This window comes from Chamaea fasciata, unplaced genomic scaffold (assembly GCF_029207755.1).
Source record: "Chamaea fasciata isolate MVZ Bird 193981 ecotype frontalis unplaced genomic scaffold, bChaFas1.0.hap1 SCAF_3, whole genome shotgun sequence".
Taxonomy (NCBI): Eukaryota; Metazoa; Chordata; class Aves; order Passeriformes; family Sylviidae; genus Chamaea; species Chamaea fasciata.
Genome location: NW_027094088.1, coordinates 32871230 through 32943318, shown reverse-complemented (window position 1 = coordinate 32943318; position 72089 = coordinate 32871230). Strand labels below are relative to the sequence as shown.

The 72089-nt window shown below is 39.2% G+C and overlaps 2 protein-coding genes across 3 annotated transcripts in view; one reads left to right on the top strand and one right to left on the bottom strand.

Annotated features, from left to right (window-relative positions):
* DESI2 (desumoylating isopeptidase 2) overlaps nucleotides 1–8935 on the bottom strand; it is a 15072-nt gene extending 6137 nt beyond the window's left edge. The window contains exons 1-3 of the mRNA XM_066178529.1: nucleotides 8518–8935; nucleotides 1941–2013; nucleotides 1–74 (exon numbers count right to left, since the gene is read on the bottom strand). The exon at nucleotides 1–74 is cut by the window's left edge and continues 20 nt beyond it. Coding sequence (XP_066034626.1) covers nucleotides 1–74; nucleotides 1941–2013; nucleotides 8518–8556 — 186 coding nt within the window. The 5' untranslated portion in view covers nucleotides 8557–8935. The remainder of the gene's footprint in view (nucleotides 75–1940; nucleotides 2014–8517) is intronic.
* Nucleotides 8936–31070: 22135 nt separating this feature from the next.
* Nucleotides 31071–67627, top strand: ADSS2 (adenylosuccinate synthase 2). Of its 2 annotated transcripts, none has more exons than XM_066178527.1 (13): nucleotides 31071–31500; nucleotides 45925–46027; nucleotides 48434–48502; nucleotides 49247–49297; nucleotides 51576–51642; nucleotides 54624–54731; nucleotides 55016–55097; nucleotides 56809–56935; nucleotides 59673–59827; nucleotides 60258–60382; nucleotides 61387–61484; nucleotides 65965–66114; nucleotides 66845–67627. In XM_066178527.1, exons 1-13 carry the CDS (start codon nucleotides 31339–31341, stop codon nucleotides 66895–66897), a joined length of 1350 nt encoding a protein of 449 aa, XP_066034624.1. In that variant the 5' UTR covers nucleotides 31071–31338; the 3' UTR covers nucleotides 66898–67627. The 2 variants fall into 2 exon arrangements, with proteins under 2 accessions (XP_066034624.1, XP_066034625.1); XM_066178528.1 differs by lacking the exon at nucleotides 31071–31500 and adding an exon at nucleotides 43804–43841.
* Nucleotides 67628–72089: the final 4462 nt, after the last annotated feature.

Genomic DNA, 72089 nt, shown 5'->3' with positions numbered 1-72089 from the left:
TAGCTCAGAAGCATTTCCTGGTGAAATCTCAAATATTCCAGAAAAAGGGTATGGATGACCACCATAGGCAAATTCTGAAAGAGAAAGCTCAGATTTAACAAAATCAGCATCTGATGACAGTAAAAAACAGCAGAGCTCACTGACTGGAAGATGACTTCACAAGGATCTCAAGCTAGCAGTCAGACATGTTATTTACTTGGGGAGCAAAGGAAATGAGCTGGAAATCAATAGTTTTGTCAGTTACTACTCAGCCTAAGTAAAAATTGACAGGAAATTCCCTACATCAGTGTACAGCTTTAACTTGAATAACTTTGCAGTATGTCCATATTGTTTCATTGTGTAAGTGAGCATTTACAAGTTAAATTGTACATCTTTATACATACTTGTCTTTAGAATTCCACTTACATACATCTAAATTCGGGATTCAAAGTACTGCATCCTCAGAGGCCTGATGGCACTTCTGTTCAATGTACACTACAGTCCTCAGTGTGGCAGTGAGCAGTGGCCTAACAGGTTCTTTAAATTTCTTGATTTGCAAGAGTTCAATTGTCACCAGTTCTTTACTGTAACAAGAAAATAAACCAGTGCATGCATCTGCACACAGCATCTGCTGGCTTAAGCACTCACACTACACGGAAGTATCCTGGTGTGCTGTAGCTTCCCTCTGTGTCTGTCAGATAACAGAGCATGCCGCACCCAGAGTGTAATGAAAAGCTTTAAGCATGACTTCACACTTCCTCTCCTCAAAATTCCTAACACACCACCCAAGTCTAGCACTCAGTTTTGTGGATAATCTTTTTTACAACAGAAAAAAATAAATAGAAAGTTTGATGTGCCTTGAAAAATGCAAGTCATTGTTCTAGCAGGAGCATGACCTGCTATATGAGAAAGCTGCTATAATCCCAACAGGAAGGGAGGCACATGTATTTGGCACAGCTCAAAAACTGGGTTTCAGGCACAGCACTATTAAGAGTCAGGTCTTTCTGGGTCAGATTAAAACAAATCAAAAAGAAAAAGTTTTAACAATAAGCATTTTATTTTGTTAATTTGTTGCTCTGGTAACACTTGCAAAACCAGATCCAATGTGACCATTACCGTAGCTGAAATGTAGTTTAAGATACCTTTGGTCTTTGGAGTGCATGCCCTGCCTTTAGCTCCTTCCCCTCACCTCCCAACACATTCCAAAAAAACCCAACCCATTGCAGTAGATTTTCCTTCTTTAACTGGACTACTTTCAGCAACACCATCACCCTGGAGTGTCATTATACTTTGGGCAGAAACACCTCAGACCTGAGCCCGTGCTGTGGTGTGCACAGAAACACCTTCTGCCTGCAATGCACGCTCAAAGTGGCCTGAACAGACCAGGAGGCTGCAGCAGCCAAGCACAACCTATTTAGCAAAACTGAAAAGCATTGCTGTTATTTATCACATTTATCACAAGGGCATCTTTTATGAACAGTATGCATGGGATGCCTTTGAAAGAAACTGTCTCTAAAGCAAACCAACCTACCAAAATGGAATAGACCTTTTCCTGAGCATCATATACTTTTAGGTGCCTCTCTGCAACAGATTAATGTTCCTGTAGTTAAAAATTAACTCCTTGCACTAAGTACTGGCAGAAAACTCAGGAAAGGATTCAACCATGCTTACACAAGCACACATTTGTTTTATGTATTTTTTTTTAAATATTTCCAAACCTAAAATAAAAATTTCTATGCCTGGCTGAATAAGTTGCACACTTTTTCATAGTTGCATAGCTTTGTACAAAATAATGCAAAACAGCTACCAGATTATTCATGTCCAAGGTTGTTTTCCAGAGGCAGAATAGATGAGAAAAGAGATGAACAGGTTTCAGGAGCTAGGCTACCCTCACTACCTGAAAAATGCTTTTTAAATAACAGTATTACTGAAACAAAAAGTTACGTTTTTCTTGTACATACCTCGGCCATACACCTCTATACCTGAATGAAACACTCCAATTCCAAGGGAAGAAGTATATTCATTCATCCAATACTAAAAGGAAAGAAGGAAAAAAAACACCAAACCAAAACTCTAGTTAGTTTGCAGTACAGATTTGTCTTCTCAGAGCAGACTGTCCCCATCAAAAGCATTAAACCCTATCACAAAGTATTAAACCCTATCACAAAGTGGAAACTGCACAACCCATTTTACAGGAACAAAATGTCACTAAAATTCCCCAACTGTAGGCAGTGAATTAATTCCATTAGGTTCTATTCCAGTGTTTTAGTGCTGTCAACGTTTGTCAGCCAAGGAGTCTGTACCTGGGAGAAATCCAGATCAACTTTCTACTTGTCAACAAGCTGTAGGTTGTAAAGTTTGCCATTAGGTGGAATACATTCTAGAATCAGTTGCTGTAATTTTAGGGAGCACATTTTTTTTCAAAGCACATTGGAATGTAAGACTGTGAGATATACACACTGACTGTCATTAATAGTAAGGACCACACCTGCTTAAGAACAGAGGAGCACAAGACATACTCAGAGATGGACTGACATTACCTTATTATTTTGTCTTTGAATACTCAATTAGAGGTCACCATACAAGAGAGAAAGCTCTCTCCAGGCTGCTGATGCATGGGGCTCCAAACACCAGGTTTAAGTCCTTTGCAGGTCTGACACTTGTTTCCAATATATCACTTGTATTGTAGTCAACAGAAAGCAGATGCATTTCAAAAGGAATCAGAAGTGAAAAATTTTTAGAAAAGGGAAAAAATAGTACAGAAAGGAAACTTCCCTCAATGCTTTCTCTTTTCTTTTATGAAAGTGCAGCAGCAGCCGCAGCAGCAGCAGCAGCAGCGTCTATCAGAAGCTAACTGTTACCCTCCAGACCTCAAAGATGCAGAACTATGGAAAAGGAAAACCTCAAAGTACTCTTTCCCTGCCTACATCACCACCCTCAAAGTATCAGTCTCCAAGCATTAAAATATTTCAAGTGACACACAATTTGAGAAGGAACCGGAAACAAAGTCTAAAAAAGAGAAAAGCCTCAGTTGTGTCCTTAAAACTGAAATGGGCTAGCGAGCAAAACCTCAGGAAAATACAAGGAAAACATTATTATGTCAATTACTCCAGTAACAGGATTTTTTCTCCCAGAGCTTCTCTGCAAGCTTTTACAATGCAGACTTCAAAAAATCAACTGGCAGGCAGGGCACAGGCTGAGATAGTACCCCAGTAAATTAATACTGGTTTAGCAACCAGGCAGAAAAAAAGAAATTATCTTCTTCACACAACCTGTTGACATAATCAGTGTTTTCTGATGCAAAGCCACTATGCAGCACAACCAACGATAAAAATGTAGAAGGGTGCAAGTGTCACACTTGAAGATGTGCTGGCTGGAGTCAGTGTGTAATTTACAGTGTCATTGCAAACACAGCCTGTAAGCTTTTTGTCTCCCAATAAAAATGATACACTAAACCTCAGGTTGACAAGCTATTAATAAAAATGGAAACAAGTTAAATGGCAAAAAGAGCATGTCGTGCCAATACTTACAAACAGACAAGCCAGCTGTAGGAAATTTTGTCAATACGAATTAAGAGAAGGCAGATTTTGTGCCTTATATTTATTTAAAGCTCAACTGTGATCCATGGATAAATTTTGCTTAAGACTAAACTTTACCATTTACTTTAATTTCTGGCTTTGTCAGTGTGGTGCTATGTTAGCTAGAGGAGTATGGGTGACCACACTAAATCATCACCTTAGTCTGTTTAGCAGTTCTTTCCTTCCACCCCCCAGAAAAGAGCAGAGAGCAAGTCTGTATGAACAAACTACATCCAGAAATACACTGTGTTAATTTACTCTGTCTAGAAAGACATAGAACAGGGAGAATATGAAGAGCCCAAGAAAGGGGAAGTATGCGAACTCTACTCATCTCAGTGTGTTTGTGAGAATTAAAAAATGGATTCTGCTCACAAGGTGAAATCAAAGTCCCCAGGAAAATGGAACTACTGCAACATAAATGTATTCCAGTTCTGATGCCCTTCCTATCCCAATTTACCAGCTCACCACTTCAAAATAGTTTCAGGTTTATATTTATAGCCAAAACTGTAGGCACAGTCAACGTACAGTTTGTCATCACTGGAACAAAGTACGTTTGTCTAATGGGAAGGTGTATCCAAATGAACCTAATCTAGAACTGAGCTAGACAGGTCTCTGGTGCTCTCGTCTGTCCCTCTCCTGGGCACTTGTGGCCAGAAAACTCAGAACCTCGCCACTGCATTCCAAACGACCTACATAGCATGTACCCACTGGATCTGTTAATGCCAAGCAAGGTTATGGCTGCTCTATGAAAACAAAACTTACACAGGATACCCCACATGCACCGGGATAGAATAAAGCCTAGTTGGTTGTTAGAAAATGTTGGCTGTTAGAATAAAGCCTAGTTGGTCAGAAGAAAATGAGAGAAAAAAAGTATTCACAGTACTCCCCACCCACAACCTCACAAAACCAAACAAAGCATAGGGAGGAGAGAGAAAAGTGAGTCCCCAAGCCTTCCCATTGATCCACACAGAAGCAGATGAACAGGATGGAAAGCTGATCCAACAAGGTATTCAGCACAGCTTGCTCCTATCCTTACTGGTGCCACCTAAACACTCAGGGCTCGCTACACTGCACAAAGTGAGCACTGGTGGCAAAGAAAACCAGAGTCAGCAGCTTTGGAAGAAGTGCCTGAAGCACGCTGGCACTTTGCTTCATATTTCCAGTAAGAACAGAATAGGTTAATTGAAGATAAAAGAATTTCAATGAGGCAGAATTACTTTCCCCCTAGGAGCAGTAATTATATCTAATTATTACTTAATCTGGATGAGCTATTGGAAAGTTGGTCCCATTTACTCATTGAACAGAATACCTTATCTCACTGAAGGAAGAAATGCAGGACAAATGCAACAAAGAGTGCTGAATTTGGCTGCAGCTGAAAAGATTATACATACCTTACAAAATAAGATTGCAAATTAAATTACATCTGTATAGTTCACTGGTTCAGTAACATGCCCAAACTGATCTCAGATGCTACATCCTTGTTCCCATTACACAAACTGGATTCCCTTTAGTCTTGATATGGATTTTGCCATAGTAGTATGCTGCAATCCCATACCCTCAATATTTTGCAATATGTCAGTCTTGTGAAACAGGATTTCAGGTTTAATCTATCATAAGGAAAATATTAGAGAAGTATTTTTCTACGTGCACAATAAAGTCATGTCACTACAATGAAAGAAAAAACACTAATCCCAGTGCTTCAAAAATATCTTCAGAGCTTTCATTTACATTAATACTTTAGCTTGTTATCGCCTTATTTTACAAGGGAAAAAGTAGGATACTACTTGGGCATGAAAAAACTAGACTCCTAAAAATAGCAGTTAGTTAAAATGAAGCTATAAAGTACTCCAGTCCTCAAAACACAATGTATCAAAGCCTTCACCCTACCCTTTTAATGATCATAAAAGATGTTCAAAGGCCTGAACTGTACCATATAAATACACCCTTAAGCTTCTCTCCCTCCATAAAGTTACCACTGCTTGAAAGTTGTCTTTCTTCTACAACGCATGCATCGCCCTCACACTCTGGGTGTAATCAAAGACTTTCGCTTTTTCAAGCACTAAGGACATTGGAAGGGTATGTCCTCCAAAAACAACAAACTCAGTCCTGTAAGGAGTTCCAACAGTAGCAAGGTCACTCAGTATTCCCCTGCATATCTAAGCAGCTGCCTGGGAAATGAAGCCACAGTTTGCTTTCAGGTTAAAATAAAGCTCTTCGTTATTACAGTAACATTGGTTCTGTCAACCAGGTGAACAACAATGGTCCCTTGCTCCAAAAGAGAAACGAAGAACCCCAAACCTAAACTACAAAATAATCCCAAACACATTTCCAAGTAACATGGAACGTCAGAAGCAAAAAGCAAACCTGCTAATGTCTCAAATACACAGTTGGAATGGTTTGGTGAATAAACAGAACTTCAAAACTCCCATTACAGAAGACTCCTCCCTTCTCCCACCCACTCGTGGTGCCCCCAAATAAAGCAGTACCATTGACTGCAGCAGGCTGTTGTACAAGCAGTAAAAACTGCTATGCAACATGAAAGTGAGGCTTTGGTTTGAAATGGACTGAGATGTGGTTTAGCAGAGGAGTTTGATGAAGGATGAACACTGGCGGTGTCTTTCAGACATCACACAAACCTGTGTTCTTCTCACCAGTTTGAAGGAAAACAGTTTCTCTAATGGTCAAATAAAGTACATGCCGCTACAAAACAATGAACAGGACTGAAGCAGAAATATTCTCCTTAGTGGCTTCATCTTATACTATGTATAAGATCTGTGGTGATGTGCAGCTTCAATCATTAAAGTCACCCCTATATGTAATCAAACATTTGCAAATAAATGGGTTTGGCTGCTTCTTTTGGACAGCAAGCTCCTTCCACAGATGGTGGCTTCAGAGGCTATGTGAATTCTCAACGGAGGCAGAGACTCGGTAATAATAACAGGAAAACCAACATGTCCTTAGGAAAAATATGACACTAGCTTTTAGAAGCACACCCTTCCTGTTGCTTTTTTTCCTCACTTCCCTCATGTCGACTGCCAACCTTCCCGGGATGGCTGGAGTAAAACTGATCACAGCAATTCAGCTCTGGAGGAAAAAGAAAGGATGACATGAATGAGAGAGTAGAGAAAGAGAAGGAACATGCTGAAGTCACACCCCGCCGGTGCTACCACCACAGTGAGAATGGAGTTTCTCAGAGGCCATGGCACTACTTTCCAGGCAGGCATTTACACAGGAGTCAGTCCACTCTGTTAAGGTTTCACAGCCCACTCTGCACAATTAAGCAGGTCTTTGTGAGAGCAGTGGGTCTTCCATTTCGATGAGTCAGAAGTGCGTCAAGCCTTGACTTCAAAGATATTCTTATGTAAGAGTCATGAAACTGAAGTCCTATTTCTTTCTCTGTACAAATATTTATAGTTAATATATATAAAGCCATCTTTTTTATGCTAAAAGAGATCCCCAATATATATATTCACACTGTAGTCCAGGGAAGTCATATTTTTGCATGTGACAGGGCATCCTTCCCTCAAGTCTAGTATAAATAAGACACACTGTGACTTTTTCTCATATTAGCATCACATATGAGCTCAGCCAGGTGAGTGAAGACCCCTTTTTTTTCCTCCCATCTCTCATAAAATCACAGTGAACAGACTGTTCCTGTCTCCAGTCTCCCCTCACTGTCTATAATGAAGGAAACTCAAGTCAAGGTAACAGGCTATATTCACTGGAGAGCGAGCTCAAACACAGGAGTGGGCTAAAGATTCCCCCAAAAAGGGACATTGATTTCTAAGGTAAGTATTAGAGTGAAAGAAAATAATGACAAAAATCAGGCTAGTTGCTGGGATATTGCAAAAATATTTGATTTCAAGCCAGATAGCCCCCTATTGATTGCTATTAAAACATTTTAGTATTTGAATGTGACTGTTCCCAAGCAAAACAAGCTATATTTTCTCACTTCCAGCAGTTACTGACACTTTACCATACACCTTCAGCCCTTCAGAACAGCGAAGGTTCACTTTAAAATGGTGGTGGTAGGAAAGCCTATCCAAAATAAGCCAAGTAACACAACCACTGTCACCTGAAGCTAGTTCTCCATCTTACTGTCCCTCTATCAGTAGACTCACAGCTTGGTCAGAGAACTACTGCCACTCGTTCTAATTTCCAGCGATTGAAAGGCATTAAGGGATAATATTTTCTGATTGCTTATCCAAACCTCCTGCTCCATGCAGGTACTTACACCTCATTTGTTACCATGGCATTTGAGCAGCTTCCAGCTGAACATAAGACAATACCACAGTTGCTGTAGGTGCCACAGAAAGATTATCCAGGAGGGAAGGAAGGTGAGCTCATAAGGCTGCCAATCAAGCTGGAGCAGTTCTTTTATTTTTACCAAGCCACAGCCTTAACAAAACTATTCAAAAAAATATGGTCTAGAAAAAAATCACCTTACTGACACTGTGCTAAAAAAAGCTCTTATCTTTGCAGAGACTGAGGATATCCCGAACTACCATCCTCCAGGAAAACTGGACCCTTTTCGCGAGCAGAAAGGCAGGGCCTCCCCGCTGCTGAGCTCTGGGGCAGTAGCAGAGGGAGCAGCGCAGCCCAGGGACGTTCACGGCAGGGAAAGTTTCCCCCGCGACAGGGAGCGGATCCACCTGTCACTGGGAGACCCGGCCCGGCAAACTTTTGTCGCAGGTCACAGAGGGGCTGTAGAAATCGTCAGACCTCCCAGATCACCGCCCTCGGCCCCCCCCTTCCCTTCCCTTCCCTCCCATCCCCGGGTTCGTTATCTCTCCCGCTCTGCCGCCCACGGTTCCAGCTCCCGCGGGGACAGCCATGGGAAGGGCAGGCAAAGTTTCCCGGCCGCCCCGGCCCCGCAGGGCAGGACACTCCCGCCGCCGCCCTGCCGGGAGGGGGCCGAGCCCCCCGCCCCGAGCCGCGCCGCGCCGTGCCGGAGGCTCACCATGTCGTAGACGTTCAGGATCACCAGCTGGTTCGCCATCGCCGGCGGCCCGCGGGCGCCCCCCGCCCGCTCGGTGGCTCCCGCTGCGGCGGCGGCGCCGCTCAGGCCGGCGGCGGGGCGGTGCGGACCCCCGGGGGCCGCTTCCTCCTCGTCCTGCCTGTTGCTGCGGGGCGGCGGGGGGCGGCGGGCACCATGGAGCCGCCGCCGCGGAGGGACGGGGCCGCGCCCCCGGGAGACGCGCTCAGCCCGCGGCCGGCACCGGGAGCCGGGGGGCAGCGGGCGCGGGCCCCACCCCGGTGGCGGCGGCGGTGCCGGTGGCGGGCGGGCAGGAGTGAAGGGAGGAGGACGGAAGGGAGAGGCGCCGGGGCGGGCCGCACCCTGCCTGGCGCCGGGCCGGGCCGCGGGACGGCCGGGCAGCCCCGCCGACGGGCGCAAAATGGAGCCGCTCCAGCCCGCCCCCAGCGCCCGAGCGGAGCGGCACGGCCGCGACTACAGCTCCCGGCGCGCCGCGCGGGAACGCGGGCGGGAACGCGGCTCCCGGCGTGCCCGGCGCTGCCGCCGCCCGCCCCGCGGCCTGCCCCGGGGGCTGCTCCCTGCCTCGTCGGCCGCTGTCCGGGGCGGTCGGTCAGCGCTGCGGCGGCTCCCTCGGGCCTCGGGGGACCCGGCTCGGCACGGCCCCGCTGCCCGGCTGGGCCCGCCTGCCCTGCCCCGTGCCATGCCGTGCCCGCCACTCGTGCGCCTGAGGTTGTTGGTTCCCAGAGGAGAATTAGTTCCCGGTCCGGGTGGTGGCCGCGTTCACAGCATTCCCTGGCACCGCCATTTCATGTTTGAGTTCGGTGAAGAACGGAAATTTTAAGTGGCTCGGCAGAAAGAGCGCCTGAGCCGTGCGGGCCTGGGGATAACCCACGTATGGATGCTGGTGAAGGCATCGCCGCCTCTAAGGCGGCAGGCACCTTCCGAGAGTTACCTTGCCATGTAAGCTTCCTCTATAACCTCGTCAAGCGAAAGCAAAACAAAAATCCATTTCTTAAAAGCTGGAGAGAAGCAGGAGAGAAAAAAAAAATTGCATTCTTCCAGCAGACTCAATCTTACAAGGACAAGCCGTGCCCCTTCATAGCTCTTTAAAAAAGGTGCTGTTGACAGCAGGCTGTGGATAGGCCCTTGGGACAAAGGTGCTCCTGGAGAGAGGATGTTCCCACTCCAGGGGTATCCTGCCTTCCCCTATCATTTCTGGCTGCAGACATTTAGATGCATAGCCCCTCTTTCTTAGCTAAAATTCCAGTTGGCTGCTGAGCTCCATTTTGTGTGCAGAACAGCTTTGTCCCTCGAATACCACAGCATAGCTGATGCGGGCAGGTAAAACAGCAATTCCTGCTTTGGGGAGTGATCTCTGGTTAGAGGAAATGGGTACTGTAGCAAAAACTTGCAACAGGTCTGGCTCCTGATTGTCAGAATATGTAATTCAGGCACCCGAGGGACCTGTGTGTGAACCTGAGGTTGGCAGTAAGGCCTTACTCTGCCAGTAAAATATGGGAACAGGTCCATAAGTCCATTGGGTAATGTTCTTAGCTCCTTTGGCTAAAAGCTAGGAAACTCGTGGTTATTAAACCGAAATGTTTCGTGGGAAAAAGTTGCTTCCATGTTGAGGAATGCTGAGGAAAATACGACTGTTTCTTAAATCTGCAGGGGTCAAAAACCTTATCTGAAAAGGCAGGGGCTCCATTTCCAACTAACAGTATGCATTAACTGGAAGACAGAAACAGACTGTTGGAATGACTTGTAACAAATCACCTAGTCTTCATTGTCTCTTGTTTGTTCTCTGTCTATAAGATGCAAAGTAAAGCAGAAGGAGAGGAAAACATAACTTGTAGCCTGGAGTGACAGGGGAGAGAAATTTTATGTTCCGTGAAGAATAAATCCCAGAAGTGTCATTTATTTGACTTTAAAAATTGAATTTTTCCATTTAAATACTAGACTTAATAGACAGAGTTAGTATCACCGCTCTGACTTGCTCAGTGATGCAGCTTATCTTTTCATGCAGTTATCTGCAAAAAGACAAGAAAATCCTTCTTTTGAGCCAAAAGACTGATTGGGTAGGTGTCAGAAGCAATGTTAAGCATGAGTGAATACTGCAGAAAGTTATGCCATATGTGGTGTGTGTTATAGCAGTTTGCATTTACCTGAGTAGTTGGGAGAGTGAAGAAGTATACTATAGGGACAACCAAAGATTCTCACAGAGATCAGTCTGGCTCTTTGGTCAAGGGACAGAGATCAGTCGTGGGCACTGTCACCACAAAAGCGGCACAATGTGTGAACCCAGGGGCTTCTGCACTGTAAAACTGAACAACAAGGTGCCTGAGCCCTTAATGGGAACACAGAAGATCTCAGAGATGAACACAAACCAAAGTCATTGTTTACCAATCTGTGCTACATTTACTCTATGCAGTGACATGTTTCTATTCTTGTACTGGAGCAATACACTCAAAGAGCAGTCTGGTTTCTTTGTCTTTATGGCAAATGCTATTATCCGTTTCATTTTCAAAGGTGCAGAAACAGTCAGGATTAGAAGAGCACCCATTTTCAGCCATAAATGAGAAGATTAGATTCACAGAGAGGTGCAGTTTCTGTAAATTTTCTTAGAAGATTATAAAAAATGTAGAAATCTGGCACATGGAATTCATAAGCATTTAAAATCATCTGTTACTGATTGCCTTTTTCTCTTGATCATCACAGCTGTTCAAAGACAATGAAGAGTGGCCTTACAATGGCATCTGCCAGGTCTCTCAGCAGTCACAAAGGTATCCTGTCTCATTTTGTAAATTGTGTATGTCCAGCTTATATAAGGAGTCCCTGTTTGGATCCATTGATATTGTAAGCAGTCACTCCACAAAATTTGAAGTTAATGGAGATCTGGTTAAACTGAATTTATCAATGAAGACTGAGGGAAGGAAGAAAGCACTAAATACTTTAGCCTTCTCTTTATCCTTTGTTAGTAGATCTCCAGCCTGATCTAGCAGTGGGTTCACCTTTTCCATTTTCTTCCTTATGCTATTGATGCACCTACAAACCCATCTTTTGTTACCCTTCATGTTCCTTGCTAGTTTCAATTCTAACCAAGCTTAGATTTTCCCAGTTCTGTCCCCACATGTCCTTGTTAGCTTGCCCTGGTTCCATCTCCTGTATAATTTGGTTTTGCATTTGAGCTCAATCATTATCTCATATAAGGTATGTTGCTGGACCTGATTTTGAGTCATGCAGATCTGTTTATAGCTACAGTATATTAAAGTGCACTTCTATTTTAAACATCCCACAGTCTAACAAGAAAAAAGGTCAAAGGCTCAGCTTGTCTTCCCATTTGGACAGAGTATTCTCTTGCCTATGCCAGGGGTAGTAACACAAGACTTTTGTGGGTCAGCCAGGGAAGATGCAGTGGCCTTGTGGCAGAAACCCGCCCACCAAAGAACACTGGAAGATTGATTAATGGGTTTCTTTCTCATGGTTCTTGCTGAATCAATATGGAAATGGTACTCAGGTGGAGTCTTCTGTGAGCCCTGACTTCTTTAAAAAGGATCACCAAGAAAATGGCTTCAATGCCTTGACATCCTCTCACGGCACTGTCAGTATGTCCTTTTATGGTACCTAGAGGTCACTAGCAGAAATATTTATCAAGTCCTTTTATGAAACTATTCTTGGCAATACCCTTGGTCTGGCTGCCTGCAGTGCACTGCTTGGGCTGGCAGTTCTGCCCCACTCTGCCTGACTGCTTCTTGTTCTTTGTCTGCAGAGCCTCAGCTGCTGCTCTGTGCTCAGCGATCACCAGGCTGCCTTGTTAGGATCCACCTTCTGTGTCACATGAAATCTATCAGTAGGTAAGACTGAGTGTCGTAAGCCTGATAGCTTCATCTTGCAAGCCCTGTTCCAAGAGATATCTATTATGGCCTTGGAACTGGCTGATTTTGTCTGAGAGATTTTTTTCCATGTGGTCCTGCGCTGTTCGAAAGGTTTTTGAAGAGAAAAGCACCTCAAAATCGTAGAGTAAGATTTGTCAAGTTTCATGAACAATTTTGTCGGACGTGGCTGTGGTGATGTCCTGCACTGGTCCACTGAACTCTACACTTCGTAGAGGTGGACTGACATTGCCCTTTTGTACAGTTACCAGGTGACTCAAGTAGCCAAAAAAACCATACCATTTTCTGTTGCATGAATGGCACCTGTTGATTTTCATATAATAGCCAAGTAAAGAGGAGAAACTACCATGAGAAAAGACTTTATGAGATTTCCTTAGGCTAGAATAATGAATAAAAGGACATTTCTTAGTTGTGTTCCACTTAGGAATTCCACATGTCTTCGATATGATGCTGTGATTGTAATCCAAAAGCCAGTACCTTACAATGACAGAAAACTGCACAGTAATCTTTTCTTGATGTACTGAAAAGTTATCATGCCATTTTAGTTATCTTTTCCTGGAAAAAATCAAAGATATCATGCCATTAAACTTCTAGTCAAACAGAATCAGACAAAAATAATCAAATTACCTTCCTGTAAGAAATGCTAAGGCTGAAAATCAGAGGTTTTTTACTAGAATCATAGTGGTACGGATGCAGGTTTACAATATCTGAGGAGTAAATACCTCTAGTTTGCTAACTCTCTTCATGGTATATCTATTAATCTAAAAATAATAATTTTCAGTCTTAACAGACCAATAAAATGAGTTTTTTTGCTGCTGTCATTTACAAAAGGGTAGCTTCAATGATCTCCCACATGAAATTTCTATTACTTCACCACTTAATTTAAAAAATAACTACTCTAAAATACTATATACTTAACTGAGAACAATCTGGTAAGAATAGTGATCCCATGAAGAATTCCTAATAGAGAAGATTTTGATCCAAATACTTGACAATATCCATTAACAGTGTTGTTTTTCTAAATGTAGTAAATGCATCACCCCAAGCAGCCCAAATGTTGCTGCATTTTTGCATGTCATCCTCATAACAGACCTGCAAGGAGCAGGTAAGTTAAAGGTTTTTAAGCCCCAAAATGATCTGTCTTCAGTATAAATTGGGGAAAAAAAGAAGAAAAGTTGAGGAGCTGCAGCCACTGTAGATCAGCAGGAACATAAATTTAGATGGGACTGAGTCATAGATAACAAGTTCTCTAGATAAAGAAGCAGCGTTTTGAAAATTCAAGAACTTCATTCCATTTGCTGTATCTTCTATTTTATTAAATGTTTCATTATACCCAAGAAGGTGTCCATGCTGCCAAGTACTTGTTCTCCACTGTTGGAGAAATGACACAGTGATGAGGTAAATAGTAATATCTCTTAAAGTTTGTATCAGTGATGTACATTAAGAAATCAGGATGGTTTGGGATACATTTGCAGCTAATGTAATTGAAAGTGCTTCACTGAAATGCATTTACAAATTTAAGCTGTGACCCTAAAAATGATTTCATGGCTGCATGAGCTCATGCAGTGAGAACCAGAGACAGTGTGCTGACCTTATGTCAAAATGTTCTTTAAATAAATTTGTTGCTGTCTGGTCATTTTTAATTCCAAAACCAGCATTTCATCAATGGAAACCAGATCTAAAATAGATTCATCCAGACATTTAATGAACACCATCCACATCTTAAATGTCAACTAACTGAGAACTAGAGATAACCTACCTGCACTGGATAGACGCATGAACACTAGGCTCTTGAATCTATTCCAGTTATTTCACTTTCAGGAAGCTTGTGTTTTACTCCTAAGCTTCTCTCTTATAAAAATACCATTTATTAAAAATATGATTCAATTATCTGTTAAGTCACATCAGTTACATTTTTATTTAGGCCTTAGGTCAAAGCACCTGGGGGTACTTTTATTTCTGTGTAAGTTCTGAATCCATGCTTTATATAGGAAGTTCCAACATTTTAAAACAGAACTGTTGTTGGGAAACATACACACCATTTAATGGAAAGGTCACTGTTTTGTGGGGAACAGAGGGAGATACAATTTTCATGGCTAGAAAATGATTATTTGGGCCTTGGAATGATAAAAGAAGTATCTAAAATAAAGCAATCCTGAAATACTGTTGGGTTTCCATGCATTTTTGCTATCATTTCATCAGACACTGCAGGTCCATTGAGTGTTCATAATCTGGAAATTGAAGAAATGGCAGATAAACAGAGAAACTGGAAAGACGGAAACCTCAGGTAATTGAACTGACTGAAAAACATTCAGCTACATGATTAATGTCCCACTGCACCTTCAGTGGTACGCAACTATTTCCAAATTCTGTTCTAATTCCGTAAGACAGGTGATAAAGTAAAATCAGGAAGAAAAATAACAAATTTTGCCTGCAGCTAGACTTTTAACTGCTAAGTTTACCAAACCATGCATATTCATATCTCAGTGCTGTCTGAGAACTACACCTGACTGAAAGACCTGGCTGAGTAACATTCTAATGCCATGGAATAATACAGCTTTCACTATTACTGGGAACACCTTCTCCCTGCCTTTCCCACAACCTCCTGTGAGCTACTAGGAGTGTGTAGAAGGCATTTTAAGGAGAACTGATAACAAACTATGTTGAGGCATACACAAGGCAGGAGATAGTTCTGCAACAGTTGTGTCGATAAGCAGTAAGAGAAAACGGGGACTTAAGAGAGACAACTTTTGTGGAAGAATAGGCTTATTATAAATGTAGACTAGCAAGCTTGAAAATAGGAGTTTTTAAATCTTTAGAAGAAGACTTCTTAGTTTCTTATACATTGTGTGTCTATGTGTGTATCACACTGACACTCACACAGGCATCCCTAATGCACTGAAAGCAGAAAATGTTAGTCTGCTTGCTAAACAACTAACTTAGAGAATCCTGTAAAAATAACAAATCACATTATGTAATTCTGTATCCTTATATGCTTCACTTGGCCATGCTCCGTGTATTCACTACATTATTAATGAATTCTACTAAAGCATTCATTGATGGGTTCCTCATAGAGATCAATGATCTTTGTCATCCTCCCAGTTATAGGTACAGAGCATACTGCCACTTTATTTGGATATATGTTGATATGAACATGGCTCTGGTAGCTCAAATACATCAAGTCTGGAGTGAGTTTGAAACCTATGAGGTTTCCTTGAAAACATTCCCAGGGAAAAGAGAATGTGGATAATGGAAGTTAATTAACAGCCTTCCAATATTGCTTCCTTAATTTCAGTTGGCAGAATACAAGTCATTAAATACATAGGATAATAATGGATCTGGCTACAAAAGACCATCATCTCTGAAGCAGATGATTTGTTCAAATATCAAGGCCCAAGCGATTCTGTTTCAATACATCAGGAAACAGCAGGACTAACAGAAATTCAAAAATCAAACAATTCAGCTCAGTATTAAGCTTTCTAATTATGGCTTCAGGAGTAAACGTGATGTAGGACAGAACCTATTCTCACTCTAACAAACTGGTTTGAGTTTCCTGAGAAGCTGAGTTTCAGAGTAGACTTAAGAAGCCTAAGACTCTCCCGCTAACTGTTTAACAAATACTGAGCAAAAGTGTTGAGTCTCTTTAAGGTTCCAAAAGCAAAAGCAGCTGGTAGCTCAGTTAAGATTGGTCTCATTTCTTTTTCTCTCATTTCACTAGAAAATGTATCTCCAGAGAAACTGAGCTTGAAATTTCAATTTTCATACCTTGTCTAGTGATAATCTTCCTGTCCAGTCTGACTAGAATTTGAATTAATCTATGGACTCAGTGCTCTCAAGGGGGATGGTAAGGCATCTCTTGCATATGATTAATGCATACAAGTTGCTTCACCCCAAACTTACTTCAGTTGTTTCTATCATATATTAACGTCCAGACTTATCTCAATAAATTAAATATTTGGAAAGTAAAAAATTATGTAAATTCTGCTTTTCTGGATGTGAAATTGAAGCCACTGGCTTCAGTTTAAGGCATTTCCACAAAATAACCAAACATATGTGAGATAATTCAGATGAATCAATGGATTCTCCTCCTTCCAATGGATTTGGTAGGAGAAAAAGACTGTAAATGAAGCAATTTTATTTTCTCTGTCTTGATTATTCTGCACTTCAGTTGCGTAAAAAAATAGCATTTGTTAGTAATGCTAGAACTCACACCATTAAGAAGCAATTTACTGAAATTGCCAGAATGCCTAAGTTCCCATTTCAGGGGGGGAAGTGAATTATTTTAAATTCTGTAAAAAACGGGATAGGAAAAGCCCATTTCTGGTTATAGCAACTTTTGATCTGGAGTTATGCTATGTTGCCATCTAGTGATAAAAGAGAAAGGTACAATAGATGGCGGCCGTGGGAGAGGAAACCAAACCTCCATAAATGGCACTTATTTATCCCAGTAAAGATCATACCCATTTCTTGCAGTATGATAAATAGCATTAATTATATGCTGAGAGTAAACTCTTTAATAAAAAGAAAGTAAAGCCACAAAAATAGAAGTGAACATTTTATAATTGGCATTAAGAGAGTGTTTAAAATGGGTAATGGTCAGATGGCAATTATGCTGCAGGAAACATCTGCAGTTGAGAACCCCTTGTAAAATATAAATTCAGAGTCATCCTCACTACTCCAGGAAAAAAAAATAGCTTTTATAGATTTGGATTAATTTTGGATTAGGAAGGCCTGTGATAGATAAAATTTTACAGATCGCAAAACTTGTGGCAAATACTTGCTACACCTAACTCCTGGTATGTTCCCATCACTGTTAATTACTGCTTTGTTCTATTTTCTTACAAACCCTCAGTCAAGTAAAAACTCTGAATTTTTCATCTTGCTTTCTACTTACTCCATAAGCTTCTATTCAAAGAAAGTAGAACAATTACATGCAGTGAGTTTTTTAGGACTGTCAGAAAGGCTTACTTAAATTTAGGTACTATGGTGAATGAAACAAAGGGCAGCTAAATGTGCAGATGACAGCTCATCATCTACCGTCTTTAACCTGTCTTCAAAGAAAAGGAAAAACGGCAAAATTATGATTGAAGCACAAAGTTTTCTCAAAGTAGAATAAAGAGACCCAGACTTGAGCATCTCATCAACAGCTTGCTTTCATCATGGTCATACTCATCATTGGCTGTTTGTAGAATTGCAAGTGTAACAATTTTAAGTAGCATTCAACAAATAAAAACAAATCAAAAATTATACTGTAGCCTAATTTTGGATGCTCCTGAAAATAATACTTCTGTTTTTCAAATAGGTATGAACAATAGGTACCTGTCTCAAATTCCAAAAAAGTTTGCACGGTCTCTGAGAATACTGTTTAAGTAGAATAAAGTTTATTATTAACTATATTTTAGTCCACCCAGGATAAGACTGTTTATTACCTTTTTTTTTTTTTTAATTCTTGAAAAATGCTTTGGTATTATAAAATAAATTTTCAAACAATGGCATGCCATTGAAATTATATTTACTCAATCTAATAATTTCGGAATATACAACATCCAATTTTCCCTGCATTCTTTCCATAGCAGCAGACAGAAAACAAAACCAATTTCTTAACATCTAGTTACCTAACAGCAAAAATTTCTTCACAATACAATTAATCTTGCTATCTTTTTCTTCTCTTTCATTTTAATCTTGAAAATACTACAAAATGTTAAAAAACCAAAAAATATATAATGATGGCAACCTAAGAATAAAGAAAAAAATCAAAATGAATTGTGATGGATGTGTATCTTGTGCCAGATACTGTGCTACAGACTAATTACTTTCCACCAATTGTTTAGGTCAGAAACCCATTCCTAGCAAAATTTATTGTATATATTAATCCCTACAACTAATCCATGTGGGATAATCTCTTAAATGAATCTTCATTCAGTTCAGAGATCAACCTGCAGAGATTAGCTTGTACAATAGGTAGTCACATTTTAGGTCTAAATTAAAAAAGTAAATTGACATTCTCGTTGTTGACATACTGTGACTTCCACAATGCTTTTGCCTAAATCTTCTTCTGCCAGTTTGCCAAACAGGTGTATGAAGAACTCTGAGAAGAGTCTTTGGTTTGATTGTCATGTTAATGCCAGTTAAAATTTCTAAATAAAATTTTCACAAAAACTAAAACTTCACTGAATCACTAAAACTTACTAATTATTCTATGAAATCACGAAAAGGCTTCACTTTACTTATTATCCATGTGTTACTGCTGCATTATGTCAGGAAAGAAACACTTGCCAATTTATTTCTCCTAGCACAGTTAAAGCAAATAAATAAAGATACAGATTTAGACATATATAGATAGATATATAGATAGATATAGATAGATATAGATATATAGACATAGATATACGTATTTATAAAGATAATATATACATACAGGAAGTATATTTCAATAACACATTTTTACTTTCAACTGATAAATTGTCACAAGACATGCATTTAACTTTTTCTCGTAAGTAGCATAATTTCAGCTTGTGATGGAATAATTGCTCTGAGATCTATTTGGAAGAATCTGCACTTTCAGGGTCATGTAGCCACAAAATTAACTTATAATGAGTAGAAGAGAGACATATTGCTAGTTTTTTTAACAGATACTAATTTATCACCACCATAGCATTGCTTCTTGTGACAGCACACAAGATAATGTAACAATATTAACTTCAGTAAGGCAAGTGCTGTAAAGTAGTCTTATACTCTGTTTCTTTTTGATTTGCACAGGCAACAACAACTGACTCAATCCCTGGAAAGGTCATGAGTGCCTCATTTTAGAGGCCCTCTTTATTCACATGGATAACAAGAAGGAGTTATCAGGAGTAGTGAGCACGGATTCACTAAAGGCAAATCATGCTTGACCAACCTGATTGCCTTTTATGATGAAACAACTACCCAGATGGATGAAGGGAGAGCAGTGAGTATTGTCTACCTTGAATTCAGTGAGGGTTTCAACAGGGTCCCTCACAATATCCTCATAGGCAAAGTCAGGGAGTGTGGACTGGATAGGTGGACAGTGAGGTGGATGGAGGCCTGGCTGAATGGCAGATCCCAGAGGGTTTTAATCAGTGGCAAAGGGCCTAGTTGGAGGCCTGTCACCAGTGGTGTCCCCAAGGGTCAATAGTGGGCCCAGGATTATTTCACAAGTTCACCAATGACTTGAATGAAGGAGCAGATGCCTCCTCAGTGAGTTCACTGATGACACAAAGCTGGGAGGAGTGGCTGATACCCAAGTGAGCTGTGCAGCCCTTCAGAAGGACCTCAACAGGCTGGAGAGTTGGGCAAGGAGGAACCTTCTGAAATTCAACCAAGGGAAGTGCAGGGCTCTGCACTGGGGGAAGAAGATTCCCCTGCACCAGGACAGGCTGGGGTCTGACCTGCTGGAAAGCAGCTCTGTGGAGAAGAACCTGGGGGTCCTGGCGGACAACAAACCATCCATAAGCCAGCAGTGCGTCCTTGTGGCCAACAAGGCCAATGGAATCCAGGGGTGCATCAAGAAGAGCATTGCCAGCAGGTCAGAGGAGGTGATCCTGCCCCTCTACTCAGCCTTGGTGAAGCACATCTGGAATTCTGTGTCCAGTTCTGGGCTCCTCAGGAAAACAAAGATGATTAAGGGACTGGAGCATCTCTTATGAGGAAAAGCTGAGGGAGCTGGGCCTGTTCAGTCTGGAGAGGAAACAACTGAGAGGGACCTCATCCATGTCTATGTATATCTAAAGGGGAGGTGCCAAGAGGGTGGATCCAGGCTCTGCTCAGTGGTGCTGAGCAGTAGGACAGGAGGCAGTGGCAGAAACTGATGCACAGGAAGTTCCACCTGAATAGGAGGAAGAGCTTCTTTATTGTATGGATGACTGAGCACTGGAACAGATTGTCCAGAGAGGTTGTGAAGTCTCTGGGTGCAATCCTGTACTCTAGGATGATCCTGCTTGAGTAGGGAGCTTGCACCAGATGACCCACTGTGGTTCCTTCCAACCAGCCCATTCTGGGATTCTGTGAGGGAAGCAGCACCTCCTTTCTCAGAAATAAACGGGGAAAGGATAAGACTTTATGCAGAAGAATTTTTTGTCCTCTCATGACATCACACTTGCCTCAGGAGCCCTTTCTCAGTCCCCCTCTATTCTTGTGTGCTGTGCAGGTATATACAGCCTGTTCTGCTGCAGCAAAGGAAGAGGAGTTACTCACTGCTGAATTTGTCAAGGAAATGTTACAAAGCTGTTATTTCAGTGTGTATCACGTATGCTTCCATGACTGGCACGTTGCTGACATACTGCTGTGTCAGTCATGAAGACTAACACCTGGTATTTCCATCTCATGGTACATGCTAGAGGAATAAACATTCAGTGGGACGGACTCTCCATCTTCCCCACGAGGCATAGTGGTGTAAGGATGTGCACAGAGGCAATTTTAATAAAACAGCTGACACACTGCAAGTTTACATCCTACAGCTTGCATCCTGCGGTTTCCTATTCATCTGCTCAAATCAAAATGCCGAGTCTTGCAATCCATCCTTAGAATAGGGCAAGCTGAGTAATCATCCAGCTGCTTGCTCAGAGGTGGCTGAGTAGAAGAACTTGCACAGGAAGAATATAAGCTTGCCTCCACAGCTGTGAAGTTCAATCATTTTTAGCAGACTGCAAACTACTTATGAATTCAGTTTGTTAGCAAGGACAAGTTTTTTTTACTATTGAAGGCTTTCATATTTTCCCACATGATCACAATTTCTCAAAGAGGAGTTGAGGTAAGAAATAATGTATGTTATCACGTCTTTATATTGAATTTGGCAGATGCTATGCAATAAGGAATTTTATAAATAAGATGATATTAGTTTACTGTACCAATAGAATGTTTAATCAGAGTCATTGTATGCCACACACATTAAAAAAATTTCAAACAAGTACAGAAATTCAAAGACATTAATAATGGGTTGGTCTGCCAAAGTCTGTCATAATCAGCCTGAATTTGTGTCAAAATTGTTTTCCATAAAAATGAGGAAAAAAATGGAATAGCTAAATTAAGATATAAGGCCAAAGAATATATTCAAATTTAAATTTACCTTGCTTTCACTGATGGAGAGTGGATCAGTTCTACAAAAATAGTAAATTATGTATTACTTCAAATTATCATTAAAAAGATTGCTGTTGAATATTTTACACAATTTAAATCAGTCTGCTTGTATGAGATGTATATGCAGTGTCTAAAATAATGTTTTTAACGTCCTGGCTTTGGTTGTTTTCACTGCATAAATATTTTAAAACTTAAAGAGAGACCCTTATATGCTGATGTTTCCCATTTTTAAACATACTCTAGGCATTTTTCATAGTTTTTTTTCTAACATAGCTTCTCTCTTACCAAAAATATGTACTATTTAAAGAAAGCGTGACTTCTGAAAATGTCACCTTGTTTAAAGTTATCAGATGAAAAAGATCAGTTTTCAAGGAAATTTATGTGTTGTATCAGAGTGCACAATGGAGACCTTGTGTTGTGCCCTATATGAGGAGAAGACTCACTTCTCAAATAGAGGAGACACATCCCTCTCTGTAACATGATGGAGCAAAGTGCTGCTTGTGTTAAAATTAGAGCCTCAAAGTTTTCTGCAGTCTTACTGCAGCTGGAATGAACAAGGTCTAAGGGTGAGGGAAAGGCAGGGAAACTGCTGTATCTTGGATGTCAGAAATACAATAGAATTAGGTTTGCGTGAAATCAAAATGTTAAATTAAAATTTAATTTAAATAAATGAAATTGAATTTAAATACAAAATGTTAAATCTGATTAAGTCAATGCTAAATCACCCACCAGCCTTCAAAAGAGGTCAAGAATTCATCTACCAGTTAAAAGTGGAAAAAAGAAGTTGTAGACAGTGGTCAGAGTTTAAAATGTGGAAGCATGTTTTAGTCTCCCTTCCAGTAAAATGTTAAAGAACTATCGTAGAGCTCAGGGGGATTAATGGAGTAGAATCCAGCTGGAGGCCTGGAGTCACTGATGTTTCCCAGTGATCAATACTGTGTCCATTCTTATTCAGCTTGTTTCTCAGTGGCCCAGGAGGCACCCTCAGCCAGTTTGCTGCTGACACTAAACTGGGGCAGTGGCCGATACCCCTGAAGGCTCTGCTGCCACTCAGTGGGACCCTGACAGGCTGGAGAATTGGGCAGAGAGAAACATAATGGGTACAACAAGGGCAAGGGCAAGGGCAGGGTCCTGCACCTGGGGAGGAATAACCCCAATCCAGCACAGACTGGGGACTGACCTACTGGAGAGCAGCTCTGCATAGAAGGACTGGGGGTCCTGGTGGGTGACAAGTTTCCATGAGCCAGCAGTGCCCTTATGGCCAGGAGGGCCAGTGGTGTCCTGGGGTGCATCAGGAAGGGTGTGGCCAGCAGGTCGAGGGAGATGATCCTACCCCTCCATTCAGCCCTGGTGATGCCACCTCTGGAATACTGTGTTCAGTTCTGGGTTCCTCAGCACAAGAAAGACAAGGAGATATTGGAGAGGGTCCAGTGGAGGCCACAAAGACAGTGTGGGGTCTGGAGCATCTCTTATGAGGAAAGACTGCAGGAGCTGGGCCTGTTCAGTCTGGAGAAGACTGAGAAGGATCTCATTAATACATTTAAACCTCTCAAAGAAGGGTACCAAGAGGATGGTACCAGACTCTTCTCAGTGGTGCCCAGCAACAGGATGAGGAGGCATAAACTGAAACACAAGAAGTTCCACCACAACATGAGGAAGAACTTCTTTCCGTTGAAGGTGGCAGGCTGGAACAGGCTGTTCAGGAAGGTTGTGGGGTCTCCCTGTTTGGAGACATTCAAAACCCACCTAGATAAGTTCCTGTGTAACCTGCTCTAGGTGACCCTGCCTTGACAGGAGGGTTGGACTGGATGATCTCCAGAAGTCCCTTCCAACCCTGAGGATTCTGTGATCCTGTAACTCCAGATTATCTTCAAATTTGCTGGAAAAAAAACCATCTGTGACTACAAAACTAAATTTGTAGTTATCAAGCAAACACACAGGTAATTTTAATTACTGTGTCTCAAGTGGAAGAAGAAAAAGTTGATCTGTGTTTCTTCTAGGATGAGAGATTGCTGCTATTAAGGCTGTTTTTGGCTTCTTGTCAATCATGTTTTGTTTAAGTTTGGTAACTGTGCTTGGTGGATTCCTTCCAGCAAAACAAAATTTAAAAGAGCAATTGAGTGCTCATTTCTACAGTAGTATCTGGGAAATTTAGGAAGACATTCTCAGAAAATACTAACACTATCAAACAGAAGACATGCATGAAAGATTACCCTGGGGTTGTCAGAAAAAAATCCAAGTAAAAGGCTTACTAACCTACTGTGCAAATAAACAGAACAGTTACACAGCTTTGAGGACAAGCACATGATGCTTTAGATTCACAGGAATTACCAGAAGGGTTCAAATCTCATGAGAAATAAATCTACTGCTATTTATTTCTATTATGTTTAGAGAAACAGGCCTTTGTATACATATTTCGTAAGCAAAAGTATTCCATTAAAATACTCCTGACTAGCATTACAGATGTTTTTCTCCTCAATAAATAAAGCAAGCCAAATACTAGCAAACTCTATGGATGATAGGAGCAGAACACAAGTTGTTGTTTTCACCTAAAAGCTAATGGATTTATTCAGAAAGCCTACAGAGCTTTTTTCAGAAGTCTCACAACCACTAGCCTTTTCCTCTCCTTTTTCCTAATGCTCCCAAGTATATGGTGATCATAACTCTGGTAGGGCTTCCTAGACTGACAACTGCCAGGGTTCCTGCCAGGTCTTGCTATGCTAAAATATGTGCTCTTATGCTTCACTGCTCATTTTTCCTGGCTTCTCTAGCACACTTCAAGAGCATTCTCTCTCCCTCCACATCAGTGGCACTCTCTGTTCAGTTACTGTTAATTCTTACTTGTTTGAGCAGACGTTTTTTAGCTGCAACTTTATTCTGACTCCCAAGTTAGTCTCTTCTTTGTAACCTATTGCTCATGAGCTGCCTTCTGCAATTGTCTTGAAATGCTGATTTACCTTGGGCAATGGTTAGCTGTGGATTTGTTCAGTGCTACATCTGAATTCACATGTTAATATCCTTCATTTTCCATAAGAAATTTCTTATGGATTTTAATTTAAAATGGAAACAAAGGAGTTCTCAATTTAACATACATATATATATATATACACACAATATCCAACATTATCTGAAAATCATAGATTCCAAACTGATAGATTTTTACTTTATTTACATAGATTGTTAAATACCGTTATTTTCTACAGAAAATGATACTTACATGATAATTACATGTTTATAAAAAATACTTACACAGGAAAAAAAACTTTACCTGTCTGTTTGTGAAGCTGCCATGACTTACCACATGAAAAAATTAGAATGATCAGCAGTACATTTTGCTTTGATACACTGTTCTTCCTAGTCCTATCAGTTTATGTTTTGCTTGTACCAATATATACAGCTACGTAATGCTTTATTACTGGTGGAAAAAGCTTTGATTTATGGATAGTGCAGTTATGTTCAGTGAGACTATTTAGAAACACATGGGCATGCTTGGAAACTCAGAGAGAGTTAGCAAACACAAACAGGCATCAATTAGTTTTGATATTCATGACATAAGTTTCAGCAATCTCATCTGGTAAGAGAAAATATGAAATTAAGAGACATTCCTTACATTTTTTTCCATTCACTGTTACTTAATAACAATAATGTCTGCATAATGTTTTATCTCCCATTTAATGTAAGATTAAAATTTGGTAACACCCTACATTCCTTTTAAGCCTTAATCATACTACAGAATACAGAAAGAGGTGTAAAAACACTCCATGGTCATTGCAAAAGCTGAGGGGTTTTGCAGCTGTACGTGATAATCTTTTGTCCCCAGAGAAGGTGTGGGATGCCACTAGGTCTGCAGAGCAAACAGAGTATGTGGAGGCTAAAGGGATACATGTAAAATATTTAATATTGATATAAAATAAACAAGGCTATCAGAAATCTTACATTCATTGATTTGTCAAACCATCTCTGCACTAATGAAACTCTGTTCTTACTTGGCAGTTTTCCTTCACAATCTTTTAGCAATAAAGATGGGTTATTTTGTAAATAGCATATCCAATTCTGCAGCTCCCTTTCTCAACAGACTATGGTGCTATGAGACACATCTGCATCCAAAGTATACAATGATCAGACCACAAGTTTATTTACACAGACTTTATTTTTGTTTTACTCTGTAAGTCTCAGCAAATGGACAGTTCATTGTTGGTTTTGGTGAATTAATATTATCTAAAATATAACACACAAATGCACAACCCTCATTAGCATGAGATAAGGACAACTAAAAATGTATTTAGATTAAACCTGGAAAATTTAAGATTTCGGGATCCTTTGAGAAAAACCCCACATTTCTTTTAAACTAAGAATATATCTACAGTTCAGCATTCCAAGGACAGTCAATCTACACCTCTGAGACTGAATGATTACAGCATTATTTAGAAGCACACTAGACCAAATGTAAAAAAAGGAAAGAATAATTTGAGAGAAACTTGAGCCTAAAAGCATGTAAAATATTCATAAAGAATATTGTGAGACAACCTGGCTGCTGAAGAGTATCAGTGACACTTGGGGGAACTACAAGACAGCTGTCTCTCCACAGCTCTATAAACAAGTCTCTGAGTGAGGGGCAGCTGGCAGTGAGCATTTCCCAGCCCCGGAGCTCTCTCAGAATGCCCAATGGGTCATTCTAGAGCCTGACACATCTTCATCACCTGCCTTTAAGGTCACACTTTGCCCCCCATTCGCCTGCTTAGCCTCATACTATCAATGGCCCAAAACATCAGATAGCATTGGCAGCAGAAGAAATTAAGGGTTTTCAAGGCTTGGGTGGATGGGTTTCAGGTTAACAAAGACAAAACTCTTTATTCTAACCTGTAGTTAACAACCAAACTGAATTTCTGTTGATGCAGTAGCTCTTAACCACAGCCCTAGTTGCACTTTCAAGAGATTATGAACTCAAGGTGCTGTTTTTAAACAGATTAAGCCTGTGTAAACTGGGGCTACTGTGTTCCCCTCCCATTGAGCTGACACTTTTGCAATGACCCAGATAAGGGAACCATTCTAACAAAAAAACAGACCTAGGAAAAAGGGAATGCTTTCAGGGAATTCAACATCTTTCTTTGTCAAATATTGTGTGAGGTTTGGCATCCTGTTTTAAGGAATAAAAACAGATTTATACCGTTATTAGGGATTTTTTGTTTCTTTCCTTTACATAGTGCTTCATTCTTTCTGACTCAGAGAGATATTCTGAGAAATTTGTAGATCTATAAAGTCCTCCAAAAAAATTAATCACCCAGTATCTCCCACATTTCCTTTCTATTAGACTTCCAATGGCTGATGCTGTTAGAGACTGAGACACAATCCATTGTCTTTGTAGACACTTAACCTGTAACACTGGGAAACAGGGAACTTATTTACAGCTGCCTGGAAGGATAACCTGCTGCTCAAATGACAAATAGCAGTGAAATTCTGGGGGGAACACTGTAATAAAAACTAACTTACAGCATATATGTCCATTTTCATGTTTAACATATTTTAAGTTCTTTAATATTTAAATTACGGTATTATACACAGAAATCTTGATTTCATATCTGCTCTGCACAGACAGCAATTTGTCTGCTGCTCTTTTAGAGAAGAATGGAGTATGCAGATCTGAAGAACTCCAATTTTTTTTTAGCATTATTATGTAAGATAGTTGTATTTGCCATACAACTACAATATTACAAATAATAATTTACAAATCTCATTTTCAGGCAAAGGATTTAACTTTACAACTTGGCAACCACAGTATTTTATTTTCCTGTCTATCTCCAGTCTTGTCAGCTGCTACCTCATTTACACTTGCATGTAAAAAACATGTATCTGTAAATTGCTACTGAAATTTCAAAAGTATCCTGTACTATCAGAGCTATTCTCCCACAGAATTCAAACTCTTGCTATTGTGGTGATGTTATGATTTTTTATCTTTTATCTTCTGCAGTATGTACATCAGGAAAATTCCACTCAATAAATGAAGTTCTTTCATATTCTAGATACATCTAAACAAAGGGTTGAAACACTTGCTAGTGCATCCAAATATATAATTCATGACAACATGTAAAAACATTGCTTTGTAATGTTCTTTATCTCATTTTTATCCTGATGAAAAAAGATTAATGAATGTAACAAAAATAATTAAGGGAAATTTTAAATGGAAAAACTAATTTAAAAATAGTAATAACAGGCAACAAGCAGGGATCAATTCCATTAGCACACTGTTCAAATAAAATTATGTGTGTCCTGACTGTATAATGATTTCTCTTCCTCCAAAGCTAAGCTGACAGCACTCTGGAGAGTTTGAAGTACCACAGATGCCAACCATGTCTGGCACAGTGATTCTTAGGCTTTTTTTTGACTTTGACATTTTCAACACCTAATATTTTTTGTGAGTCACTGTACATCTTAACATCAACTTACAATAAGAAAACACTCTAAAGATGCTGTAAATAATCAGTAAGTGAAACTAACTTATCTTTTACTGGATGTTTTAATGACATTAGTGAAAAATTTCAAAATTCTTTAACGCTGTTCTGTAGGACACATGCAGATTAGCTAACCATGACCCACGCATTACTTTCCTGCAGCCACTGTTTTAGTGTAGATAAGACCTCCATGTAAAATATCCATGTATTACATCATTGTTACAGGCAGAACCAATTCTATCAGAAAACTCCTACCATAGGCCACGTGCCCTGACATTTTCATTGCCAAAGGTCATTTCTTCAATCTCTGAGACTCAGAAATTGCTTACAGTAGGAGAAACCATATCAGAAAAGTATTCATATCACTCAGCAGTCCTTCCACACAATTAAGAAGTATCATTAAGGAGAAAGAAATAGCAGAAATAACTCTGACCCATCAGCCATGAGCTAACAGTCCAGCTGGCCTTCTTGCTTGTTACAGCACTTTCCCTTCATTCATGCTCACTCTTGATTTTCTGAACTACTCAAGTTCTTACCCAAATTCTCCTGTAAACTACTTAGTATGTAATTTTTCAAATGCATAATCAGAATATGTGGGATACTTCATTAGTATAATTGAAAACACAGGGATGTAACAATTTCACATGTATCCTTAACACATCTAAAAGAAATGCAGATATCACGCTGCTTCTGTTCAGTGTTTATCAAAATTTCCTGAGTCTCTCTCTTGCATTTATTGGGAGGCAGGAAATGCAGTCAGATGAAAAGCCTGAATGTACCCAAAATAAAGTGAAATTAGTGATAAACCTAACTGCCTCAGTTCGTCCTGTCCAGTCAATAACACTGTAAACAATCCAGAAGACAATACAACCCGAGCTTTACCAGGGTACGCTTGTTCCGTGGGTTCAATTTTTACCAAGTCAATCCCACGTACCATCTTGCTAATGCCAAAAAGGCAGTCACATTCCTTCATTCCTTTAACATAAACTCTTGCCATTTTGTGCCACCTCTAAATGCTCACCCGACCTTTCCCAGAGCTGATGCAGCTAGACCAAGTTGTGAAAAAAGCAAATACAGTCCATGTATGTTAGAGGAAAAACCTAGAACAGTAGCATTGCATGTTCTTGCTGGTTTTCTTTATAATACCACAGGAGCCACAACACAAGTGCAGTGCCTGTTTTTGATAAAGGGCATTAGACACCAGTTGTGTTTGTGCTTTTGTCAAAAGTTACCAGGTTTTAGAACTGTATTATAAACACAGGTAGTGAATCATGCCAATAAAGAATATTTAGTATCCTTTAGCATTGGAATCAAAGTCTCCATTTAGTTTGCAAAGAAGAGAGGATGGATGATGGACCCATGTAAGACCATGTATTACATAAAAGTTCTAAACCTTGCAGTACCAACCAGTATTGATGAACTTGATCTTCATTAAATATTTCTAAAATTTCTGGAAGTGAAGTATTTATAATTTTCTTCCCTAACAAGAAACCATACCAAAACATAATCTCAGAGCCCTCCTACACCAAATAAAAATAACAGAACAAAAGATTCCTATGTCTGAAACTCTTTGGAAAGTGACATTACACTAACACCCCATTACTAGGACACCATGAACTCAAATTTATTTTGAGATCCAAGGTAATATTTGCTTTGGCAACGGTGAAGTGTTAATATGATTCAGCTATACTGGCAAATCATATCTTGAAACAATCTTGACCATTGCTCGAGGAGTCATGAGATGATTTATGGTCTCAGAAGTGAATCCACCAGAGCAAAGTTTGCCATTGTGTCAGGAAGGCTGGAGAAAAATTACGTCAGCAGCTCCATGTGGCTTTTAGTGACTTCCCACAAGCTCTGTGCAGGGATACAGAAGTCATGACTATGTATTTTTATTTTATAGCAAAACCAGACAAAAAAGTGGACTTTAAGGTACCTTTAAGGAACTATGCTCCTTGAATTGTATACACACAATTGCCTCTCATCATTTGCAGTTGCTCAATATCTTCGTTCTGAACTGACTGCTTTGTCATAGCCATCTGTTAGCACTGACATGCAGCATTTATATATTTCCAGTTGTTTAAAAAAAAAAAAAAAAGAGTTCTCTGCCAATGTTGTATTTAATTATCCGTTACATACATCTCTAGTTTTACAAGACACAGTTAACCTTTTCTCCAGTGGCTTTTATAGATCCTCAACTTCTTGGCTGGAGTAAATCTGAAGGAGCAAAGAAGCAACTAAAATCAAACACTCCAGCCCGCCAGACAGCTGCAGACTGTGACTGCTCAGTGACTCAGGTCTTTGAATAACTGTCTTGGCAATAATTATTACATCATTCGGATTTTTATGCCTTTTAAAGAGCTAGTTTACAGGGGGAAAAAAAAAAAAAAAAAGAAAAAAGAAAAGAAAAAAACCCGCCTTCTCTTGGGGTTGTTGGTTCTGTGAAGGAGGAAGGAATGAAAACAGCCACTGAGACATCAGTTCCACTTCTGAGCGTGCACGGTGAAGGCGTTTCTCTGCAATGGTTTTTTCCATTATTGTTTTCTTTTCTTCATGAATAAGCCTGGGGCCATGTTCCGGTGACTCTGGTGAAAATGGCCTCTTATATTCAACCTTCGTTCCCCAAACTTTAATTTATACTCTTGTGGTCATTAATCCAGCAAGCCCAAGCGCGTAAGCAATGCTATGATACACTGCACACACGCGTGCAGCTCGCACACACGCGTGCAGCTCCGACACCCGCGGCAGGAGCCGCAGGTACCGCGGCAGCGGGAACCCCAGGGGTAACAGGAGCCAGAGCCAACTCTGCGGGACGGGGACGGCATCAGCACCCCGGCGCCCTTTCCCCACGGCCGCCAGGTAAAGGCCGCAGGGCGGCCCCGCCGCCCGCCATGGCCACCCCGCCCTGCCCCTCGGCCTCCCGCCGCCGCGGGGCCGCCTGGGGCAACTGCCAAGGCGCCCTCCTGCCGCAGGTGCGGCCCGCGAGGACTACGCGTCCCAGCATGCTCCGCGCCCGGCTCCCCACGGCGCCCCGAGTGGGGGAGGCCGCGCGGCGCGCTGGGTAATGTAGTCGGGGCTGGGAGGCGTACTTGGGGAGCGGCAGAGAAAAGAGCGCCCGGGAGCGGCGGCGGCCGCTGCGGTTTTCCACGCGAACGAACGGCGAGCTCCGGCTGAGGGCAGGGGTCGGGCTGGCGGGGAGTGGCGGGGCAGGTCGGGCCGATAGGCGGCGGCACCTGGACGCGACAGCGGCGGCACCGCCCGCCCGCCCGGCGGGGAGAGGAAGGAGGAGGCGGAGGCGGGGGGAGCGGAGCGGCCGCCGCGCGCTGCCGCATGTGCTTGGAGCGGCGCCGGAGCGGGCAGCGCGAGCCATGGCGGAGCACGGCGGCCCCAGCATCCCCAACGGCGAGTGCGCCGCCCGCCGCCCCGGCAACAGGGTCACCGTAGTGCTGGGCGCCCAGTGGGGCGACGAGGGAAAGGGCAAGGTGGTGGATCTGCTGGCGCAGGACGCCGACATCGTCTGCAGGTGCCAGGTAAGGAGGAGGAGGGAGGCGACCGGAGCGTGGGGGAGGCCGCGCGTGTCACCTTGAGGCGGGCGGCCCCGCCACCGGCCTCGCCACCGGCCCCGCCACCGGCCCCGCCACCGGCCCCGCCACCGGCCCCGCCACCGGCCCCGCCACCGGCCCCGCCACCGGCCCCGCCGGGCGCTTGTGGCCGCCCCGGTTCTACCCCGAGCGCCCGGGGAGGCGCAGGGCCAGGGGCGGCGGCGGCCGCGGAGCCTTCCCTGGCGAGAGCCCCGTGCCGGGCTCCGCAGCCCTCCCGCGCCTCCTTTGTCCCGGCGCCGGGGGAAGAGGAGGAAGGCGCCCTTCTCGCCGCCCAGCGCTGGCCCCCGGCAGGAGGAATGCGCCTGGGGTCGCGTCCTCCTCCCCCCCCAGGCCTCCCACTCTTTGTGTCCGGGGGGCGCCGGGAAGGGGCCGCGCTCGGCGGCTCCGGCAGCATCGCGGCGGGGCCGGGATCCCGCCCCGGCGGTGGCGGCGGGAGCCCCCCCGGGCCGCAGCGCCGGCAGCGGCGCCAAACCGACCGCCAGTTGTGGGATGCACGTGGGGCATTCGTGGAGTCCGCCACAACTCGGCCGTCTTCAGCTAAAAACTAGCTGGTAAATGACTCTCCTGCCCTTGCTCCACCATCGTTGTAGTGTCAATGGGATCCCACATTTTTCTGTTTATATATTTATATTTTTTTCTCTCTCTCTACGGAGGCCTTAGTTCAGCCAAAAAGCAATAAAAAGCGAGTCTAGCCTGCAAGCAAAGTACTCTTAATGCCTGCGTTAGAACAACACAGATCTGAGGAGATGTTTTTCTTAGCATCTCTAGTATAGTAATTCTGTAGAGCACAACACAGTGAGCTGAAGCTACGCACATTTTTTTTTTCTTAAAGTTGAGAGATACACCAGCATAAAATGCCTGTAGCATGCGCAGATTTCACCTAAGTGTTGCTGTCTGTGTGCTTTTGTTGAATGCGCAAATTAAATTTGCTCTTAAATAAACATATTTTGGAGGGACGTACCATTCTCCAAAGAGTGCAAATGCTGAAGGGTTGTTATCCAGTGAGAACTGCACATAAACTGGTGTTTTCAAAAACAGGTCGGTTGCAAAGCTGGTAAATCAATACCTTGAACTTCAGAGAATTAAATTTTGAAATAAACAAATATATTCCTAAACAGCTGTTTCACAAATGAGTTATTTTTTCCGTTTGTCTGTTTTTGCGTTTGGTTTTGTTGGTTTGTTTTATTTTTTTTTAATAATAAAATCTGATGTGGTGCCGTGGTGAATGACTGCCTGTCTTTGTGGGTCATAGAGTGACTCAGTTTGTCTTTTATGACTTTGTTCTTGAAACTTGAAGGGCACCCAGGTGAATGTGTATGTTTAATACTAAGTTTTGGAGCAGAGACAAGTGAGGCAAACAGTGAACTTTTGTGTGCATGTGTCTTACTGTGCTTGTTACTTGTTTTAAATCAGCTGGGTAAAAGATGAAGGAAAGGGAAAAAAAAAAAAAAATCTCGTGTTATCTCAAGCTTGAATTTCATGGCCATATCCCAGGCCATGAACTGCCATTTTTAACAACTTGTTGCTCCTGATGAAGGAAGGAGTTTTTCTTCCTCCTTTCTTCCCTTTCCTGTTGATGGCTGTGCTCCCCTAGTCTCCACCCATGTACTAGCTCTGGCACTTGAGCACTTCAGTGAGTTGATTTAACTCATCAGAGTGGCAGGAAACTATTACTTGTTGGATTTACTTTCTGCTGTTCTAGTAAGTAAAACCGGATTTTATTGGTTCAGAGAACCTTGGTGAAAAGAGGGGTTCAGAACAGGGTAAGCACGAAGAATGATTTCTTGGAATGAGAGGAGAAAATAGGCATATTCTCCTTCAGTGGCACTGATACATAAAATAGTTTAATATTCTTGAATTTTCTTGCTATGTATATAAGCACATTTTTGAACTTTTGTTACTGCTGATAAATCAGTGTGACCCTTGCGCTTTTTGTAGTGGTACAAGTCCAGAAAGAAAGACAGTCACACACTTGGTCTGGTGCTTGATAATATCAGCTTTCTGTAATTGGAGCTTCTGATTCTTATTTCGCCGTTACACTCTTACTTGTTCCAGGAGGGTTCTTTGTGCTCATCATGCCACAGAGTTGCTAGAATGCCTGTGGATGACGTCAGATATTTCCAGTGTGCTCTTGTGGAAAATTTATTAGTACAAGTGTTGGAGGCCTAGGAAAGTTGATGTAGCAGGTCTGAGATGTCTTGGAAACTTGTGTTGTACTTGCAGTGAAACACTCTAGGCTTCTTCTCACTGCCCTTTGTTCTGGGCAGATGCAGAGCATGAAAATGGTCCAGTCCCAGAAGCAGACGTGACTTATCACTTAGTTTATGGTGCCTGTAGAGGCATGGTGAGAAGTTGTGCTCTGAAATCTGTGGCCGTGCCTCCTTCTCTCCTAGGCAGCACCTGTGCTCATGACTCCAGTTCGATCAACCAACTGTGGCATTTGGAGCCAGTTGCTTACTTGAGTGCAGTTAGCTGAATGAATGTGTCAGGAAATCAGTTGCATTATGACTCTACTTCTAAATAGCACCCTCTAGAGTATTTTATCTGAGGTTTAGAGGTCGTGAAAAGCAGTCTTGTGCTCAGAGGAAGAGAATGGTATTTTCTTTTCAGAAGACAGCTTCAGAATTGATTTCAGTTACTATTATGGTTTCAAAAACAACTGTTTGAAGAAGCTAAGCTAAAATTAAAATATTTCCAGAGGCTTGCGTGTATGTAGTTGCTAATGCAACTACATTGGCAGCTGTGGTAGTTTTGTGAAGATACTGCTGGTCTACAGGATTCAGATACAATTAATACAAATGTGTCTACATGACAGGTAAAGTATTTAGTTGTTCTTCCACTGTTAAATCTGAATTGCTCTTGATTTACCTCTTGGAGGTTTCTGGCAGAAGGATACTATCGATAAAACGAGTACATTGGTGAGACTTTTGCATTTAGACCTATATCTTGTCTTCAGTGTATTAAAGGACAAAGTCTGTGTACCTGCTGTCACATGAATCATAGTTCGGACAGTAAAACGGAGTGAGAATTGATTTGAGATTCAGGAATAGTTGCCAGAAAAACTTTGGTTTTCTATGATTTGACTGATATAAGGTCCTCCTTAGTAAGCAGCTAGCCTTGACACCAGCAAACCTGGTGGTTTTTAAGGTTACATTCTGTTTTGTAAATTTCACAGATAATGGAAAGTTAAAGGAAAACGCTTTGTGTTCCGATTAAGGACTTCCTACCATTACAAAGTGCAGCCAAGTTAGGGAATTAATTACCAGAGTTTCATTTGTTAGCGGGAGTGATAGGAATGGCAAATTAATGCAAGCAAGTTATTGTAGATAATATATTTTTTAAAACAAATACAGTACCAAAAGATGCTAAAGAATCCCATTTTCCTGCTTCTTAAGTTCTGTCTTACACGTTGTTGCTAATTTGAAGCAGAATTGCAGCTTCTTACCAGATCTTGTCATCCGGTTTCAGTGTGATCTGCCTGCTGTGGGATTCTACTCTTGAACTGCTAATGCATAGGAATTGCAGTGTGTGGAGTCTTCATTCTCCCTTTTCCTCGTCTGCCCAACAGCAGTGTGTACAGCAATGCCACTGCCAATCGCTCGATAATGTGGCAACATCTAGAGAAGTTTTCAGTGTGCAGATCCTTGGGGTTAAGCAGTTACCACCAATCAGCTGATAACCGATTGATAGTGATGATCATCAATCAGCTGCTGACTGAAGTCCTCACACCAGTGCTGCCTGATACCTTCACTAGTCTTTATATGGCTACTTTTTTTATAAAAATGTTGTTGTTTTTTTTTTTTTTTAAGTCTTCTATTCACCAAGCCCACTGTTTTTTCTAAATATTCTCATTTAAAAAATATTTTAGTCTGGAGCCTATGCAAGCCATGCAGAATTAGGAATACCAGAATCAACAGCTACAGTTGTTGGTGCTTATTTTTGAGCTGCTCAGGCGTTCGGTAAGTGATGCCTAGCTAGAGCTTTCTTTAAGTGCTGGGTGCACTGTTGAACCGTGTAATGGTTGGCAGCATAGCAGTGGTGTGCCCTGGTGAGGGAAGAGTCACTAAAATGTTGTCCTTGGCCTGCCCCATCAGTGAGTTCTGTGCTTACAGACCTACTTTAAAGCATCACTGGCAGGTGATCTCTTATTACTGTAAATAATCACACAATGCCTACGTTATTTTAAACAGAAGAACAGTTTAAATGTGATTTTCCAGCTCATAAAGTTTGTGCTGTTAACAAAGAAGGCCTTAAAAGCGCTGAAGAACCAGTTATACGTTGATCTACTGATTTCTTAATGCTCTTTCCATCTTACTGTTACCTGTTACTAGAGAAGCTTAATGTATGTGTTTGTTGACTGAGGTGCAGTACTCTGTAGCAGCTCATTAAGATTTCAAATGACTTTTTTTTTTTTATTTCTACTGTACTACTTCACCCATTTGGAAGGTGTTATCTCTAAGTGTTCCCAAAGCCACACTTTTTGTTTTTCATGTCCTTCCTTGAATGTTGTTGTGACTGCATTGTGACTGTTGTGACAGACATTGGTGGGGTTTTGTGCATTGAAGCGATGCAGTTCTGGACATTTCTCTGCTTTGAATGTTTTCCTTGTTCCTTATCTGCCTGCCTCACTTGATCCCTTTTATCTCTTAGGGATATGTTGGTCTTTATTCTGGACCTGAATAATGACTCCTGTTTCCTACCTAGCATATACAGGCATTGCAGCAGGTCAGGTAAAACTAAATCAGAACCATCTCTAAAAAGTCTTTCTGAATAACTCCTTTCGATAGTAGTTCTCAGAGCTAATTTTATCAGTATAGAGAAATGGATGGAGTTTATTAAAATTAATAGACTTCAGTGAAGTTAATGTTTTATTTGTTAGGAGAAAACAGGTGAATGTGTAAAACAGAGTGTTCTTATTTTGTTATGTTCTGCCTCAAACCACATTCTTGACGCAACAATGCTTGTACTACACGTTCAGAATTTTCTGAAGTCTAGCCAAAGCTTGAGAAACCTTTATAAAGTGTATAACATGAAGGCTCCTTGAACTAGGTTTAGATCTTGCAAACATGAATGGATTTGTAAATGAAGAAAATGGCTAGCTGCTGGCTGCTGTTCATACTGATATTCAGTAGTAGATTATACACTAGGGTTTGTTAGCTGTTTATTCACTGAGGATGGAGAGGGAGAGAAATTAGTTATTAAATACTTGAGAAAATTAATTCCTGTCAAAACCTCGTAGCTTTTAAAATTGTTAATACATTTTTTAAAGGGGAATGGTTTGCAGTCTTAAGTTCAAAATACATTTTTGACAAATGTCTTGAGATGAGAAATGAATAGCATAGTAATTGCAAAGCTGTGCCTACTTGGGATGCATTATATATATATATATATATAAAAAATATCTGAACCCATATATATATATATATTATATATATGGGTTCAGATATATCTCCTCACTAGACTGATGAACTTTTTAATGGTGTGCTCAGCATTCCCAGAATCTGATTGTGACAAGAAGCAGCCTTTCATATGTTTCTTGTTAGTAATGGTGGTATCCAGCTTTCTTGGTGTATTTTTGACTTTTCATCTAAGAGTTAAATGAAAATGTTTACAACCATATGATGCCAAAGCAACATCGACTTGCTTCTTGCCCAACTTGGCAGTCACTTGGATAGCTAGCTCAGAAACAACAGTGGTTGCCCTGAGCTAAAAATGAATGCTGGAATGTGGTAGCAATAAAAGTAAACTGTAGAAAAAATTATGCACACACACATCTGATGGTGAGAGTTGAAAGGAGTGTATGGCTTCTTCCTTAACGTTGCATGAGATAACATCTCTTTTAAGTAGACAGCTAATTTTTATTCTGGAGGAAATAACTTGAAAGACTTCTTTGCTCTTCCCTGAGGCATCATATTTTTGAGATAGACAACTTGGCATGATCATGTCATAAGAAAAGGCAGTGATTGTCATCATAGACTTTTTGGGTAGATGGTTCTCTTAAATGCACATGTCAGTATTTCCAAGCTGCTCTGAATACTCTTGTATTTAGTACCAGTTTAGAGAGCCGTATCACAATAAGCTGTTAATCGCAATTTCAGTCTGCTTTCCTCAATTCTTTTTTTCCCTAAGCATCTCCACTGCTAAGTAAAGTTGTAGTAATGCAGACCAGTCCTAGCAGCTATGGGAGGACTGCTATAGGCAAGGGGGTTTGAACTGTCTTGATGTGTTCAGAAGGGATTTAACTGTTCTGGTGTTTATGTATTAGCATAAGTCTAGTCTGCCCTTGACTAACAAAGATGTGCTCTGGAAATAAAATACCTGTTTTTAAAGTATGTAGGTCTAAAATGGAGAAGGATGTGCTGTTGTTCCTCTATCTTAGTTTCACATAGTGTATGTTTGTTCCTGCAATCGTTTCTTACTAGTATCTTCTGTTTACGTATGTGCACATGTAATAGTTGGCTAACACACATTGCACACATTTATTCTTGCTCTTTGGGCTCTATACAAAGGTTTTCCAGAGAAAGGAATGTTCTGCTGGGTTTCTTTTTCTGTTATAATGAGGAGTCATATTTTTGCTTTCATTTGATGAACAAGAACTCGGCTTTCCTTTTTGGTTTTGCTGAATATCTAAATTGATCCATTCATGTTTCCTATTAGATTGTTGGCACCTTTTTGCCAAAAAAACAAAGAAGGGAAAACCCCAAAGTTTTGAGCTAGAATGAATTTAAAACTGAAAGGGTCTGTCTTTCAGGAATGATGGATATACTAAGTGTATGTTTTTCCTGAAAGAGTGCCATGTGCCAGGAAGGTAGAAGAACTGCAGATTCTTATCCTTTAAACTGGAAAGACAAGTGGTGACATCCTTTGCATGCATTTCAGGCAAACCAGTGAGATTGGCTGCAAACTGAGAAGCAAGGAACTTCTCTGATCAAACTCACCAGAGGAAAAGTGTTCTGGTTCAGGATGTCTCTGTAAGCTTTTGAGTAGGACCTTGTATGATTTTCAGTCCTTTTGGAAAGTGAGATTCCATGTTTCCTGAGTTGTTGGCTTCACTCAGCTTCACATGAGCTCCTAAGTTAACAGGCATTCCACATAAAATATATCAGAGCTTATAACATCCAGTTCCATTAGCTGAGTTTTGGTAGTGGCTGGTTACACACTGTAAACTTGAAGTCTTAGCTGATAAACTTTCTTGTGCCATTTTAATTCAGTAAGAAAATAATCTGTTGGTTTAAAAAGAGCATCTCTCTTTAATCCTGGGAGTTGAGGTCGTGTTGCAAAAATGTTAAGTAGTCATCAGTTCAACTTTCTGAAGACCAGTATAGGTCATTACTTTTTTTGTCAAATTAACTTCACTAAATTATCAAGATTCTTCCATAACTCCAGTAAAAAGGTTGGTTCTTATATTTGTCCAGTGAATCAGCTTAATACAGGGATGTTCCCTGGGGGCTTTTCACTAGTACAGCAATGCAATTCCGGAAGAAAAATTGCTGTTAATTATTATTATCAATGCTTCTTCTCCATGCTGTATGTGTGATTAGAAAACTATTGTGCATGCACAAAATGTAGCAATCTAAAGTGCTTTGGGAAGGTTCAAAGTGAGAAGACTTATCCTTTAAGTTGCTCATACATCCTTAGGAGTTTACCAGGCTGGGTCCAAAGTATGACTCTGTAATAGTCAACACTTCTAAAACTTTTTTCAGTCTTCAGAGCTATAAGGAAAAAAATTCTAGAATTGCAGTCAGGTGCTTGCATTAATATTGTTGCTAGTTCTGTTCTTTCTTTACCCAAAATGCTGGCACTTACAGTATTTAAAAGCTATAGAAAGCAAAAGAAAGGAAATAATTTTGCATAGCCAGGGGAAGTGCTGAAATTATTAACCTTAAAATTACCATACGTGCTCTATTAGAAACACTGTTCAATCAGTATGTTTAAAATATCAAGACTATTGATCAGTCTTCAGTGGTTTTTCCAGTGATGCCATATGAACGAGGGCACAGTGTTGTGTAACTGTTGTGTTTGTGTCAGGTGCACAAGTGTAGCGTTTGTGGTAAGTGTTGCTTTCCAGTGCTTTGATAGTGGCTTTTGGCTAACAGGAGTCACTTGTTTGATACATTGATGGTTCAGGCTTGTTTCTAGTAAAATGTCAGCTAGCAGATAATGACTTTTTCCCCTTTCAAATTAGTATTTTCAGGCGCTCAACACTCTTGTAAAAAGGGTGTTTGCAAAGAATGTTTATCAAACGGTTCCCAGATGAGCAATGCCTGCAGCTGCTTTTGCTATCTTGTGACCCCTCTGTGTGCATGTCACTGATTCTGTTCACGTTTGCCAGGATAGGTGTGTTTTAGAATCGTATCTTGGTTTGTGTGTAGCACTGTCCAACCTATCTGAATGGGATATGTAGATTCTTGGGTATGCTGCTTACACTGAGAGGGATTTTTGAGCTACTTAATCTTTAATAAGCTGAAGGAAAAAGAAAACTTTTGGTGTTTTGTTTACTTTAAGAAACTAAGTCTAAACAGCTTGCCAGTGTAAAATATTTCAAAAATAGTGTTTTGTAGGGAATGTTTTATGGAATTATGTGTATAGAAGGCAGGCAGGTATGAGGTTTTGTTACAAGGATTGCTGTCAATCTTAACAGTAGTAGTGTGATAATTTGTTTAGTAGTGGGCACCTTTTTGTCTCCTGTAAATTTAGCTCTTCTACACGTTGAATACCTTGGATATTTCAAGATTACCAGCTAGTGGTCAGGGATCATACACTTTTTCAAGGAAGTGATTTAAGCATACTGCATTAATAAAACTGGAATTATGCCTTTTAAGAGTTTCTATGTTCAGTTATCCTACAAAGATTTTGCTTAAATATTACAGATTAAGTAGTAGATCATGTACCTGATCTTACTTTCCGTATTCTCCTTGAAATATTTTAAAATAATACTCTAATTCAATAGTGTCAAGATTATCCAAGGAGAAAAATGCTACTGTCTCTTAATAGGATTTTAAATTGTTCATCCATCAGAGCATCAAACTAAGTCCTTAGACTAAATCCTTGTACTGAAATCACAGAATTGTACAATGGTTTAAGTTGGAAGGTACTTCAAAGACCCATTCTGCTATGGGTGGGAACATCTTTCACTTGACTGAGTTGCTCAGAACTCCATCTAGCCTGGCTTTGGACACTTTCAGGGCTGGGGCATCCAGCACTTCTCGGAACAACTTGTTGCAGTGTCTCACCACCCTCATAGTAAAGAATTTCTTCCGAATATCTAGTCTCAGCCTACCCTTTTTCAGTTTAAAGCCATCCCCTCTTGTCCTGTCACTACATGCTATAGTAAAAAGTCCCTCTCCAGGTCTCTTGTAGGTCCCTTGGGTAGTGGAAGGCTGCAGTAAGGTCAGACCAGAGCCTTCTCTTCTCCAGGCTGAACAATTCCAACTCTCTCAACCTGTTTTCACAGAAGAGGTGCTCCAGCCCTCATCATCTTCATGGCCCTCCTCTGGACTTGCTTCAGCAGCTCATGTCATGTTGGGACACACTGCAAAGGTTCATACTTGTTATTCATGATGATTTTCATGCTGCATCTCCCAGTAAACGGAAGGAAATGTTTTCATTCCAATCCAACTGGCACCATTTTGAGATGGATTTTACATTGTAATTTGATAAAGCTGTGGGCTGCTGAAAGCGCTGATCCTTTGGTCACCGAAAATCCTTTGGGAGCAGAAAGAACTGTTCCAAGTACTGTGTTCAAAGATAGAAGGAGAAAAAAATAATGGAAGAAAGAAATACAAACAAACCAAATGCTTTTAACTTATTTTAGTGCTAAGAAGGTTGCTGACTTCTGAAAATCCAATTTAGAAACCTTAAAGTATGCTTCGACTGCAGTGCTATGTCTTGATAGAGATGTACAAATAAATGGCACTGTATTTAAGTGCTTGAAGTATGAAGTATGCTTGGGACTTCAGGTGTAGTGCCTGAGTTAACCCCTTGACAGGAGCGTCGTGTTGCTGGTTCATGCTGGTTCATGCTGGTTCTTGCTGCTCTTTGTTTTGGGTTACTATTTTGTTGCCAGATGGAGAATTGGTTTGTGTTCTGTTTTTTGTTCTATTCCTATATACTCATTTTTCTGTGATGAAAGAGGCTTCTTCTGCTGCTGTTCTGCAGAATGGGAAGAAAGTATCCCAGTGAAGAAATTCTTTGTTCATATTGCCACTGGGGTCTTACATCTCTCACATATAAGAAGTCAGTTTCACCTCCTTCAGTCCTTTTGTGCAGTCAGTCTATTTCTAGCTGAATGCAGAGTTGCCTTGCCCTTAGGGCTGAGTATCTTGGCCATGGCACACTTGTTGGCTCAGCCAAAGGAAATCTTGTTGTGCAGGGAGAAAGGCAAAAGAGGCTGCTGCTACACGTGTGTAGTGTATTCCAGACTGAGCAAGAGCATCCCTTGGTCTTGCTGCACATTTGTCCACTGCCTGTGTTGGCACACAGGTATTTCAGTTTTCACATATATGGGAGAGAAGTCCTGTTGTTTGGGTACCTAGAAGATTACTGAGATGTAGTAAACTGATTTTTTATTTAGTTAGCTAGGGAGTATTGCCAGCCTCAGTGACTGTATATCTTGATTCTGGTATGTTTTAATTTCCCTCTGGCAAAAGCTTTATTTAAGGTATTGAATATCGTTTGAGCATGAACTTTGTTTAACTAATAGTGAAAATAATTTCCACAGTTAGTTCTCCATTAATAATATTTAAACATGTGAATCAAAGGAATGTTAGTTTGAATGACCTAGCTGGTCCCATTTGGTTTAGTTGGATGAGGGAGGAGGAGGGAGAAATCCAGATGGAAAGCGCAGAAACCAGGAGTGACTTCATCAGTTTAAAGCTTAAATTATGCTCAGAGGCAATAGTTGCCTGCATTAATATCAATATCTGGAGAAGGGAAAAAACAACCCAAAACATATTCAAACCCCGTAGCCTAAAAACAATCCTCCCCTTCACTTTACCACCACTAGAACGCTGAGTTCAGATTTCTGTAATTAGAATTGTTTACCAAACCCATGTTGAGCAATGTCTGAGCACACAAGATGTGTACACTTCACTGCAAGTTCACTGTAAAGTGTACAGTGTAAACCATTATTTTAATACATTACAACTAATACTGTGTAACCACATGCTTGCACTTCTGCAGTTTGGGTAGAGCTTACCTGTAAATAATCAGAAGAATTCTGAAAATCAGGTTCATGACATGCTGGTACTTATATGCTCTCTTAAAAGGGTTTGAAATTAAAAATACTTTTCAAAATTACTCGTTTTGACAGAATGACATCAAGAGCAGTGTGGGGACTGACTTAATATTCTACCAGACAGCTTCCATCAATAGCATTTTTGGGATTGAATCTTTTCATATTGTAGGCATCATAATATTATAATCAGTAATTTCTGAAATTCAAATTTGAGTTTAATCTGAAAATACGTGTTTGGAAACCTTGAGGTATTCATATGGCTTAAGATGTTGATTTATGACGTGTTTTCTACTTTGGTCTCTAGCAAAATCCCTTAAAGTAGAGCTGTTCGCAGTAAACAAGCAGAATTGAGTACCACTAGTTTGCTTCTAGGTGAAGTATGAGCTCTGTTGCATGAACAGTTCAAGGTTTAAAAGGTAAAATGCCATGGAGCATTTTCCAGTGAGCATGGAACCAACACCCCTGGCATCACTCAACAGTGCAAAGATGAAATCTTGACACCGCCAGAAGTCAGCAGTTCTGCTCTCATGACCAGCAGAGGCTGCATGCTGTACACCTTGTTCAAGTGCATGTGACTGCTGAACTTTAAGTTGCCATGTCTGAATGGCACTAGTAACTTGGCAGACTTTAGGACACTAAGATTTTATTGTTGATCATGATCTAATTTCAAGAGTAGCCAGTTTTTCTTTCTCTTTTTTTGACATTTATGACACTGGAGAAGCTTTTTTTTTCTTTTTTTCCATAAATTTAGAAGCAAAACATGAAATTAAATTGTCCAGCTGGTAGAGAATTTCAAATGAATGTTAGTGCTATTTATGGGTTAGTCCAGTTTATTTATGCTGCAGTGGGAGACTTTGGACTTGTCTTCCCATGTGTAAATTACTAATACCTCAGTACTTCAGTGTTGTACTTAGAGCTACCTAATGAATTTTCTTTTAAAGCACTTCAGTTCTCATGTTAAAGTTGCCTAGACTGATGTTAGTAGTGAATCTAATAGAAAAGAATAATTTGAAGGAACCTGATGTGGAAGAAGGTAACTACCACTTTCAGCACAAATACTTGACTATAAATGATACTTCAGTGCACAACTGTTCTTTGCCGAACAAGGTTTTGCTTAGCTTCTCAAACATTGAGTAGAAAACTAATGTCTTTTATTACTAAAAATACCTAGTGTGTTTTATATAAGTATGTAACTTAATAGTTCTTAAAATATTGTCTACTTTTGGAGTAACTTGCATTAAGTAGCTCAGGAGTATCAGCATTGCATTTCAAAGAAATTGTAAATTATCTGTCTGCTAATGTGTCTAGTTAACATCCTTTTTAATCAAACACACAATTGTGGAGTGGTAGTCTGCTAAATAACCTTTCTTAAAGCTGTTGGATAGAAAGAATGCAAACAGGAACAGGAAGTTTATTCCTTAGCATTTATTGCTTTAAAGAGTAAATTTGAAAAGCCTTTGTTCAGTACGTTTCATTTGTTGTGAATTGAAAATTTATCATTGTCTGGTTGAGTCAGATCACTTGCAGTGAAAATCTACATCCAAAAATCATTACAGCTACTTCAAGGTAATGTTTACTGCATGGAAAAAATCTGCAGTATGTTACTAAAAGATTTAAACTTTTATTCAACTCAGATATTTTCTTTGTTGGGTGAAGGTTTGTAGATTGTCTCTCTTTTCAGAGGAGGGAAAATGGTTGCAAGTCCTCAAATAAATAATGCTGAAATTACAAAATTTTCATTGCTGACTTCAATGAGATTAGGCTTGTACCTCTGGCATGTGTGTCTGTGTACTGGCACAAATGTTTGAGGTCTACAACTGCTCTTTATTTGTATTGTCAGATACACCTTTATGTATTGGATTCATGCTTTGTAAATGTTGTAGAAGTAGTGAGTGGCTATTGAGTCCATTGCTTAGAAAAGTCCATCTGTGAAACAATAGTCTGAAGTATTTCAGATTTATAATTCCATGGATTAATAATTCTTATCGTTTCTTTTCTTTTAATATAATGCCTTTCTTCATTTTGTCTTGTGCTGAAAGGTGGCTCAGCTGAAAAGTCTTCGTTTTTTAAGGTTTTATTTCTGTGAAGCAGTTTGTTTAACTTCTGGTGCGAGGTGCCTGTAGAGGGTATTCCTGTGGTTATGACAAACAGAACCATTTTGTATGTAACCTTGTCTTGCACAAATGACTGGTTCACAAGAGAGTATAAGCTTATTTTCAAAAGTACAGCAAACAAGAACTGGGGATATTTGGTAACTGTTTTGTAATCTTTTTAGTTTCATAAGCCTTTCTTGACCGTCTTTAAGACTTGGTCACAAGCTTCTTTTAGTATTTTAGATGGATTTCAGAGTTTAATGAATCTCTTAATGCTCTCTTTGTCATAATGGCAAGAGCTGGAAATGTTTGAAGTGTTAGTTTGATGGAAATGGTTTCTGGTAACTTATGAAACTGCTGTAGTTTTAGTTGTCTTTAGATTCACCCTTTAAACAACATGTTTGACATAACATGTATTTAACATAAATGACTTGTACTGTTACATAATTGCTCTTACCAGGAAGGAGGTATAGAATATATAGTTTTGCTGGTCACTATTCATAGAAAAATGCTCAAAAGACTGAACCCAAAACTCAGAACAACAAACCTGCATCTTACCATATGGCAAGACTTACCTATCCCAGTAACTGTATGGTTTTATACTCCCAGTTTAATTGGGGATTTGTTTGTGGTGTTTTGTTTTGTTTTTTTTTTACTTTGTTAAGGTTACAATTCCACTCTTAAAACGAATAAAATTGATGAGGGCTTTTAGAAATGTTTGCATGCTCTAGAATATTTGTTTCTATCTGATAATTTTAGAAGCATTTTAATCTCATTCCACAATTTTGTACCCTTGATGAACCAAAACACTGTCCAAAGTCTATATGGCAGATAATGCTGATGTTGAAATTGTCCAGTTTCACAGAACATGTTTGGCTGATTTCCTTGGAAATCTCTGAATGCTCTTTTGTCAGTAATAGAAATGAAAACTGTGGAACCTATTTATTCAATCTCTACTGTGTGTTCATTTGTCTTTAGTGTCAAAAGCTGTTAATACTTTTTTTTCCCCTCCCCCCCACTCAGGGAGGCAATAATGCAGGGCATACAGTTGTTGTGGATGCTGTGGAGTATGACTTTCATCTTCTGCCAAGTGGGATCATCAATCCAAAAGTCACTGCATTTATTGGTAAGTGGGACATCTCTAAAAAACAGACAGTATCGTAGTTACAGACCTCTGACACATTAAAATAACAAAATGTATGCGAGGACGTACAGGATCAGGATTCTTTTTCCGCAATTTTTCATAGGCCTAGACTGTTCACTGTCTTCCTAATACTGCCCTTAGTAATTTGTGAAGTTTGGGGTACAGAAATTTCTTTTGTCTTGGATAGTTCACCTTTGTTCTTACTATCTTACCAATGTAAACAACTAGCTGCCCAGCGTGTCTTCATTCTCCCATTCTCTCTTATTTTCTCTACCATTTATTTATTTTATTCTATTCTCAGAATACCCCTCTCTCTTTTAATCTTCAGTCCTGTTAAGTACTTACCAGTACTTTTTGAACCATAGAACTTCCCTGTCTTTTCCATTGGATTGTGAAATGAATGCTTAACTCCAAATTACTTCCACACTCTAGAATTCTTACCGAGAAGTCCTCTCAGGAGAATACATTGGAAGGTTTAGGGCAGTGGCAGTACTAGGTGATGACAGGATGTATGATCTGTTTGCATTGTGAAAAGGTATTTAGGCTATCTAGTCTGTTGCCCCTAAAAAACTACTTACCCCCTTACTGCTCTCCCTTCTTGGAATCCTGTTTCCAGTCCTGCATGGTTGGGTTTTTTTCCTTTGGATTGCTTGGATGGCCAACCTGCTTAATAATGTGGTGTAGCCCATAGAATTTCCTTCTAAAATGAAGGTAAACATAAAACATATGTACACATCATTATAATGATGTTTGCGCTTGAGTGCTGTTTTACCAAACAGGTTGGGTCTCTGGGTCACTAAGGGCTGTGACTTAGCAACACTTGCATGTTGCACCTTTGATACCCAGAACCCCTGTCCCTTACACAGTGTACTTCTCCAAGTCAGGATTCTGTTGTCATGCTCTTCCTGTCGCTTCTTCCTGCATCTCATTTCTTTGAGCCTGCAGTCTTGCCTTTCAGCTTGGTGCCAAGAGCAAGTGGTCATTGACAGTTTGCTAAAGAGCAGCTGAAGAGCCTCTGTCACAAGTTATGTTGATTCATAAACAGTCCAGCTGGTAGTGACTGTATACTCTGTCAGCAGTAAATCTGTACTTAATGGGATTTGGTGGTTAATTGCCTCTTTTCAGCTGTTACATTGTGACTTGATAATGGGATAGTTCTGGATCAACTTGTCCTGCCTAATACTTCTACAGAAATGGAGCCAGTGGGCATGGAAATAGATTCCTGTTGATAAGAAGTTTGGGATGTTAACTGTTGCTAGTTTTGAGGGCTGAGGCAGATGATACTACCTCTATTCTCTTTTTATGTTACTGTACTATGTTTCTTAAGATTATTGCTTGAAAACTGTAAAAAAGGATGCCCATTTGCCTTGTATTCTTTGATGGAGTTGGTTGAATAGGAAAGCCCCTGTCCTTTAACAATACGGAAGTTGGGAGAGGACTTTTTACAAACCCTCTTGCCTCTATCTTCTGTCTTTTGGTCTTGTCTGTTCTGAAGTTTTTTCCAGATTCTTTTAGGTATGCCTTATCTATAAAATCTCTTTCAGGGGAAAAAAAGGCTTAGAATTCCACTGAAAGATATATGTTTAAAAAAAAAAAAAGGGTAAGGGCAAGATGATTGTGAAGGTAATAGTGAAGAAGTCTTTAAATACTTTGTGTTTTGATGTTTAGAATGCTTTTATCAGTGTGAAATTAGGTGATATGCAAATAGTTTTGGATGGCAGATCCCTTCTTCAGCTAGATGTTCTGCTGGTAGCTTTGAATCTACTGAGTTTGGTGTGGCCCTAAGATGGTTCAGTTTTGCTGTGAGAATGCTCCTTCCTAGGCACTCAGTGATGCTGGTTAACTGTATGAACTAGTAGTCTTTTTCTGAGTAATGTGACAGCTGTAGGAAGGCGAGCTTGCTTTTGCTAGGGCTTTTTTCTCTGTTGTTTTTGCTAGTCTCCTAACAGTCCCATCTCTATGTACACAATATCCTGTGCCTGTTCACGGCAAAAAAGTGCCCGCAAGGATGCTGGTGTTTATAATGGTGATAGAAATGTGCCCAGCTTTTAGAAAACATCAGGGTTATTAAAATGAAGTACAAAGAGGGAAGTTAATTTTAGATATGAGGAAGAGGAAGTTGGATTTTGGACTGTTCTTCAAATCCGTTACTCTTTGTGCTGATCTAAATTGAAAGTTTGTTGCATTTATTACATTCAATGCACATAGTTAGAAATATGTACTTTAGAAGCAAATCTGCCTTAGACAAATTCCTAAGAATCAAAATTGCATTAAGTTAAAAAATTTAAATAAAATACTATGCACACAAATTATGAAGTGTGTTTGAACTGTTTGAAATATTTTTCCCATGCTCAACATAATTAAATTTTGTATAATGATTTTCTTCAGGAAATGGTGTTGTAATTCATTTGCCAGGACTCTTTGAAGAAGCTGAAAAAAACTTAAAGAAAGGAAAAGGTGAGAATTTGAAGACACTACTTTTAAAATAGTTTGTTGGACACTCCTCAAATGATTTAGATGTAGGGTGCCTCTGTGGAAGTTACATACAATGTATTTTTCCACATCTCCCTTTAGCTGCTGCCTTCTGACAGGAGTCTTACTGTAAGTGCTAGAGACCTCATGGGAAGGCAGATAAAAGGAATCTCTGTACAGTTTCAGAATATAATCTAAATCAAAATTGTCTGCTGACATTTTTCTTTGTTTAAAAAAGTGAATTTAAGAAGTGAAATGGCTTTTTCTAAAGTGTGTTAACCTCTTCAAAGTCATTTTACCTCTTACAATATTGGTGTACATTTTGATGACCATGTTAATGTAAACAGGTGCTGTGGTAATCACTTCTTGATTCAGAACTCAGTTTTTGGATACTTCACGTTATGTCTCTAGCCATGCTTGGCAGCAGTCTGCTATAAGTGGGGAAAATCAATGGTCTAGATTATTCAGAACCAAAAGAGCTACTAATTGTTTGCTAAAATTGAGGAGCTAGTAGCTTGAATTCTTCTTTAGAATAAGCCTGATTTTCTCAGCTTTGTAGGTTGATGCCAAGTTTTAATTACTGAAATTACTTTTTTTTTTTACTCTGCAATGTGATTGCTCAGTCTTAAAATAGATTGACTGAAAACTAAGCATGGAAAGTATTTATACATCAGAAGACAAAAATGCTATACAAAACATAATTTAAACTATTTCATTTTGCCTTTAAAGGACTGGAAGGCTGGGAAAAGAGACTAATAATTTCTGACAGGGCTCATATTGGTAAGTTCCTGTTTGTGGGGTGGTGGGGTTTTTTTGGGTTTTTTTTTTGGTTTGGTTTTTTTTGATTAATTTTTGCTTTTGACTTTCTGTAGCAGTAAAAGTGTGATAATTTTTAACCCTCTCTTTATATAGGTACTTTTCTTTGGTTTAAGTCTCCCAGGGTTGCTTTGGTTTATTGAAGGTCCTAGGAAAAAAAATTTCACTCAGAATCCTCCCAGGTTTATATTCTAGTGTTTTTTTCCATATTCCATAGGCATCACCTAGGCAGGAAAGCAGGTTCACTCTTTAAGTCAGATTAGATGCACGGAGCAGGCAGAAAGCACTCAGAAGTGAATTGACTAAGGATTCATTTCCCCTTTTGGTGTGAAAGTGGTCTTGCTTACAGCAACATTTCTGCTGGGAAATCAGGTGACCAGGTATTACTTGAAACTAACGGTCTCCCTGCCAAGGAAATTGCCACATGCTTCCGAAAGGAGATTTTATGAGAAGCACGCTGTAGGGATGAGAAGAATGGCTGCCCACCCTGAAAGGAGCTCATCAGTGAAGCACCGAATCCAGCCTGTGCTTGAGACAGCACTGCAGTTCAAAGCCTGAAGTCAAATCGTGTTGAGTACAATCCACCAACACAGAGCTTTAGAAACTCTTCCTGTACCTACTACATCTTTATGACATAAATTCATCCTTTAGATTAGCTCTTTAGATGTTATAACATTACTGCTGCCTCTGGTAGTCATTTTCTGAGGAGGCAAACTGTTTAGGACTTTATAAGATAAAAGCTTGTAACATGGTGCAAAAACAGTTTTACTTTTGGTTTTGCTTTCTTTGGTTTTGCTTTGTTTTGTTTTTTACACCAATCTGGAATAGCTTAGTGAGTGAACTTATTGACAGTTATTTCAGAGGAAATATGTTTTTTCTTTGGAATAACTAATGAGTTTGAAATAGTTGAGTAATTGTTTCTAAGTTACCAGTATCTTTTCTGATAGTAGAATCACTGTAGGTGAGTTGCTTGGAAATTGCTAGACTACTAGAAAAACTGTTCTGTGGTGATTATGTTGCAATGGTGATGCTGTGAATTTTTCATAATTAAACAGATTGTGAATAAAAAGGACCAGTTGCTGACTGTCACTCATAATCATTCAACCTCTTCACAGAAATGAGTTTTCGTATTGCCTCTATTTAGAAAGTTTTGATGGCAATTTGAAAATCTGTTACCATGATAAAAATGTCTTCTCTAAAATGGGTATTGATCTGTGAATGATTAGTCTGTATCAAAAGATCAGCCAAAGGTAGGTTCACACTGCTGGGCATAATGTAATGCTTTAAAATATGGGGATGTGTGGAAATAAACACAAAACCAAATCAGTAAGGCAAACAGGAAAACCACTCATGTTTTGGAGAGATTAGCAGACTTACTAAACCAGTCTTTCCTGTGCAGTGTGTAGATAGTTTTTAATTTCAGGAAATAGTACTTAAGAAAACCAGTTAAATTAATTTGGTTAGCCTATAAGCTGCGCACCAGGCCACCAATCTTTGTATCTGATGAGAGTTCTGAAAGATGGGGGGGGGGGGGGGGGGGCGGCTTGTGTGTGTGATTTGAGTTTTGTTGTTGTTCTGTTTTGGTTTTTGTTTTTTTTTTCTTTTATGGTAGATAAAGTATTAGTACAGTGGATACTTTACATAATCTTTGTCATTAATAACAATATAATGCATAAAAACATAATCAAGGCTTATGAAGTTGACTTCTGTTTATGTAACAGACATCGGTGGGAGCTTTTGGATTTTCAAAATTGTTTTAATTGATGTTGCCTAAAACATAAAAATTAAATTGTTTAAGAAATCTGTAGAATGAGTGAGAATGTTAACATTCAGGTCTCACCTAAATTTTAGCAGTATGACCTTTTTTTACTATATCCTATTTCCAGGTGGTTGTTTTTTTGTTTTTTTGTTTTTTTGTTTTTTTTTTTTCTGTTTTTTTTCTTCATTTATCCATATATTGTTTGGGGCCACTACAAAGCCAAAATTCTGTGGGATGTGTATACTCACTCTGCAGATATTTTACAAAATAAATACTCTAAAAAAAGTCACAGAAAAACCCTAGAATTCTCCCCTGTGAAAAAATGTAAAAGAGAAGAAAACACTCCTGTAATTCTATTTGCCTTTGTTCAGTGTGTATACTTATTTTCTACATTGGTAAACAGGCCTAGAGTTGGTTTGAAGAAATCATTGCTGATATAATAATTTGTTTCACACGAATTTTCAACTTATTTTATTTTCTTAGTGTTTGATTTCCACCAAGCTGCTGATGGCATCCAAGAACAACAGAGGCAAGAACAAGCAGGAAAGAAGTAGGTAGTTTTATTTTGTCAAACATGGGATGCCCTAGTGCAAGCAGGACTTATTACATTGAATCTCTGTTTTGCTTTGTCAGTGGGTTAAAAAAAATTATCCATGTAACTCTTGAATGTGAACTATGCTGGGATTATTTCTTACACTTTATCTTCCAGTGAAAGATTATACGCTTAATTAAAGGGCTCAGTCTTTATATTTTGTCTTATGAAAAGGTTTCTAGTTGTTAATGTGCTAGTTTCTGCTTCCTAGTGTTTTAATTGTCTACTGGAAGTATTTGTTTCTGTAAAAATAGATTTCTCTTTATGAATATTGAAGGACCTCTTTGGCATCTCTGAATAACTGAAAGTCAGAGGTGCATGTAGATGTTCACATTGTCTTCTACAGAATCCAACTGGCTTTCTGAAGCTTTCAAAACTTACAGAAACTATCTTGCTGTGTTTTAACTTGTGCTTTTCAAGTAGCTCACTAGTTCTTGGGGATGGGGAAAAAGCTGACAGAATTCAGAGTCACCTATCTACAATGGGAAGCAGTGTAGTGCTATAGACTTCTCAGATAACAGTAAACTTAGAAGAACTTCCAAAAAGAGAGATTACATGGATGAAAAGTAATTCAGACATACTAATCTGAAAAATGTTTCATCCATGATAATAAGCTTTAAGAGAGTGTCTGATTTGGGTATTGCTTCACACAGGTTGCCATTGAGTGATCTGTCGGTGGTTTTTACAAAGGGTCATTTTCACACTTGCCTGCACTGTACCAGCTCCCTTGTTACCTGCTGGTTTAGGATGTAAAAAGCAAATATATAGATGGAAGAATATTCTTATTTAATGAACCATTATCAGTGTGTATCAGCTACTCTTGAATATTTATGGAGCACAAGCTAAAATTGCTATCAGACAATATTTGCAGTTAAAAACACTGACAATCAATTCAGCTAATTGAGAGAAGGCACCACTTTGTCGGTTAGTGCTAAAGATTGTTAGGGAAAGCCCAATTAATTTACTTTAAAAAAACACAGGAAAAAAGTTACATTCAAAGCAAAAAAACCCCTAAAGTCACTCTTAAAAATGCTGTATTTCATCTTTCTGTGGAGTTCTTGACATTCTGCAACGTATGGTTTTCAAGCTTGTTAAAATTACCCTATTTCCTCCTAAATTTTAAGGCTAAACAAGTGTAATGGGGAGAGTAGTACTACAGGCTGGCTAAGAACAGGCTATCATGGATTATCAAAAGACTGTCTCTTGTTTGTTGGGGGCAAGGAATTGAAATAGTCTGCTAGCATGTCATACTGTAGATTTGACTGCATAACATAGTTGGTGTTAAAATTCTTTTGTGCCTAAGAGTTTGAACATTCTAAATGGTAAGGTTTTTTTTTCTTTTTACTGAATGCTTTTGCCTGGTCAAATGTAACTCCAAAACCATCACCAGTAAGGCTCATGTAGCTTCCTTTGCGGAAAGATTATAGAAAAGCTAATCTAATACAGTATATTCTGCTTATATAATTGTCTTAGCTTCTCTAAGTACAGTCTTCTGACAACTTTTTTATTAATTGGTATGTCTCAATGAAACAAAATAAATGAAAACCAACCTTTCCTTTGAAAGATTCTCTGTGGAGAGTATAAATTGGGGTGGAGGCTAGTGTCAGTTGTTTAAGCCACAGTGTCCTGGTGTGGTTAAAGGATACAGTGTGATGCAAAGTTCATTAGAAGGCCTTTTTTTTTTTTTTTGGATTGGAGGTAAACTCTCTGAGATTGCTTGGCATTGAGTCTAATTGGAAGAATTCAGGGTTTTTTCCCAAGGTATTTTTGAATCTAATCCAAACTGCTTAGGGGTTATGTACTTAATGTGAACTGTATTTCTGTTCACTCACATACCAAATGGTACTCGGTAACATAAAGCTTGGATATAACCTGTGCCTTCTACTTTACCTGTAGACCTTCTTGAATTGAGTTATGGTATGGTACTTTCAAGTGATTTTGAAGAACTGTGGGATACTCTGCATATGCAGAATTTATAATGGAAGAAGAGAAGGTTTTCTGTGTCTGATATGGGGAGGGGGAAACCCCAAACCAAACCAGTTCAAACTAAATGCACCATTAAGCTTAGCAACCTGTAGCACACATCTGAAAATGCTGAAGACCTGTTCACTTCTCCTTAAAAAGTTATTCAATGTATTGAGCACAATGGGGAAGATACTTGATAATCTGCCTGTGATGAGTGCAGTTTGGCTCCATTTTGATATCTACTTAGCATGACTGTGGCAGAAGACATTCTCTGAAGTAGCTGTACTTCTCTCACAGTAAAGTCAGTGCAAGCAAGTTTTTATTATATCATCAGGACTTAAGCTGGAAAAGGCTTTTCAGGTAGAGTGGGCAGGTAAGGGTAAGAAAAAGAATTCAGATTTTCAGAATGAGTTACAGTGGAAAATCCATACCTGAACTCCTAACATAGAGAAGCATTTTGAGTGTCTCTATCACTTTTGGATGTTTGGCAGTGTTTTCTGTTTTCCTGGCTCCAACTGAGGTATTTAGAATGAAAAGAAATATTTCTTATATACAAACTTAAAATCCGTACTCTTTATGCTGTTGCTTTATGGAGGACTTTCTTTAGATCTTCAGGAAAGTGTTTTAGGAAGATGTTTTAGTTTTGGTTCATAATATTCAAGCATATTTTATTGACATTTGTTTCCTTAAGTATAAAAGTTCAGAATTGTGTACAAATAAACATGTAAGTGTTCACTAAAGTACAAAAAATTATTGGTTTAAAAACAGAAATACTTAGAAGATCGACATATTTGCCTGTATAAACAGAGATATTCTAACATTAGGTCACATCCTAAAAGTATCTTGTGTTTTAAATGCTTTAAACAAGGTTAAATACTCAAAATTAACAGCATTTCATTTTATGCTAAGGATGGAGTAGCTTTAAAGAAAAAACACCTTTATATCAATAACTCTTTATTATTATCTTTTCAAAGTCTGGGAACTACCAAAAAAGGAATTGGCCCAGTATATTCTTCAAAGGCAGCTCGAAGTGGACTCAGAATGTGCGATCTTGTTTCTGATTTTGATGACTTTTCTGAAAGGTAATTACTGTACACAGTTGTAAGCATAGTTTTCGGTTTCTGGGTAGTACCCTGTGTAAGCAATTACATCTGGTTCCTGTTATTTTTCTTAATTAAAAGTTCTTATAAAATAAAAAATTACATATAATTTTCTTATATGATCATGATTATTATCATAATTCATTGTTTGAAATTGTTAAATTATCAAATAACTGCAGATATGTAACCAGTAAAAACTGAGAGTTGGTGGGGAGTTGAGGAGGAAAACAAACCGAAAACCTCAGTGAAGCATTTTTGCCTTTCAGGTTCAAAGTGTTAGCCAATCAGTACAAAGCAATATATCCTACCTTAAAGATAGATATTGAAGGGGAATTGGAAAAGCTGAAGGTAAGCCTGCTTCTGTCCCTTCGATTATATAGCAGTTACTGATACGTGAATCCCTTGGTGACTGATGCTTGTGCTTTTGCGAGGTGTTAGACTGTATCATGGGAAACCATATGTATCAGTGTTGAAGAGTCTGCTGCTTATCCTTAAGGACACACTTGGCCCTGTTTTGTGCAACATTTTAAAACTTGCTTTCAAGAGAGATACTGTGAATTTTAAGAAAAAGGCTTGTAGGGGGCGATTTCCTCTTGACTTCTCCTTGCTCAAACATACAGTTTAGGAGAAAATCCAGGATTGTAGCTGGGGGAAGTATGTTTTGTTGTAAACCAGAATGTTAAGTCCTTGTTTCAGAAAGTTAAGAACTGAAGTAAATAGTTTTTCTAAGTAATAAGCCTTTTAAAAAAAGCCTAGGAAAAGAGAAGAATTAGGAAATAGGAACATAGGAAAATGGAAACTGGAAATCGATAGCAGCTGAACTAATGAAACCTGATTGCCAGCATACTGGTTTTGTGGTTAATTATGGATTCTGATTTGATGTTTTCCCTGCGATTGGGATGGTTGAGAGTTTCCTCACTGGTATTAGGTTTTATTTGCACAGGATCCAAGTTATTTCAAAATCTTGTGAGGTGTCTTACCATTCTACCTAACCTTTTTGTTCCTGCTTTTTATAGAAACTTACCTGTGTGAGATTTTTTTTAAACCCTTAAAATGTCAACCAAATATGACATTGTTTAAAACCATTGAGGTGTGTGGGGCACAGGGCCACATACAATTACATGATAATTCTTTAAGAAAATCAGGCCAAAGAAAACCTCCTTCCTCTACCTTTAATTTTTACAGTTCTAGAATAGAATATGTGGGAGTTCATAGCACTTCTATTTGTTTTACTTTAAATAAGGCCTGTTGCACATGTTGAGTTGTAGTTTTTTTATTAGTATGTAGGACTGGAAACCAGTTACAGTTGATTGCTTCATAGTGCTTTATAGTTTACTTAATGCAGTTCAGGATTACAGAATATCTGAAACTCCTTGTTAAGGTGGAAACACAACATGTATTTGTAGCTTGAGGAAAATTACTGGTCTTATGCTAATGCACTTGTTTCCATTCTGAAAGACAAAGTGTTATATTTCACATGGAGTAAATTGTTAAAATGAGAACATCACGTGTTCTCATAGAGGAGAAAGGCTGTGTACCAAGTGATAATGTGAACGTTATTGGCTTCTTGCATCCAGCTACTCAGTGGCATTCAGGCATTTGATGGGTAATTCCAATAAATAACTTCAATTTTACTTAAAAATTATGACTCACAATTGTATGCATTTATTAGCTTCAGATGGCCAGAAGTGGAACTTCCTTCATGCTGGTTTTGGGGGAGACATTTGAACACTTAGAAATAAAAGACCAAATACAGTACAGTGATAATACTCATGCTTGAATATTTCTAAACCATTCCAGAAATTTGGATTTTTTTTTTCTTCCTCATCCTTCCCCCTTTTTTCTTTCCTCCTAGGAAGAGTGTATGTATCTGTTGAGTAAATCCGAGTTTCACCTTCTTCCTCCCTTTGTTCACATTACGGCATATTTAACAATCTTTGTTTGCTTTTCCTCTTCGAAAGGAATATGAGCATTGTTATGAGGGAACAATAGCAATTCTACTCTGGCTGCCTTTGTCATAATGAAATTATACTATACAATAGTCTTTTGTGTTATTCAGGGCTACATGGAAAAAGTAAAACCAATGGTAAGGGATGGTGTTTATTTCATGTATGAGGCTTTACATGGACCACCAAAGAAGATCTTAGTTGAAGGTGCAAATGCAGCACTACTGGACATAGATTTTGGTAGGTATGGTCTTTTTGAGACACATGTTGATATACACTTGTGTTGTGAAAAAGGAACATTAAATATAAACTCTCCTGTGATAGGTTGTTCTCATGGCAGAAGTGGTTGCTTTTTTGGAAGAACAGCACTCCCTATAACTAGCAAATAATACAGGGCTGGGTGAGTGGGTGTGTTAATTAAATTATTTCAAAAAGCTGTAGACTCTCCTAAGAGTAAGAATTTGAATGACAGTAAAGATCAAGTGGCTCCTCTTAGAGTGTAGCTCTTACTTCAGCATCTCTAAATTTTAAATGAAATAACTCACAATTTTTTACATCTGTGGAAATCACTTGAGAACAAAAATGGAGGGCTTTGAGAGGCAAAGCATATATGCAAAATACTTTTTGACTTTTGAAAAATCAGCTTGCTTTTTTTAAAAAAACAGTTTCAAAAGTGTCTATATAACACTTAGTTTTCCACTGTTTCACATTGTTGGGAAGGGTGTTGGTAATCTAGATTGCTAATGAAGCAAGACTAAAAAGATTATCCAAATTTATTTGATATTCAAAATTATGCAGTTTTTCTTAAAACACTAAGTTTGCTAATAAATTAGGAGATTCTAGGTAGTAGAAGCATCTTCTTTTAATGAGATGATTATGTTTGTTTGTTATGTTGTAACAACAAGATAATCTGCTACCTCTGAGTAAGCATAAGCAACCTATGTAATTGACTCCTGCATTTTGTCACATCTTTCTTTAGTGTAAAGAAAGGCATCGTTTTTATGCTGAAATTGAAGCCCGTAAGGATTGCTGTCAAACAGTTATGAAACTGGCATGCACTCAGCTTTCAACCAATATGAGTTCTGGTATTGGGCATTTTCAAACATACTTAGTGTGAAAGCCTCTTCTTTTAAGAGTAAGATATGTCTTAGATTAGTCACTGTAAGTATAAGCATCAAACTTCCTCATGATAATCTGAATATTAGAAGACACATCCTTTTTTAACAAGACAAAAAAAAGAGGAATGAAGTCTTCAGATATGCTTGTCACAGGGAAATCTTTGATGCAAAACAAATATTTGCAAAAGAAGTCTATGTAGGGATGTTGTTTTCTTGTAAATGGTGAGTGTTTTGGATTTCATGTAAATAGAAGGTGCAGGCAGTCTGAAACACATCAGGTATAACACATACAGAGTTGTTTAGATTAGATTTTTTTCCTGCCTCTACTGTGAGACTCAAACACACGAGAAAATCTGCTCTCCATGGGTAAATACCATCAGTGGATTGGACACTTGTGTTAACAGTAGACAAGCCTTAGTCAAAAGGTTTGACATTGCCAATTTGATTATTAAGCATTCTGAATGAGGCTGATGTCTTTGCTTTGTTACCTAGAAGTCTTAATATTGAAGTGAGTTTTGTGAATATGTGTCTATTGGCTGTGAGGGTAAAAGATCCCCAGGCTTGCAGTCCATCCCACTTTCCTGGAACCCTGTAATGAAGCTCACATGTGCATTTGTCTGGGAATGGCAGGGGGCAGGTGTGGGCATGTGTGGTCTTCTGTGTTTTTACACACAGAGTAATGATAAAGCTATGTAAATATATCAGGCTGGGAGGTGAAAGTGAGTAAGAACTGTTCACTGACTGTTTTTCACATCCGCTAGCTATATTTACTTGTCAGTACTAAGAAGAGCTTTACTACTGTGTTCTAAGATTAAATGCTTGCAAGCTGCTGTTACGTATCACCTGTAAGCCTGGGTGTTTCTCTGGAGTGATTTGAGATACCTGAAGCTAATCTGTGAAACCTGACTGATCAGTCTCTGACGGATTTTTGACTTTGTAAAGATGTCTGTATTGCTGAAAGAACTGTATTGCTTTTAGTTCCTTTTGTCTTTGTTGTTCCTCTCTTACCTATCTCTGATTCATATCAAAAGACGTACAAAAAAGTCTGACACAACAGGTAGAAGTTTCTTGCTTATGTGCAGTTACAGTAAGGCTGAAGTATTTGTTCACAATTCAGCTGAGGACTGGCATGCTCAGTTTCATTTTCTACTACTTAATTAAAAAAGGTATAAACCTAAAGATTTTGAGATGTTTAACTCTTTTACTTTGCAATCCAGGCTGCATTTTGTACTAGAGACAAACTTGTACCACTAGACTATATTCCAGGAGTCTTCTTTTTTTAAATGATCTTTCTTCATTTGATTATGCAAACAAAGTTGTTATTTCCAGAATTCTGCACTTCATTGCAATTTCTTATCCTTATAATGTGCTGATCAGTTTGTAGAGTTTGTATTTTATTTTTCCTCCAAAAATTAAAAATAGTAAACCTCTATTCTCCAACCATTTAATACTGTTTTCTTAAGAGTCTCCCTTCAGATTTTTCCATTGTTCAGTTAGTGAGTATATTTAATGTAAGAAAGCAAGGCATGTTTTTCTGGTGTCTTACTCCAGTTTTTTACCTGTACAGTCATTCAGAATTGTTATACAGTCCATTTTTACCAGTTGAAGTAAGTAGTAAGATTTCTACCTTTTTCAATGAAAGTGGATCAGACAATGTACATACAAAGCTAAGAGCTCATTGAATGTATTCTTGACCGTAAAATATATTTATTGTGTGTTTTGGTTTTGAGTGTTGTAAAATCTAGGTAAGTGCAATGCAAGTGCACTGTTTCTCCCGAGTTTAGACTTTTTCTAAAAAAAACCCATTTAAACCCAGTGTTCTAATAACTTTCTAAACCCAATGTTTTGGTTTTTAATAGGCACATACCCTTTTGTGACTTCATCAAACTGCACAGTTGGAGGTGTGTGCACAGGTCTGGGCATGCCACCGCAGAACATCGGGGAGGTGTACGGGGTTGTGAAAGCCTACACAACCAGAGTTGGAATTGGTGCCTTTCCTACAGAACAGGATAACGTGAGTATTACAGCCACAGGTGGGACCTGCTGGGTAGAATAATTTGGTGTGTCTTGTCTGTCTTTCATTAAGTCAGTGTTAACAACTGTTAATTGCAAGTAGTTAAATGACAGTGTGTTTGGATGTCTCAATCTTCTGATTCTAGACTGGGCTTACAGAACTGCCAAACCTGATTGCAATTTTCTTAGACATTTCTGTGGAAAAGCAGGTTAGAGCAAGAACAAATTTTGAGAAGTTTGCCTACAAATCGTTGTCTTGAATTAGAAAGAATGTTTTGTATTGCTGTCTTGATCCAAATGGACAGCATTGTGAAAAACTGGGGGAAGGACTTCTAAGGTAATTTACAGTGTATTATAAAATGTTAAGTAAACACCTGCATCATGTATTGCAAATCAAAAGAAACACACTCATGTGTCTTACTCTTTGTTAGGAAATTGGAGAATTGCTACAGCAGAGAGGCAAAGAGTTTGGTGTTACCACTGGTAGGAAGAGAAGATGTGGCTGGCTGGACCTTGTCTCACTCCGATATGTCTATATGATTAATGGATTTACTGCGTGAGTTGTTTGCTGAGCTTTGCTGGCAACTTGACAGAAAACCATGAAATGCTGTAGATTACTGTAAATTGTGCATATACTAGTTAGTAACATTTGCACTGTTGAAATTGATCAATTGATTGTTTTGATATTTTGATAAATGAGCTGTTCCTCATTTTTCCTAACATTAAGTATTCTTACATTTGACATTTTCATATATGTAGATTTTTCTCTCCTTTCTTTATGGAGATTTCTTTTGTTAGTTTGTCTTCAAAATAAGATGGATGAGAACCCATCAGTATCTCCATTAATGTGTGTGAATATCAAAAATACAGATATGTCTTTGGGATGTTAATCAAAATGAAAGATAGGTGCCTGGAACAAACTGGTATAAAATTTGTAGCAGACCAAATAGTGCAAATACATATTTTATTTAAATACTTCTGTTTTTCTTGTTCTTTGTGGGTTTTGTTTTAAATGAGATGTAGCCAGGTATTTGTAAAGCCAGCATCTGATTATTTTTCTGCCTTCACTGTAGGTCAGGAACATTTGGCAAAGGACAGGAACAGACACCAACAGGCATCATGCAATGAAATAGTCATCTTAAATGGTTATGCCTTAAGTGGCTAGGTATCTTGGCAGCACCCTCACCAATTAAAATTACAACACTTAAAGTCATAGATTCATTCAGTTGGAGAATACCAATTGATACCAATTTGATTTTTTGCGGACATTTTCATGTAGTACTAGATCAAAGGATGCAGCAAAAACTGTGTTTAATCATTTTTTGTTACTGTTGTCTTGTTTCAGTGGTTGGTTTTTTTTTGGTTTGGGGTGTTGAAGTCAGACCAGATAACAGATTAGTGCCATGTGAGATATTTTTCTAAAGAAATAAAATTAATTGCAGGAATCAGTTTTGTTTGATTCCTTGTTGGTTTGTTTTGTTTGGTTGATTTTTTTTTTTACAATGTGATAAAATTCAAGAGTTGTTGAACTAGTTTAACTAGAGTAATGTTTCTTTATAGATTGGCACTTACCAAATTGGATATCTTGGATGTATTTCCAGAAATCAAAGTTGGTGTTGCATACAAACTAGATGGTGAAATCATACCTCATTTTCCTGGTAAGACTGCTTATTTAAAAATTTTAGATTTTGGTGAAATGCAATGTGGTACTTTTAAATGCATTTGACTTCTACTTGTAAAATTTACGAGAGCAGTATTTTACTTCAGCATCAAGCCATTAATGTCTTCCAGATGCACCGCATGTATCTTTTACCATACTACTACCTGCACCCTAAAGATACCTGTACCAAATACTGGTTTTGTCTACTAGAAAGATACAAAGAGCTATATGAAGCTTGTAAAACATAAATGTTGCTACTACTTCCCCTTTTTATTTTATACAGCCTGCATCACCTTCAAGCTGAATTGGGAGCTTGTTTCATACTCCAAACTCTATTACCTTGTTCCTGCTACTCTGTTGATGCCCATTTTTAGCAGGTCTTCATTTAAACATGCAGTGAACCCCATAAGAGAACTGGTCCTGTTGAAAAGCCAAGTTTTTCTTTCCCTCTGTTACTTTTCTAACAGTTTGCTTCCCTTTAATGATTCATGGAGCAGCCAAAAACCTACAGAAGCTACACAGTGTAAAAGAGGGACAAGGGGTGGGGCTAGAAACAAACAACTAGTTTAGGTGAAAGCAAGACTATTTTCTAATGCATGACCAATGTACATCAGCTTAGCGTGATAGAAACTGTAGTTCCTGAGGAGGACAGTAGTAATTTTTATTTGCAGAGTGCACATGCATGTTAAAATATTCAACTATCACAAGTCAGTGTTTTTATAGATAACATATCTTGTTCGGTTTGCAATAGTTAGACATACTCCAGAAAAAAAGGAAAAACATAAAACATTACTAAAGATTGGGCTTTTTGGTTTTCATTGGTACCTGAGGGTTAGAGGCTAGTCACAGGTTACAATTTTTCATGTGGTATCATCATCATCAGAGAACTTATTGTGGGTGAGGAGATCAACTGTAGTAATTGGATACAACTCACAGCAGGATTTGTGTAGTACAAAGAGGTAATTATGTATAAAGGAATATGTGATGATCTGCCACTAGTCCTTGAAAACAGCACATATCTGTTAGGAGTAATTCATAAGGAATTAAAAAAAAATCCTGTTTCTCCATGTGCTTGTGGGTGCTCTCTAACTGATTTGCTGTCCAGGATCTTCAAACAAAAGTGCCAGTTCCAGTCTGAATGCATGCTGAATGACTTTGATTCAGGAAATGTAGTTCTCGTCTTGCACTAAGCCAGGGAACGCTTTTCCCTTTTCAGGACGCAGGTATTACATAATTGATACTCATATCAAAACATTAAGGACAGTTGTGTTTACTTGAAATGGCCTTTGAACATAACGCAGATTGCACGCTTGAATTGAGAACTACTCAGTAAATGCTTTCCATGTAGCCTGTTGTATGACCTTGTGCTCAAGCCGGGAAAACCTTTGTATGTCTCAGGGCCAGAATCTTGTTAGATACAGCTTTTGAGGGAGCAGACCTTGTTCCCTGTATACCACTGTGTAACAGCTGACCTTTGGTCATAGCAGCACAATGTGGCTCACCTGCCTGTATTTTTCTTTACTGTATGAACAATTAAGAATTCTGGTAGAACTTTAGTAGAAGCTGTTGACATGCTGTCTTCCTTAAAGTGTCAGGAAGAGTTTGAGCTGAACTTCTGGTAAGCTGGAAGATGCTGTCTCTCACAGTGCCTCTGTGTTCCACACCTCTCTTTGCTATACTCCTCAACATTTGGCAGCTTTTTCAGCACATACGCTGCAGGTTACCCCTGCCCTTGGCATAAAAAACAAAAGGTAACTTTATTCCCACTTTATGTTTTGCAGACCATTAGACTGTTTCTGATGTCTACATTTCTGCATGCTGTGTGCTTGTATGATTTTTTTTTTTCAAATGTGCCACTGACATTTGAATTTAATTTAGAAGAAAACTAGTCTGGGAAGCTCTCACTGGCAGACTTTTTCTTTCTCCCCTTACTACCCTCCCACTCTCTTGGAGATGTTCATGATTTACCCTTCTTGTGAAATGACTGTCTCTAAATTAGAAGCACACATAGTACCCACCATCTCAGGAAAAGCGTGCCATGTTTCATATATTGTTCCTTTTTCCACCTGGATCAGAGAAGCATACAAGTCTCACTCAGGATTTTTTTAGCTTAGCTTTCTGTGTGCATTTTGTAATTGCCTCTTAAGCAGGAACCTAAAAGTCATGTAAATTTACAGCTGGCTTCAGTTGGTGTTACTGAGGCTGTTGTCTTTTGCTGGCCAGTGACAGGAGTCTATGGAAGAAGTTCCTGCTAACTTTGAGCCTATCAGTTTAAAAAGAATGTGAAAGCTATGGTCTAGTTCTCTAATGCCTCCTGTCTAAGTTCAGACATCAGTTGATTTCAGCACAGAGAGACATAACCTCTAGCCCAGGAGACTTTGAAAACACAGATGCTTGGGAAATTGGGAGATTACTTTGGACAAGCTCTACTTTCATGCTTGGTTGGTTTTTTTTCTTGCACTTTTTCCCTGGGCATTTGCTGTAGATTAAAGAGCTGGGACACTATTCTGGGTGCACCTTTGGTCTGACCTACATGACTGTTTTCATGTTCAGTTTCTGGAAATTGCTGGAGCATCTTTCTCTTACAAAGGTTCCAAGGTCCCAAATCAGATATTTTTTCTGAGCTGGAAGCAGCATCACATCACTCTTCAAATTACTATATCATTATATTTGCTCTGTTATATAGTTAAGCTGTTAAAGAATATTCTATCAACCCTAAAAGATAAATCCCTTCAGTGAAAAGATGAGAGAAATCTAGATGGTGACTAGATCTGGTACTACACTGAGCTCAGTTTGTGGCTTGTCTTTGCCACACATCTTATATAACACCTGCTGGAAGAAAATTAAAGAATCATTTGAAACACAAACAATGCATCCCTTCTTTTTCTTCTCTCTTAGGGGGAAGTAAGGAATTGAACTGATACAGGCTGATAGAAGATTGTAGTCAATATTAGACCGTTCAATACCAAATGCTTTCAGCTGTCTCTCTAACTTCATCAGAGAGGCCTCAAAGAAAAGAGGCCTGTGGACATCCAAGATGAGTTGTTCATTAATTTTCCCTCTTCAGAAAGGGGGAGGCTAGCAACCATCTGCACTGTCAGGAGATCAGTTTGCGGTTTTGCACTTTGAGTGTGTCTGTTCTGTTGTACAGATCACCTGGACAGCAGACAAGACCTCAGTTGTTACTGCTGACAATTAAGTGCTTATCCTTGTCTTCTACAACCAAACATCCTTAATGTGCCTGTCTGTTCTCATTGCCACAAGTATTGGTTCAGGATTCCCTTAACCTGGGAACACCTTGGTCCAAAATTTTGCACATTTCTTTGCTGTTACAGACTTTGAGGACAGCAGAGCAGTCTTCTTTCAGCTTTTTTCAAAATGCCTAGTCCATTAAGGCTGTCCTTACAGCACTGCTGCTGTTGAACTGTTGACTGCATCAGGACAAACTTCAATGTGCTCAGCTTGAGTTTGTTGGCTACACACAAGCTGGAGGGGATTAGCATATGGTTTTGTATTTGCACCCTCTACTGTGCCTCTTGCACCTCAAACCCTTTCTCAGGCTGACTAGCTGTCCTGGCAGGAGTGACTTGAACTGAGACATAGAGCCTACATATCATTAATTACTATGCCCTCTTCTTCATGAAGGCAAGAAGGAATGCCTGACTCTTGCCATTTTTTTATCAATATATTTTGATCATTTTCAGACTTAAGCCTTTTTGTTTTGCTGCCCTGTGTCATTCCCAGACTTAATGTTCAGATAATCACTGGAGTGATTCAGTTTCAGAACGGTATGCCTACTATGGTTTTCAGTACTAGAAATCATCACTGGATTCATAGTTAAAGGACAACATTGTAGCAAGTTACTAAATGAAGGACAAAATATTACTTCTGTTCTGAGAAGTTAGTGAACAGTTAGTGTTCAAACATCCTCTGGGACTCCACACTGGTTGTTAAATTCATTGCATACTTTAGGGGCAAAGGATCTGTGGGCATCAGAAGTCTGTTAAGCCTTAACCACATCTTACAACTATGTTTAGTAAGAGGAACTCTCCTATGCTATTTTAAAATATATTTTAGCTGCTTGATACTTACAAGCTGATTGTTAATTTTGCTTTCACAATTCCCTCATGAAGAAGGATCTGGTTCTCAGTATTTGTTCAGAGAAACAAAACAACATTTTTGGGAATTATTTCCCTGAAAAGTTGTTTTCTGAACTGAAAAGATTGTGGTTTTAGCAAAATACATGCATGTGACAGAGCACTGGAATTCCTGAAGTCTGAGTCCTGATAGTTACTGGATTTTCTTCCCTCTATGCTTATATTAACGAGAACCCAGACACTTTAGCGGCTGCAGTGCTTGTATTACCTGATGAGCAAACCTCTCTGTGTGAGGAAAGAAAAGCTTTACCATTAGTGTTTCATAGTAGAGACTATACAGTATCCATGGACATAAAGTTTTTGTTTCTCTTTGCTACTCAGCCAGTCACGAAGTCTTAAACAAAGTAGAGGTTCAGTATGAGACACTCCCAGGATGGGTTACGGACATATCAAATGCCAGGACGTTTGATGAGCTGCCTGTAAATGCACAAAATTATGTTCGTTTTATAGAAATGGAGTTGGGTGTCCCTGGTAAGTAGAATGTATTTTGTTCTTGTTGTCTGGGTTATTCCTGCTCTTTGAAACCTGTTTGGGATTTTGTATTAATGAACATGCCAAATACTAAAAACTGGTTTCTAACCATGCTTATTGTGCCACTGGTGATTATGGTATTACTACTTTTTTTTTTAGTAATTGAACTCAAAATTTTCAGAAGTTTTAATATACGTTCCTTCTTTGGCTTAGACTATAGTTCTTGTTCAATTAAGATTTTTTTTCCATAACTTGCTCAAGTGTCTTTTAGACTGGTTATAATTGAGTTTTAGTTTTGCTACTATCATAAAGTCAGTGGGACTATGAGTTATTAATTAGCATGGTGAATTATATATGAGAGTAAGAGGTCCTGAACGGATACATTTCTCTATGCTCCCTAATAAAGGTGATCCTGTGGTTCCATCCAAAGCTGGGAGTTAGGAGATGATGCAATTTTTTACTTTTCTGATAGTTTCTAACTATCTTTTATCTTACAGTCTGTAAAAGTGATTAATTTATTATGGCAGTTTCAAGAATACCTGCTTTTTGAAGTTAACAGTGTATTCTTTGAGAACAACAGACAAAGTTATCCTTTCTTAATGTGTGAATAGTATACTGTATTTTCTTCAAAATGTGGTGCTTCAGAAGATGAGTTTGTATCTTATCTTAAGATACAATCCACTCTTGCTTTGTATTACTTACAACAGAAGTTTGCTTTTCTCTCCTGCAGTTAAATGGATTGGAGTAGGGAAATCCAGGGAATCAATGATCCAGCTGTTTTAAAGATTTCAGATGCATGGAAGAAAGCACACTCCTCAAAAGACTGCTCATTCTTAAATGCATTAGTAGCCCGCAAAGCAAAGATGTTGGAAAGATAGATTTTTGCATGGGAAGAAATGCTAGAGTCGATACCCCCAGATCAATTGCTACTCCTGAAAGAGACTCTTAACATGAACCTGTATCAATTCCTGTTCAACTGCAATTACCAGGACACTTGTCGTTGTTGTTCAAGGTGCCATCAGATTTTTTTTTCTTTACTTAATATTTACTTCATAATGTAATTCCTGTTTGAAAATCCAAGGTAGCATTGCTTTCATGACTGTTTGTCTTTGTTATCCTCTCTCTGCTTTTGGCGGTGTTACTTCCCTGAAATTTTAGACAGTAAAAATAATGCAGTTTTGCACAGATAGTTTTACATCCTCATTATTTGTATTCCTAAAGCTGTTGTATTCTTAATGACTGCTCTTGTGAGTGATTAAAGAGGGGGAGTCTGATTTTATAATGCTATAAATGCTGTCTAAATTATTGTGTGATCTCTTTTTTAAAAGACGATGTGATGCCAAGTTGTTATGAATGTCCAGGTCTTTTTTAGCTGTATAATACAACACAGGAAACTTTACTCTTTGTAACTCACAGAGGATACTCAAGTGTTTACCAGGAAGTGTGCCCAGAAAGTTAGAAAATGGATATTGTAAAAAGTTCATTTGCAATTATTAAAGAACCGTTCTGATTTTGAGTTAAATGTTTTACAATATTACTCCTTCATTTCCTGGCTTTTTAAAAACTCTGTCCTTCTCTGCTTCCAAGGCACCTATCTTAAACTGTTCCCCTAATTAAATGGGGTTATATTTATATTTTGTGAGAAGTCTAACATTTTGATGCCCTTTTAAATTCCTTTCTTTAGAGTCAATTGAAGATCCTTCTCTGGAGGATTGCCAAAGTGCACACACTTCTGTATTTACACATTGAAGATGCTTTAAGATAACATTTATTGTATTCCATGTATTTGCTTTGGGTGTGGGGTAAATAACAAGTGTTCACCTCAAGACATCTGATATATTTTGGATTACTCTTGGGAAATGTGGAAATGTTCCAGAACTATTTAAATTTTTAACTATTATTATCTATTCCAAAGAATCTGATTTCTTTTTGCAACAACCCAGTAATTACATTTTCCCTTTCCAGATTACTGAGAATGACTCTGTTTTTACACACTGTGCTATGGTATTCATGTGCTTCCTTTTCAGTTCAAATAAAACTTACTTTGTTTCCTAAACCTAAGTTTGTATCAGGTTGGGGCAACAGTTCTAGATTTCGTTAGATTTTGGCTGCATACAAGAATATATGAACGAATATAAGAAACTTCTAATGCAAAATAAAAGATACGAGACCTTTTTGTCTTGAGTAACCACATGTTGCCTGAAATAGAATAATTTTTGGACTGTGCTGCTGCTGCTGAGGTGGTTAGCACAGTTTCTATATTCTAAATTGACACAAAATAAAATTGCTTATCCTAAGAGGGGAGACAGGAGGGTCAAAGGATAAAACTGCTTATTTTTAAGGAGCATTTTCTACTGAATTGCTTGCATGTGACAGAGCAGTTACTGGGGTCTGTATTTTACTTGCATACTATGAGGAAAGAGGTGGATACCACAGAATGCTGGAAAATTGGCAAATACAGTGAGAAACATTTGTATCAGCATTGCATGTAAAGATAATTCTCATCAGTATTAAAAAGCAAGCAATGTCATGTATTTATTTTTCTGGAGAAGATGAAGATCTAGTTTTGCTGTCAGCCTTACAGTCCAGGAGAGAACCATACCATCCTTCCCTAGCTAAAGGACATCTTGAATTGAAAATATTTTCCTAGTTCCTGGATGGAGAGAAGGAGGGCTAGAACTGTGTGAAACAGAAAATCCGGTGTTTATTTAGAAGAAAAAAAAGTTACTTTTTTCTAGAGGGAATTGATGTTGCAATGTGAACAGTAGGTAATAATTACTAAGTGTTCTTGTTCCCCTGTAGCTGTAGGAGGCATCAAGGCAATTTGTGCTGTCAGTGAAACTACCAGCCAAAAACTGTGAGCCTAGCTGGTTCAAGAAGTGAATAAATAAGTAAATGAGGGCATGTTTCCTTCTACAGTCAGTAAATAAATAAAATACATCTATGGAGCTGTGTTTCACCTCTGCCAAGCACAGACCTTCAAGTTCAAGGTTTCAGTTTTTCCATGTTGTAACCCCACTGTACAAACTACCATTGTTTTTCAGTGGAGGAATTCATATTCCCAGACGCAGCAGTATTTCTGAGCAATACAGCAGTAGCCTAAAATGATACAAAGTAGTTGTGCAGTATTTTGAAAGAAACAAAACAGAATTGCCTTGCATGCAGTAGTGATTTATATTCTTTTGCTGTCTTTTAAATTTAGCTGAGATTTTTGATTCTTCCATTCAAGGACAGGCCTGGAAACTTGAAAATGTTCTCCTACCAGTATTGGTCCAGGATATGTGTGGTCTTGGATCTGTTGGTGTTTATTTACTCCCATGACCTCCCATGAACAAAGAATTTTTCAATTTTAGGTGGTTAAACTTGGCATCTGTAAAGTGTTTTATGTTGTCTCTGCATGCTAGTTTTGCCTAAGTTTTCCTGGAGTGAATTCTTGGACTGGGGCTCACTTTCCTTGTGTCAAAGAATGCTTATACCCTACCCAATTTCCCCCTCCTCCAGTGCTACCTTTTCTCCTCCTTATTTCACTTGTACAGATGGGAGAATAGTTGGGATATTATATCCAACTTGAGTGTGGTGGGAACAAATACTATAAGTTACAGGAATGTTTTCCAAGCTTCATATTCAACCGTGGAACCAAGAAGGAAGAAGAGAACAACAGAATACTTTACCTTCACCTCTGTGTCCTGCAGGGGCAAAGGTAAATGGCTTTGAAGACATACATAGTTTTTTAGCTCTAGATAAAATTCTGTGTTCTGCCTCCCCTCTACTTCATTAGTCAAGAAAGGAATTGAAGTAATTCTCAAAGGAATTGTCCCATTCATTGGCAAAAGGCTTTCTGATGTCTCTCCCAGGCTAGTAGTAAGCTGTAGTAAAAAGAAAAACCTTCATACTTTGACAAGCGTCTATTTCTTGGGCCCTTCCTCTGTGCTCTCTCTCTCTGAAGGCTCTTCAGTCACTGCAGTGTAAGGGGAGAGGATGGCAGCATAGGATAGTAGTTGAAATTGATTCTCTTCCCAGTGTCCCCTCCTGCTAATGGGATGTTTACAGGAGGCATGGATACCTGTTAGACCAGACAAGGCTGATGACAGAGGAGGTATTTTGATCTCACTCTGTTCTTGCTGCCACTGAAATATTTACAAGGCTCCATCTCCCAGGATTGTGCTGTACCTCAGCATTTAATAGCCCTTATGTCCCTACAGATTAGTGAGCCTCCTTTACTAACTAAATAAGGGAAAGTGAGGGGTACTTCTGCTGCTTAGCCTTTCCATTTGTGTTCCACGTGTAATTGGGTTTTGACGTGCGGCTAATGGACAAAACCTTCAGATGAAGGGGCAGGTGTGTTGTTGATGTCATGGTGCTTTTGTCTACCATCATCCTGGAAATCTGCTATCTAATAAAAGATGATAGTTTCCTTTTGCTGTCACAGCCAGCTCTCCTAATGAAACATAAGCAAAGGTGTGACTAGAAAAAGTAAAGGGCAAAATAGCTGGGAAGGAAAGAGACAGTGCAATCAGGTGAGTTTTTTTTCTCCTACCCATAATGTTCATAGTTGCTGAAACAGTGGAACTTAACAAACCTGATGGTGTAGTAATGAAACACACTTACTTCTGGTGTTTGACAGCTTTACACACTGAAGGTAAGATATAGACTGCTGTGCATGCCTGTGTACACAGATGCAGTATTGACTTAAAATTTTATGCTATTTTTTGTTGATCAGAGTGTGACAACTCATTTGACATGTCTTTAAAATACCATGCAATAGATACACATTCAAATATCCCATTCAGCTTTAGACAGATAACACTAGTAAAGCCCAGCGTTCTTCACTGCCACTTTGGCACCACGAGTCAAGTGTATCAAGGCGATGTATTTTCTTATACTCCATTAGATTTTTTCACTGATTAATCTGTGCATGCATCCAGGTGCATACTTACTCCTTAGCTCTTTTGATGAACACTGCTGAAATTATCAATAGTGTATTTGAGTAACTATTTTTAGATAACGATTGCCCAAGTACAGATGGTTTTCCTTGTCTTTTTCCCTGGTTTACAGTTATTGTCTGGTGATTACAAAAGGTGGTCTGGTTATTACAGAAGGAACTGGGTACCTGAGTGTTGGTAGTTGGCATGACTTTGGGGGCAGTTCTTTTTTCCAAAACATGAGATGACTGTTCACTTTTTTCCCCTACATACAATTTAGGACTAGCTTGTTAACAGTGAAGCACACCTCCTAGTTCATCTCCTGTGTCCCTCTCAACTGGAAAACCAGCATGGATCACTTAGTTGTGTTGAGAAAGGACAATTCAATTGTTGCTTTTAATGAAACATGATTGTACCAGCCACTGGTGGTCTTTTCTTGAGAGCTGAATTGTCACAGTCAGGATGGAGTGGCGTTTCAGCTTTGTAGTTTACTGAAAGGTCTGGGCAAAAAGCATAAATCATTCTGTAATCTCATGCTGACATATGGTGTGTAAATACCATGATCCACCCAAAGGGTAGCCAGCATTATGAATGTACTTTCTAATCTCCTGCTGAAATGAGCACTCAGTATAATGCAGCTGTAATCTAATAGATATTAACAGCCTGAGAATGTACAGTAAGACCTTAATAATTCAGTATTGTTCATTGGCTCCATCTGACTTATAATTAGCCCGATAAGGGTTGTGCCTCTTGCAGTCAAGCAACTAACTGCATTAGTTCAGTATAAATAGAATTTTCAAGGCCTTGACTACCCAGTATAAATACCCTACAGCATTTTTCTTTTCTTTTTTTTTTTTTTTTTAATCAAAACATTTTGTAGTCAATGTGCAATACAAAAAATTTTCGTAAGGGAGACAAAAACCCTAGATTTTTTTACAGCAATTTCCATTCTAGATTCTCAAATATATGATAAATTCAGGCCATGCAGCACTCCTCGTATGGCCAAAAACTTTTGAATGTAGCTTTGGTTTCCTCTGCCTGGGTTCTCGTGTT

What these genes read in the sequence shown, in the direction of transcription:
- ADSS2 (XM_066178527.1), top strand. Translation starts at nt 31,339, where the DNA reads ATGGCGGAGCACGGCGGCCCCAGCATCCCCAACGGCGAGTGCGCCGCC. An exon ending in GGGAATTGGAAAAGCTGAAG is followed by an intron (nt 55,098 to 56,808) that starts GTAAGCCTGCTT and finishes TGTGTTATTCAG; the next exon opens with GGCTACATGGAAAAAGTAAA. An exon ending in AATGGAGTTGGGTGTCCCTG is followed by an intron (nt 66,115 to 66,844) that starts GTAAGTAGAATG and finishes TCTCTCCTGCAG; the next exon opens with TTAAATGGATTGGAGTAGGG.